Consider the following 68,601-nt stretch of genomic DNA (forward strand, 5'->3'; position numbering starts at 1 on the left):
GCAGCCGCTGTTTCTCCGCCTCCAGGGAGCCCACGTGCGCCGACAGGGCCAGCAGCACCTGCAGGGGGTTGGACAGCAGGGGCCGGCGCCCAGCCCGGGGTCTCCAGTCGGGCCAGAGCACCCCCGTTCCACCCAGGACCCTCCAGATTGTACCGAGACCCCTCCATGTGACCCCCAGGGAGCCTTGTGATTTTACCCAGGCACATAAATGAGGTGCGGGGACGCCTCACATCCTGCCCACGTAGCCCCAAAACCTCCCTAGGACCAAAGTCCTGCAGGTGGACACCATCTGGCTCAGGGGCCCCTGTCACACACAAGGACCCGGTAATGCCCCACCCAGGGACCCTGTTTCCAGCCTAGGCCTTCCCCCCGCCCGCCTGCCTCCACTGTCCCTGGGCCTCCTCCCAGCTCCGAGCCTCCCCCCACCGGAAGCGGGACCACCGGTCCCCTCATACCTGGGCCTCCCCCAGTCCCAGCTCGATGGCCTCCAGCGCGTGGCTCACCACCTGCTGCTTTTCTTCCAGCAGCTCCAGGCCGGCCCCCAGCCCCTGCCCTGCCACGGCCTCAGCCAGGTGCCTGGCCAGGCCATGGTGCTCCGCCCGCAGCGCCTCCAACCCCTGGGCCACCTGTCGGGTCTGGCGCACCAGCTCCTCGGGGCTCAGGCGCTCTGGGCCCAGCCCCGCGTTTCCGGGGGCCGCCACCTGCACGGACATCACTGCTCCTGGGGGGCGGCAGGGATCGGGGAGCCCTCACTGCCAGGGCCGGCCAGCAGCACCCTTCCCGACTCTCTCCCTGGCCGGCCCTCTGCCTCCGCGCCCTCCCCCCACGCCAGCGGCTCCCTGTCCCACGCCCATCCCAGAGTCTAGCTTTGCCTGTCCTCAGCCCAGGACCCTGCCCCGAGGGCAACTCCACACCCCCGTGTGCAGTCACCAAGAGGGCCGACAGTGGTCTCGTGACCTCTCACCTGCCCTGAGCTCACCCGGCCAGCCCCCTCCACGCCTAGGGCCCCAGGTACCCTGGCCCAGAACTCCGGGCTATATGTGACCCGGACGGAGGCGCCCTCCCGGCGGGGCGTGGGGGGCGGGGCGTGTGGAGGCGGCAGCTTCTCCATGAGCTCATTCTTAGGGTGTTTTTGTTGGGAACCAGTCAGACTACTGGGGGTGGGGTGGGGCACAGGAAGCAGAGGAGCCCTCTAGAATTGGGGGGAAGGTCAGGAACGCGGTGGGGGGAGCGTATCAGCTCCTGGGGCCTGAGATGCTGACAGATCCCAAGGGAACAGGGGCCCCACCCCTCCACCGCAGACAGGCTCCGCCAGCGCAAGGCATGCTGGGACACACGTGTGGCAGGCACGGCCCATGGATGTCACACTGGCCATGTGACAGCTCACGGTCTGAGGCCTAGATGGTAACGTGTGGCAGTTCACGTGGTTGTATGTGGGTGACAAAGTCAGTGACACAGCCAGTGGGGCCTCCGGAGCCCTCACACACCAGCACCCACATTCCCCTCCCAGAAACAGAACCCAACACACGCACACCCTTCTTAAATACGCTCCTCTCAGAAATGGAATACACGCACTGTTTTCAAATACAGCACAATACGTAGTTTCTCAGAAACACCGCAACACGCACGCACACCCCCTTCTTAAAAATATAACACGTGGCGCCTGGGGGGCTCAGTCAGGTGAGCGTCCAACTTTGGCTCAGGTCATGCATGATCTCACGGTTCATGAGTTCGAGCCCCGCGTCCGGCTCTGTGCTGACAGCTCAGAGCCTGGAGCCTGCTTCCGAATCTGTCTCCCTCGCTCTCTGCTCCTCCCTCCACGCCCCCCATCCCCGCTCTCTCTCTCTCTCTCTCTCTCAAAAATAAACATTAAAAAATTACTATATATATATAACATAATCTACATTCTTCTCTCAGAAATACAACATATGCCGGACACACTCTTTCTCCTCTAAAAAATAAAAATACAGTCACGCACATCCACATTTTCCTTTCAGAAAAACCTAATGCGAGGTGCCTGGGTGGCTCAGTGGGTTGGGTGCCCAACTCCTGATTTCAGCTCAGGCCATGATCTCACAGTTCATGAGTTCGAGCCCTGCGCTGACAGCGTGGAGCCTGCTTTGGTTTCTATCTGCCCCCACCAGGTCACACTCAAAATAAAGAAACTTGGAAAAAAAAAAAAAAAGCAAATGCAACACACTAGCTCAGGCACACACCCATACACTCCAGAAACAACACATGCACACTCCCCTTGTGCAACTACAACCCAACACACACTGTTTTCCTCTCAGAAGTAAAAGCCAACAGGGGCACTTGGGTGGCTCAGTCGCTTAAGCATCTAACTTCCGCTCAGGTCATGATCTCACGGTCCATGGTTCGAGCCCTGCATAGGGCTCTGTGCTGACAGCTCGGAGCCTGGATCTTGCTTCAGATCCTGTGTCTCCCTCTCTCTCTCTGCCCCTCCCCTGGCTTGTGCTCCCTCTCTCTCTCTCAAAAATAAACATTAAAACGTTTTAAAAAAAAGAAAAAAAGCCAACACACACAAACTCTGCCCCCTCAGTAGTGAAGATACAAGCAAATCCCAACTCACATTCAGCCTCCTCTCTCGCACTTTTACCCATGACCTCTCTCTCTCTCACACTCGTAAAGTCGGCAAGCAGCTAACTCTCAATTAGCCCATCGTCTCCTCCAGGCACGCGTGCGCGCATGCGCACGCACACACACGCACGCACTGCGGGGACTCACTGTGGACCTGCCACCTTCCTCCTCCCCCCACACACACCTTGCTGGGCCAGCCAGCGATTCACACATCGAAATACAGAGCTTCAAGCACGGACGTGCAAATGACCCCTGAACTCAGATTCAGTTGTGCTGGCACAAGTGGGCGCCCACTGTGGGCACAAACGGCTGCGGAAACACGCGGAAGTGGTCCTGCGTACACCCTCTCGGGCACACACTCAAGCTGCTAGCCCGTTGTAAGCAGCCCAGTGGTGTGGGTGCCTACGCACGTGCTCACAATCGTGTACACTCAGACACACAGGGGTCACCGAATCATGGACTTTCTATACTGAAGGCTCCCACTCGCCATCAATCGCTACGCGGACGTGTGTGCAGGTACCCGCGTCTCTCTCGTACCGCCGGTGTCACGCCTCACACACGAGCCCCATAAACAAAGTCGCTATCACCCAAGTTCACGGGGAGCCAGCCTGACCACCACAACCATTATTCCCACCATGCTGCCCACGTGAATTTCACACGAGCTGAATGCTCTGTAGGCGCCACCCACAGTCAGCCACAGCGAGAGTCCCAGCGACACACCACACGGACCGGTGCCTGGACACACATCAGCTCCCACACTCAGTACCCCCGAACGACACACTCCCTTTCCCACGCTCAGCCCTGTCAGCCGACAGGATCACAGGGACACCCTACACATCCGTGCGGGTCCCCCATTAGCCAGCTCCCCGCCCCTCAGCCCCGCCCCTTCACACCTAATCCTAGAAACAGTGCAAGACCCCCCTCATACCCGCACCGCCCCCATCCCCCCGGCATTAGACACACCATCAGAGGTCGCCCATGTTTCCATCTCTCTGTAACAGTTCCACGTCATTTACGGGGTCCCTCCGCGCCCTCTCCGGGCGACCCCGCCCGGCCATCGCCCTTTCTCACCCACACCCGCGGCCTGACACCACGGCGCACACACCTGAGCCTCGCACACCATCACACACACCTGAGCTGCGGACCCCGTCTCTCCACACACACACCCGTATCAGGAGGCCCCCGTGATGGCCAGCCCCCTAAACCGCACACCTCACCCCTGGCCATCCAGCCCGGCCCAGCTCCGCGCACCCGGGCTCCCCCCACCCCCCACCACGCCAGCCCGTCACAAGGGCCCCCTCCCTCCCCTCAGGCCCCGCCCCGTCTTCGCTCCTGTTTACCTGCGCACGGGGGAAGGGGTGCGGCCCCAGCTGGGCCTCCAGACCCCGGGGGGGAGCCCCAGGGCGGGGCAGGGGGAGTCCAGGGGCGCCAAGGCCCGTCCCCGTCGCCAGGCCGGCGGGCCCAAGCGTGCGCCGGGCCCAGCCCTCGCCCTCCGCCCCCGTCCCCAGCCTCGTGGTCCCCGAAGCCCCCGCCCGGCACCTCGGCGCCCACCTGAGCGCGGAACGGCTCCGGGACCCGCTCCGCCGCCGCGCGCCCGGCCGCGTCCAGCACACGGCGCACGCCCCGCCGCTCCCAGCTGCGCCCCGGGTCTCGGGCCGAGGGTGACTCCTCCGAGGGGCGGGGCGGCCGGGAGCCCCGCCCCCGCAGGTGAGGCCGGCCCCGCCCACCGCCCCTCTCCCCTGGAGCCACGCGGTCCCGGCCCTGCGGGAGCCGCAGAACCGCGCAGGCCGAACCCGCAGGCTGTAGGGCCCGTCGGGTCTGAGGACGGTCCCGGCGCGCTGGTGTCTGGAAAGCCGGGTCTCAGCGAAGCTACAGTCTTGGAAACTTTGGATCCCAGACCGATGGCTTTCCTGCAGTGCCTGCTCCGACCTCTCTTCCCAACGACCCTGTCCGTTTGTCTGGTAGCTTCTCAAGGGCCGCTTCGTCCCAGAGGCCTTCGGTGACTGCTCCTTCTAGATTACACCGTTCTCGTCAAAACACGACCGCATTCCCCTGCGTGATCTTGTTCATAGAACTTCTCGGGGCCTAGAATTATTTTACGTATCGTTACGTCACATTATTATGTTTCATCACCTGATTGGCGAGGTAATGTAATGGCTAAAAACTGGGCTCCGGTTTCAAAGTTGACCTCAGCGCCTACTGGCTGCAAAGCCCTTGGACAAGTAACTCAAACTCTGTGTGTCAATGTTCTGAACCTGTACAACGGGGATAGTCAAAGGCTGCAGGATTGAATGAGTCCGTAAATGGAAGGGACTCTATCTTGTCAGCACTGTATCTTCAGCACTAGAGCAGAGCCTGGTGCAAAGTATGTGCTCAATAAATATCTGTTGAGCGGTTGACCGAATGAATCAAGTCTTAGAAACGTAAATTGGCCAAAGCTGGGCCCACAGGACTTCCACATCATCGAATTTGGTTCGATTGATTCGAGGCTTTCCGAAACTCCTGCAGTACCCCAGTCGCTGCACTACAGGATGCCTCCAGAAGAGGGCGCTGCTGGTCCGTGAGCCAGGCTCCTGACCAGAGCGCCGATCCGCACCTTCCCTCTGAGCCGCTCCCTTGTTCTGAACCTCAGCGCAGATGACCCCTCCTCCAGGAAGCCCTCTTGGATCCCCAAGGCCGGATGAGACGTTCCTTCCTGGATCCGGCAGCCTTCTGGGCTCCCACATCTCAGTCGTGCCCTCTCTGGGTCATCACTGTCTTGAGGACAGGTGTATACCCCATATTCAAATGTAGCCCCAAGAGGGGACCTGCCGGGCCAAAGCATCTCAGTCACCGCTGTGTCCCCAGTGCTACCCAGCACAGGCTGAACACAGAGAAGTCACTTGGGTGAATAACTCGGTTAAATAACGGAAAATAAAGCTCAAGTTCACGCTCTAACTTCTCCAGGTACTTCTTTTCTTTTCTCTCTCTCTCTCTTTTAAATTAGTTTCATATTTTTTTAAAAAAAAAAAAGTTTATTTATTTATTTTGAGAGAGGCAGAACGAGAGAGGGAGGGGCAGAGGGAGAAGGAGAGACTCCCAAGCAGGCTCTGTGCTGGCTGGGGAGGCTGACTCAGGGCTTGAACTCAGGAAACCACAAGATCACGACCTGAGAGGAAACCGAGTGGATGCTTAACAGTCGGAGCCGCTCGGGCGCCCCCTCCAGGAATTTCTAAGGAACAGGGTAGAAAGAGTCAGACAAACCCTTCCCCCCTCCCCTCACTGGGGTGGCCTCAGGGGACTGACATCAGGTCCTGGATATGCCTTAGGCTTGCTAAGAGGCCATGTAGGTGGTGGTGGTGGGGGGGGGCGGGGGAGTTGGAGCCAGGTAGGTCTGAGTTCAAACTCTAGTCTTGCCGCTTCCATGTAACCTGGAGCAAACAATGTTTCTGAGCGCCGATTTCCTCATTTATAAACCTGAACAATCATGCTCTCCATAGAGTGGTAAGGATTCAGTGAGATCGAAGACTGAAAGAAGAAAGTGTGAACTAAGGTCCCATTTCTTTAGGCGGGCCCTGGGCCAACCACTTGCGCAGGAACCGGCGAGGGCTGGGGTTTCTGAGTTCTTGCCCAGGACGGGCCCTATGCCAAGTCTTGTAAATCAACTCTGTGAATGGACACCAACCTGATAGAGCAGGTGCCATGATTAGCCCCATTTCACAGGTGAAGAAGATGAAGCACAGAGAGGCCAAATGACTTGCCCAAGATCACACAGCCAATGAGTAACAAAGCCCTTGAATCCATACAGCTGCCATAGGCATTATTATTAGTCTTATCTTTTTTTAAAAAAAAAAATTTTTTTTTAATTTTTTATTTCTAGGAGAGAGAGAGATAGACAGCGTGAACAGGGGAGGGTCAAAGAGAGAGGGAGACACAGACTCTGAAACAGGCTCCAGGCTCTGAGCTGGCAGTCAGCACAGAGCCCGATGCGGGGCTCGAACCCACGATCCGCGAGATCATGACCTAAGCAAAAGTCAGACGCTTAACCGACTAAGCCACCCAGGCGCCCCATTTTTTTTTTTTAATGTTTATTCATTTCTTGAGAGAGAGAGAGTGAGAGGCCGAGAGCAACAGAGAGAGGGAGACACAGAATCCAAAGCAGGCTTCAGGCTCTGAGCTGTCAGCACAGAGCCCGACATGGGGCTCGAACTCACAAACAGATCATGACCTGAGCCAAAATCTGATGCTTAACTGACTGAGCCACCCAGAGGCCCCTAGGATTTTATTTTGAAGGAATCTTTACACCCAACACAGGACTCAAACTTACAACCCAGAGATCAAGAATTGGATGCTCTATTTGACTGAGCCAGCCACATGCCCCTCCCCTTCAGCCAGGGTTTTTAAAAAACGCACCACTTTCTTTTTAATTTAAAACTTAAGCACTGTCAGAGTACTTGGGTGGCCCAGTTGGTTGAGCATCCGACTTCAGTTCAGGTTATAATCTCATGGTTTGTGAGTTCGAGCCCCACATTGGGCTCACTGCTGTTGGTGCAAAGCCCGCTTCGGGTCCTCTGTCCCCCTCACTCTCTGCCTCTCCCCTGCCTGGGCTCTTTCTCTCTCCCTCTCTCCCTCAAAACTAAATAAACATTAAAAAAATTAAGCACTGTCAGAAAAGAGATTCATAGAAACCTATAGACTGAAAAAGTAAGTCTTCATTTTTCTTTGATCCCAGAAGCAAACATGATTACCAGTTTCTAATATCCTTCCAGAATTATCTCGCAGATGAATTGTGTGTAGATGTATGTGAGTGCCCATTTAAGTAAAACACAAAAAGAACTTCACCCTTGGAGGTAGGCTGAATGATGGACATGACTTTGGGTGTGGTCATGTGACTTACTTTGGCCAATGGCTGAGTGACAGTCAGCTGAGGTCTGAGCTTAGACCTTAAGAGGTGGAGAGTGTTTCCTTTTGCAACCGACATAGGCGTGAAAAGGCTTCCCTTGTGTGGCTGTCCCCCTTTGGCCCACACCCCACGATGTTAAAACGGTAAACTGAGGCATGTTACAAAGTTTAGAAGTTTATTTGAGCAAAAATCCACTTGAACCGGTCAGCATCCAACCCAGCAGCTGGGAAGGAGCTCAGAGGCGCTGTTCAAAACCAAAGACCTTTTAGGCAGGAGGCAGCGGGAACAAGGAATTTAAACTATGCAAAAAAGTGGGTTGATTACTGCAGAGGTTACTTTTCCTTTAGGGGACGCAGGGGTCTATCAGGCGGGTGACCTTCCTAGGCCGATCAGGTGATCCCTGACTGACCGGTTTAACGTTCCATTTCTAGGAGAGCTGACACCATCTTAAGTCTCAGTTTAGTGGCATGGGGCTTAGCATAAGTGACTCCATTTGGGGCCTGTTGCCTTGTTTTTAACAATATGGGGCAGACACCCCCCTCCCCACGCCTCCAGCTGAGCCCAGCCCAGATCAGCCAACTCTCGGCCAAACCCACATCTGTTTTAAAGTGACTGCATTTGGGGGCATCTGGGTGGCTCACTCGGGTGAGTCTCCGACTTGGGCTCAGGTCATGATCTCACGGTTCATGAGTTCGGGCCTCGCATCGGGCTCTCTGCTGTCAGCACCAAGCCCGCTTCGGATCCTCTGTCCCCAGCTCGCTCTCTGCCCCTCCCGCACTCGTGATCTTTCTCTCTCAAAAAACATAAAAAAATTAAAGTGAGTGCATTTTTGGTGTGGTGTGTTTCACGGCATTTTTGTGTCAATAGATGCATATTTTCCGCCACAATGTATCTCGGTGCTATGGTGCCGATGTTTGTATTCCCTGCAGCTTCCTATGTTGAAATCCTAACCCTAATACCTAAGGGATGGTATTAGGAGGCATCGTTCTTCCGACGTGAGGATACAAGAGTCTTGTGTTCTGGAAGACGGACCTTCACCCGACCAGCTGGCATCCTGATCTAAGACTTCCAGACTTCAGGACTATGAGCAAAAAATTTCTGTTGTTTATTGGCTGTCCACCATATGGATATGCTATCCACATAGCAGCCTAATGGATGAGATGGTTAGCAATTGTTTCAAAGCAGACCTATAGATCAGCTTTATTCTTTTTTAAAAAATGTTTATTTATTTATTTATTTAAAAATTGTTAATGCTTTATTTATTTCTGAAAGAGAGAGTGAGCGTAAGCAGGGGAGGGTCAGAGAGAGAGAGGGAGACACGGAATCCAAAACAGGCTCCAGGCTCTGAGCTGTCAGCACAGAGCCCGACGTGGGGCTCGAACCCACGAACAGCGAGATCATGACCTGAGCCGAAGTCAGATGCCTAACCGACTGAGCCCCCCAGGCGCCCCTATGTTTATTTATTTTTGAGAGAGTCACAACATGGCGGGGGAGGGGAAGAGAGAGAAGGAGATGCAGAATCAGTTCAACCTACTGAGCCACCCAGGCACCCCAGGGAGACACAGAATCTGAAGCAGGCTCCAGGTTCTGAGCTGTCAGCACAGAGCCTGACGCGGGGTCCGAACTTGGGAACAGTGAGATCATGACCTGAGCTGAAGTTGGATGCTCAACCGACTGAGCCACCCAGGCGCCCCTAGATTACCTTTATTCTTTTTAACAGCTGCATATTCTTTCTTTTCTTTAATTTTAAAAAAGTGTTTGTTTATTTTTTAGAGACAGAGAGAGTGTGTGTGTGTGAACAAGTGGAGGAGGGCAGAGAGCGAGACAGAGGACCCAAAGCAGGCTCTGCGCTAACAGGAGAAATCCTGATGTGGGGCTTGAACTCACGAACTGCGAAATCATGACCTGAACTAAAGTCTGATGCTTAAGTGACTGAGCCACCCAGGCACCCCATCAGCTGCATATTATTTCATTAAGTGATCTCTCATGTTTTATCCATATATATATGTATAATATATATATTATATTATAATCCATGTATATATATAGTAATCTCTACACCCAACATGGGGCTTGAACTTAGAATCCCAAGATCAAGAGTGCATGCTCTACTCACTGAGCCAGTCTGGCACCCCAATAAAAAGACTTTTTTAAAAGTCATTCATAAGGCAAAGAAGAAATCATACCAGAAATTACAAAATATTTAGAAATTACCAATAATCAAACTACCCTATAAGAAAACCTGCTAAAGAGCAATGTAGTGCTGGGCGTGCCTGGGTGGCTCAGTGGGTTAAGGTTTGACTTTGGCTCAGGTCATGATCTCATGGTTCATGAGTTCAAGCCCCTCATCGGGCTCTCTGCTGTCAGCACAGAACCCACTTTGGATCCTCTGTTCCTCTCTCTCTCTGCCTCCCCTCCACCTGTGATCTGTCTGTCTCTCTGAAAATAAATAAACTTAAAAAAAAAAAAAAAGGAACAATCTATTGCTGCATGTGACAATATGAATGAATCTCAACAGACAAAATGTGGAGCAAAAGAAGCTCAAGAAAAGAGAAGATATCCTATATGATTATATTTACATGAAGTTCAATAACAGGTGCCCCTAAACTATGGTTTTAAAAGCCAGGATAGGGGCGCCTGGGTGGCTTAGTCGGTTAAGCATCCGACTTTCGCTTAGGTCATGATCTCGCAGTTCGTGGGTTCGAGCACCCCATCGGGCTCTGTGCTGACTGCCAGCTCAGAGCCTGGAGCCTGTTTCAGAGTCTGTGACTCCCTCTCTCTCTGACCCTCCCCTGCTCATGCTGTCTCTCTCTCTCTCTCCTAGAAATAAATAAAAAAACATTAAAAAAAGAAAAAAGCCAGGATAGTGGTTCTGTTGGAGAAGAGAGGGGACTCTGATGGCGAGGGGGAATGGGAGAGCTTTTTGGAGGGCTTGATCTTGGTGGTGGTTACTCAGATGTACATATACATAAGAGTTCATTGATCTTAGGACTAGGGCACTTGGCTGTTTATTAGTTACACTTGAGTAAAGAAGTAAATTTAAAAGACTCAAATATTAATCAATGTGACCATCCATACACTCTATATATAACATTTTCAAAGTTAAGAATACATTTGAGGGGCGCCTGGGTGGCTTAGTCGGTTAAGCGTCCGACTTTAGCTTAGGTCATGATCTCGTGGTTCGTGGGTTCGAGCCCCACGTCGGGCTCTGTGCTGACTGCCAGCTCAGAGCCTGGAGCCTGTTTCAGTCTGTGACTCCTCCTCTCTCTGACCCTCCCCTGCTCACGCTTTCTCTCTCTCCTAGAAAAAAAAAAAAAAAGAATACATTTGAGACAGTGGAATATAAAAACAACCAAAAAAACAAAACAAAACAGGAAGAAATGAAGATGCAGCTAAAGGAACACCTAGAGGAAAATGCATAGCTATGCTGATGAAGACGGATTTGGAGGGACTGGAGTAGGGCTGGAGGGGAGTCGTGAAAGACTGTCTTGTTTGCCTGTCTTCCCGCCACCACCTCCACCATTGGGGGTCTGACATCCAGTTGATTACAGGGGTTCTTGGGGAACACGAAGGAGTGGACAGAGACAGAGGGAACTAGCTGAGGAGAGGGGCAGAGGGAAAAGAGAGAATCTCAAGCAGGCTCCACACTCATCACAGAGTCCAATGTGGGACTTGATCCCACAATCCTGGGATCATGACCTGAGCCGAAATCGAGTCAGAGGCTCAACGGACTGAGCCACCCAGGCACTCCCTTGATGCCCTTTTTGGAGCCTCGGAGTCCATCTTCTGTGACATGGAGCTTTGGCATGAAGAGGTGGGACTGGGGAGGGATAAGGAATACAAACTTAGGGACTAACTACCTGGGCCAGTTTGGTTCTGTTATTTCCCAGCTGTGTTACTTCGGGCAAGTCACTCGACCTCTCTGGGCTTCCCTCTTCTGATCTGTAAAATTTGCAGTACATGCCTCTTAGGACTGTCGGGGGAATTAAACAGGTGAATACACATCCAATGCTTGGGCCCTGAAGCCAGACGGCCGGGCTGATGAAGGGGGGATGGGAAGTAGGTCCAAATTACCAGGGCCTGGAGGTCCCCCAGGAAAAGGACTCTGGGATGACAATACGATTTTGCCAAGAGGCCCATAAATCATCTTCATCAAAGCCTGAACCTACTCTGGGCAGCCTTGTTGCCACTTTCCCCTTCTCAGGCTGGGCGACCTTGGGTGAGTCATTTTACCTTTCTGAGATTTACTGGTGGGAGTGTTGAGTTAATGTATGTAAAGCACTTAGCATTGTACTTGACATACAGGAGTCCTCCATGAGACTTAACAGTTAGGGTGGGGACTAGGGAGGAGCCACTCAACATCCATGCTAGCCTCCTTCTAGAATGTTCAGTTGTCCTAAGGGAGCATGGTTCTGGGGGAGAGAGATCTTTCTGGAGCCCCAGACCAGAGCAGGCTCTTTCCACCCTTTCCATGAGTTTTGTAAGCATCTACGATTTGGCAGTCAGGCCTTTTCTGCATCAGTGGGGTAGAGTGGTTTCCAAGGGACTGATAAGGCCACTCTATTTTCCTTAGTGAACAAATAATCATTTAGCCTGAGGTCACTAGGGAGCCACAGCAAGTTCTAGACAGGAGCAGTCAGCAGGTAGAGAGTAGGAGGGAGGGGGCAGACTGGGGCAGGAGATCAGGGAGGAGCTGAGGGCAGAAGAGAAGAACAGGAAGGAGGTCTTGAGCTAGGGCGGGAGGAGGGATGGACAGGCCTTGGAGACTGACGGGCTTTGGGAGGTTGGAGGCTGGGGCGAATATACCTTGGCAGTCTTGGGTCCCTAAGGCCAATTCTTTCCACGAGACTCAAAGAAGATAAAGGAGGGGCGCCTGGGTGGCTTAGTCGGTTAAGCGTCTGACTTTCGCTTAGGTCACGATCTCACGGTTCGTGGGTTCGAGCCCCGCATCGGGCTCTGTGCTGACTGCCAGCTCAGAGCCTGGAGCCTGTTTCAGTCTGTGACTCCCTCTCTCTGACCCTCCCCTGCTCACGCTGTCTCTCTCTCTCTCCTAGATAAAACAAAAAACAAAAACAAAAAAAAAAAGAAGATAAAGGAGTAGATGGGGCACCTGGGTGGCTCAGTCAGTTAGGCGTCCGACTTCGGCTCAGGTCATGGTCTCATGGTTCATGGGTTCGAGCCCCACGCTGGGCTCTGTGCTGACAGCCAGCTCAGAGCCTGGAGCCTGTTTCGGATTCTGTGTCTCCCTCTCTCTCTGCTCCCTCTCTCTCTCCCCCCTCCCCTGCTCACGCTGGCTCACTCTCTCTCTCTCTCTCAGAAATAAATAAAACATTAAAAAATTAAAAAAAAAAAGATAAAGGAGTAGAGCTCATGACGCAAGGTCCATGTGTTTGAGCCACTCAGCCCACGTCACGTGACTGAAATATCGCTGCAAAGGATTCTGGGAAACCGAGTTTCTGACATGTTCGGCTTCTCTAAAGGAGGTTGTCATAGGGTGGGAAACACCCCAAACTCAGGAAGTGCTTCTTACGCTGTATGGCCAAAAGGAAGGTCAAATGCCCCCATAAGTGGTTATGAGGGCTCCAGGGAGCTGGGCTGGGCTGAACCCTGTGTGTGTGGGGGGGGGTGTGTGTCCGGATCGTGTCTCTCCCTTGTTCACAGCCCTCGGGGGCTCCCATCCACTCACAGCGCAACGGAAACACCCATGGCCCGTCCCTAGGGTCCTACGGGTCTGCTCCTACCCCTCATCTTCTTCCCCCCACTCTCCCCTCCATCCCATCTGCTCCAGCCCGCCAGCCTCCCCCCTGTCTCTCAGATACTCCAAGCCACTCCCACCTCACGGCCTTTGCACCTGCTGTTCTCCTTCCAGATCCTCACATGGCTGCTTCCCTTCTCTCCCTCAGGTCGCGGCTCAGGTGTCACTTCCCCTGACAGGCCTGACCTGACCTCCTCTGCTGGGCCATCACTCTCACCCCTGGTCCTCTTTGATTTTCTGTCGCTGGCCTGTTGCCCCTGACCTCACAGCATATATTCACTTTTCGCGCTCACTAAAATGTCACCTCCGTGTGGGCAGTGGTTTGAATTGTCTTCTGCTGTCTCCCCAGTAAGTGCTTGATAGAGATTGTTGAGGGGCGCCTGTGCGGTGCAGTGGGTGAAGCGTCCAACTCTTGGTTTCGGCTCAGGTCGTGTTTTCCTGGTGTGTGAGTTCGAGCCCCATGGCCGGGTCTGCCCTGCTGGGGCAGAGCCTGCTTCGGGTTCTCTCTCTTCCTCTCTCTCTCTCTCTCTCCTTCCCTCCCCTGCTCTTGGGTGCGCACTCTCTCCCTCTCTTTCTCAAAACAAAGAAATAAACTTTAAAAAAATAGGGACACCTGTGGTGGCTCAGTCGGTGGAGCATCTGACTTCGGCTCAGGTCATGATCTCCCAGTGTGTGAGTTCGAGCCCCGCCTGGGGCTTTGTGCTGACAGCTTGGAGCCAGGAGCCTCCTTTGGATTCTGTGTCTCCCTGTCTCTCTGCCCCTCTCCTGCTCATGCTCTGTCTGTGTCTCTCTCTCTCAAAATAAACATTAAAAAATTAAAAAATATATATTGTTGACCTGATAAATACCTCGCTATTGTAGTCCAGTTCTTTTTAGATCTCTGGGCCTCAGTTTCCCTGGCCATGCAGGAGAACTTTGCCACTCTGACCTTAGTGGGAAGGGACAGTGGGTGGAGAGGCCCCGGCGGGGGCCCCCAAGGAAAAGTTTTCTAAGCACCTCCTCCCTCCCCCTCCCCTGCCCCGAGGAGTCTGGGGAGAGACAGAGAGGGCCCCCTTTCCCTAGGTCAGTCCCTACCTGCCTGGGAAGAAATGGGGGACACCTGGGAAGAGGGAGGAACCCCAGAGGAAAAAAGGACGATCTTTTCTTGGTTGTAATCCTGGGCGATTCCTGGACTCGCCCCGCTTGCCCAGCAATCTCGGCGGCGCCCTCCAGGCAGAGGAAGCAGCTGCCTCCAGCCGACCCCGCATCCCCAGAACGCGCTCCTCAGCCCTTGAGCTCCGGGTCACAGTCAAGAGCCCCTGCTCCGCCCGGATCTGGAGGTGCGAGAGCGAGCCGAGCCGGGCGCTCTGCTCTGACCCGGGCGGCCACCCAGCCCCCTTCCCCTGCGGGCGGGGCGGCCTCCCAGGACGGGCGGCTGCCCTTGTAAGGAGGTGACGCCCTGACACCCGACACGCCTGGTTATAATTAACTCAGACACGTGGCGACCCCACCCCCACCCCCCACCAACACCTGTCCCCGTGTCCCCCACCCCAGCGCCCGGGGTCTAGGTCTTTGCAGAGGCCACAGCAAAGATCCCTCTAAAAATAAGCTCCCTTCCAGGCTGAGTCCCTCCTTGTCCCCTCCACGCGCCAGCCCAGCGGAAACCCCCAGGGTCAGCCCCGCGGGCTGGAGTCGGGAGGGCACACCCCCCCTCCGAACCTGGCCTTGAGTTCCAATCTTCTCTCGACTCAGAGGAGCCTCCATTTCCCTCCTACTCACTCTCAAGGAGGAAAGTGCACCCAAGCACAGGCTTCTGGGGGTTACGCTGCCCTGCGCTCAGACCTGGGCTTTGGCCAAGTGCTCCCCATACTTGGGTGACGGATGACCCGCAAGTTTCTGGAAAGCCAGATCGGGGCCCTCCTGGGGGTCTATTGCAAGGCTTCCCAGGGCGCAAGGCTCAGGCCGCTGTTTACCCGGGTCAAGGCCACTGGGGGCCGAGGAGAGGTCTAGGCATAGGAGGGGCTTGTAGCCCGGGAGGGCACGGGGAAGGTGGCTCCTACGTGCCTCGGATGCTCCCTGCCCCAGTCCCGTGTCCTGGGCGGGGGGCCAGCTGTCCCTGCCAGCTCGACTCAGCACTTGGTCAGGGAATCAGCTTGATGTGAGGCGGGGCGGGGGGGGGGGGTCTGGGCTCAGCTCCTGGGGCGGCCCATACAAGGCCACGGGGCTGGGCACAAGGCGTGCCTGGGTTCAGGGTGGGCACGGTGCCCGGGCAGCGAGGTGAGAGGCTCAGCTACCCTCCAGCTCCCTTCCGGGGGGGGGGGCGGCCCCTCCCAGCCAATAGCAGAGCCTGACCCCCCTATATAAGCCCAGGGCTACAGGCCCTTCCTTTGGGTCAGTGTCGCCTCCAAGGATACAGACAGCCCCTTTCAGCACAGCCCGGCCAGGTACCGCTGGGGGTGGGGGTCAGGGTGGGGGCCAGAATGGGGGCCCCCTGGTGCCAGCAGCTGATCTGCTCTTGCGAGTGAGCCCCCTACTGTCCTACACATAGGAGGGTCGGTGTGTGGGAAGATCGCCCCGTGTCTGGAAGTCCCCTCCACCTGTGACCCCCCAGGACCTCCTGCAGGGTCCAGGGTCCGCAGGGCCATGGGGAGGGATGCTTCATCACCAGACGGGGGACCACGAGCCGTGGCAGGTGTCTGTCTGCCAACCGGGCAGGGTCTGCAAGCCCAGGCCCCACAGGGTCTTTGCGTTTGGGATTCAGCGGGTCCCGCTGTGTCGCGCAACTGTGTGACCTTGCGTCTGACTTTCTGTGGCTCCCGCATGGGTGCCTGCACCCCGGGCATGTCCCTGAACGTGAAGGGGTGTGTGTGTGTGTGTGTGCGCGCGCGCGTGCACACGTGGGATTCTGTTCAGGGTGCGATCTGGGGGTTCCAGGGAGGGGTGTGTGGCGTGGGGGCTCCCCCACCTTGCCTCAGCGCCCTCTGCTAACGCGTCCCTTGCAGGGTGGGGGTGGGGCACCATGAAGGGGGGTTCCTGGGCTGGAAGCCCTTGAGCCCCGAGGCCAGGATGCGTGTCCTCCCGGCCTCCCTGGCCCACCTGTCTCCGGCCTGCTGACTGGGCACAAGCAGAGCCCCTGGAATGTGTGGGGTGTTGGGGGGGGGCGGCAGCTGGCGGAGGGGGAGGGGAGCCTGCCAGACTCTATAAATAACCCCCAACCCTGGAAGGCAGCTCCAACGGTCCTTCGTGAATTCCATTGGCCCCTGGCCTGATGCCTCAGTTTGGCCCCCCCTGGTCCTGATGTCCTTCCCACCATCCTACCTGATCCCCACTTATGGAGCCGCCGGGAGTGAGCTCCCCATCCTGCCATGGCCACCGAGGAGTCCCTGCTCCTTCCTGGGGCTTATGGATAAAAGTAATAATAACAATAATCGCAGCCCATCCTCCAGCTAGCAGGGCTCAGCTCCACGGGAGGGCGTGTGATCAGCCAGCCTCATGACAGAGTCTAAAGAATCCTCTTGGCAACCCCCTGTGCAACGCTTAGTTCACAGGAGACAGAGGCTCAGAGAGGCTGAGCAACTGGCTTGGGGGTCACACAGCAGGGAAGTGGCACAGGTGGGATTTGAACCCAGCTCTGACAACTCAGGCACCTGAGCTCTTCTCAGCTGAGCCCTGCGGAAGGGTTGCCGGCAAACCCGGGTGGGGACCGCCACCCAGCCTTCCCTTGCACCCTGCCCCTCATGCCTTGACTGAGCACCAGGATGCCCCTTCTCTGCTCACACGCTCATTCTCCACAACCCCCTCCACCTTCTCCCCAGCTCCTCACGCAGACCTTTAAAATAATGACAACAGGGGCGCCTGGATGGCTCAGTCAGTGAAGCGTCTGACTTCAGCTCAGGTCATGATCTTGTGGTCCACGGGTTCGAGCCCCGCGGCGGGCTCTGCACTGACAGCTCAGAGCCTGCATCCTGCTTCGGATTGTGTGTCTCCCTCTCTCTCTCTGCCCCTCCTCTGCTTGCACACTGTCTCTCTCTCAAAAATAAATAAACATTAAAAAATAAAAAAAAACCCAATAATTCTAATAGTAGCGAAGCAAAATAATGCTTATTGTGTGCCAGGGCTATTCCAAGTGCTTTATATACTTCGACTCCTTTGGTGCTCCCAACAGCCCCATGGGATGAGTGCTCTTATGGCCCCCAGTCTACACATGAGTAATCTGAAAGCACAGAGATGTCAAGCAAGGAGCCCAAGGTCACACAGCTCATTGTCAGTGGTAGACCCGGAATGTAAACCCAGGCTGTCTGATTCCAGAAACTGCCCTTTTATCTATGACAGTATTACTACCCCATCCCAAAGTCTCCCTGCTTCATTTTCCAGCTGGAGAAACTGTCCCTAGCAAGATCTAGTCCAGGGTCACCTGTCAGGGTGTGGCCGAGCTGGGATCTTAACCACAGAGTCCTGATGCATCCCGTCAAGATGCAGGGGCTGAGAGAGGGCGTCCTTCTTGTTCCCAGTCGCACAGCACATGAATCAGGACTGGCCGTCAGGCCCGTCTGACCCGCAGACCTTGCTCTGTCCCCTTGCTGGCCTCTGCCGGATGCGAGCTAACCTTCTCCCACCTCCCCTGCCCACCAGGCCCCCCCAACGCCGCCACCATGCCTTTCGGGAACACCCACAACAAGTTCAAGCTGAACTACAAGCCTGAGGAGGAGTACCCTGACCTCACCAAGCACAACAACCACATGGCCAAGGCGCTGACCCTCGAGCTCTACAAGAAGCTTCGGGACAAGGAGACTCCCTCCGGCTTCACTCTGGACGATGTCATCCAGACAGGTGTGGACAACCCAGGTAAGCCTCCTTGGTGGAGTGCAGACAGGGAGTAGGACGGGGCAGGGGTGGGGCCTCGATCCTACCTCCCTGGGCCTCAGTTTCCCGTCTGTAAGATGGGAGCCATACTCAAGGGGCTGTTAGGAGGAACAAATGAATCTCCCTGTGTGAAGGGCTTGGGACACGACCTGGCACATGGCCAACCACTCGCAAACGACCACGAGTAGAGTGTGAGGAGGTCATTCGACCTCCCTGGGCCTCAGTTTCCTCATCTGAAAAATGGGCACCCGTGTTGTGGAAACATAGGAGTTGGCACATGCACGGTGCTTAGAGCAGCGCCTGGGACGGGGCCAGTACTCGGGATCCGAGGGGGATGTCATGGATGCCATGGTTCTTTCTCTGCGGACACCCTGCAAGGATCAGCGGCACCCAGCCTCCGACTCACTGTGAGATTGTGGGGGAGGGGAAGCCCCTTTCTCCAGGCCCCTGTTTCCCCATCTACAAACAGGAGAGGTTATCAAGCCTCTTATTAGCTGTGGGAGCCGAGAGTCTAATAAGCTTCTGAAAAGTTTTAGATGACGGGAGAGTCCGTGATCGGGGGACTCGGAAGGGGTAATATGTTTAGTACCTTGTAACTGGCCCCCCGAGACTTTCCTTTGCCCGTTGCCCTGCCCCCAGCACCCTCCCCTCGCCGCAGAGGCCGCCTAGACCTCTCCAGCCTTCCCTCCCCCCCACCCCCATACCCCTGGGGCTCTGCAGTGCTGACACACGCAGGCACGCGCACACACACCATCTACACTGGACCAGGAGCCCGGGCCTTCCTGGCCGGGGACAGGCAGCTCTGACCTTCCCCCGAATCCCCAGGTCACCCCTTCATCATGACCGTGGGCTGTGTGGCCGGTGACGAGGAGTCCTACCAGGTTTTCAAGGATCTCTTCGACCCCATCATCCAGGACCGGCATGGCGGCTACAAACCCACCGACAAGCACAAGACCGATCTCAACCATGAGAACCTCAAGGTCAGCAACACGCCACCACCAGAGGGGACGCAGGGGGGAGGGAGGGAGAGGGACAGAGAGGCACAGAAGACAGAGCAGGAGGCCAAGGTCACAGGGGAGGGGAGCGGGGAGGGGGGGGGATGAAGACAAACAGGAAGCCGGAGGGGGGGAGGGGGGCAAAAATGAGGAAGGGGCTGGTTGGAGGAAAGAAACAGGGACACATGAGGGGCTGGGAGAAAGACGGACGGAGGGACAGACAGAGAAGGGAGAACCCAGTGGGCAAGGAGAAGCTGAAATGAGTATCAGAGAGTCAGACCTGGGAGCAGCCGGGGGGGGGGGGGGGGNGAGGGGGGGGGGGGGCGGGGGGGGGGGGGGGGGGGGCGGGGTGTGGAGGACACAGGCTTGCCGGGGAAGGGGCGGCTTGGGGGTGCCCAGCCCTGACCCCCCCTTCCTGCCCTCCAGGGTGGAGACGACCTGGATCCCAACTACGTGCTCAGCAGCCGCGTCCGCACGGGCCGCAGTATCAAGGGCTACACGCTGCCTCCCCACTGCTCCCGGGGCGAGCGCCGGGCGGTGGAGAAACTCTCCGTGGATGGTGAGAGCCCCCATCCTGACACAAGGGTGCATCACAGAATGAATTGGGGGGGGAGCTCCCTTAGAAAGGAGGAGACCTGATTGACAAGGAAGGAGTCTGAAGAATTCCAGGAGCAGCAAGTGCAAAGGCCCTGAGGTGGGCGTGTTGGAACAATAGCTAGGAGACCAGTGTGGTTAGAGCTGAGTGGACGAGGGGAGGAGATGGGGTCAGAGGAGTATGGGGGGCCAGGTTGCACAGAGCCTTGTGTGCCCTCGGGAGGGCTTTGGCTTTGACTCTGAGGGAGACGGAAGCCATGGAGTCCTCTGGCTGTTGGGTGGGGAACAGACTGTGGGGAAAGGTAGGAGCAGAGAGACCGTGAGGGGAAACCTCAGTGGTTCAGGCGAGGGTAAGACCCAGGCAACAGGATGGGGAGAGCGAGCAGGCATATCGTTCTGGTAGATGTTTAACAACTAGCTCTCAAAAAAAAGAAAAAAAGAAAAAGCCTTAATCTATAGCAACTGCCAGTTTCTATGGTATAAATTCTCCTACCGTGGCCAATTTTGAGCTATGAGCATGGTGTCGTAGAGAGACGGGAAAAGATGGGCAGTAACATATGCTTACACAGTGTTCCCACCTTACAGATACAGATGAAAACAAGGTCAAGAACGTAGATAATAAAAATGTAGTAGGCGGCACCTGGGTGGCTCAGTCGGCTGAGTTTTGGCTCAGGTCATGGTCTCTGGGTCGTGGGATCGAACCCCATGCCAGGCTCAGCACTGAGCATGGAGCCTGCTTAAGGTTCTCTTTCCTTCTCTCTCTCTCTCTCTCTTCCTCTGCCCATCTCCCCTGCTCATGGCCCCTTTCTCTAAAATTAAAAACAAAAGTAAAATAATTAGGAAGTGATACTTTTGAATATTTATTACCTATGTTTTAAATATATTTAAAGGGCGCCCGGGAGTCTCAGTCGGTTGAGCATCTGACTTCTGCTCAGGTCATGATCTCACGGTCCATGAGTTCGAGCCCCGTGTCGGGCTCTGTGCTGACAGCTCAGAGCCTCGAGCCTGCTTCAGATTCTGTGCCTCCCTCTTTCTCCGCCCCTTCCCCACTTGTGCCCTGTCTCTCTCTGTCAAAAGTAAACAAACATTAAAACATTTAAATATAATATACTGAATTGTAAGGCTTATATAATTATTATTTTATAAGTTCATTTATTTATTTTGAGAGAGACAGAGATCGCGTGAGCAGGGGAGGGACAGAGAGAGAGGGAGAGACAGAATCCCAAGCAGGCCCTTCCGCAGGGAGCCTGATGCAGGGCTGCAACCCGCGAACCGTGAGGGCATGGCCTGAGCTGGAACTGAGAATTGGCGGCTTAAATGACTGAGCCACCCAGGTGCCCCTTTGTAAGTTATTTTTAGCAATATAATCTAGTAAATATATACTACGGGATATAGAACATTATATAAAAATGTATAAAATGAATGTAAATCTGTACATATTCTAGAAATATACATTATGCACACATGCATAATATACGATCATTCTATATATGAATATACACAAATACTATGTGCAGTACATTATAATGATTGAAATAGTTCCCCAAGTTCCTAAGATTTTGATCATCTGTCTTGCTGGCCAGTTGAAGGGGCCCCAGCTCACCGTTGCTCACAGGTGATAGTCTGTGTTTCTGGGCTGAGCAAGCGTCACGGTTGTTCCCAGATCCTGGGTGGGCAGGGAAGGGGCACATGCCTTGGGGAGAGGTCCCGAATTTCGGTTTCGTCCTAGTGTTCAGGCCTTGTTAGGACAGGACCAAGCCCCAGGCTCGTTAGTGTGGGGACCCCGGGCCTCCACGTGCAAGTCGAGGTGGTGCAGGCTGCTGACCACTCCCTCTAGTGGCCCCTCAGCCCTCAACAGCCTGACAGGCGAGTTCAAGGGGAAGTACTACCCTCTGAAGAGCATGACCGAGCAGGAGCAGCAGCAGCTCATCGATGACCACTTCCTGTTCGACAAGCCTGTGTCCCCACTGCTGCTGGCCTCAGGCATGGCCCGAGACTGGCCCGACGCCCGCGGCATCTGGTGAGGTCCCCTCCCCCAGCCTCCGCCACTCCCCCCCACTACCCTCCCTGCTCCCCCACCAAAGCCAACACCACAAAAACGATTACGTTTCCAGGCGCCCCAGAAAATGACCTCGCCATCCACACCCGCCTACTCTGTGGTCTGTGCATCACATTTTAGGAAGCGTTGACCAGAGAAGTGGCAGTCAGGGACTTAGACTTGAACCAGACTCCCTGGGTTCGAATCCCAGCACTGCCCTTTACGAGGTGTGACCTCGGGCATGGTATTTAACACTTCTGTGCCCTGGTTTCTCTATCTGTAGAATGGAGATCACAGTAATTCATAGCTGTTGGGTTCTTGTGAGGGTTCAATGGGTGAATTTATGTGAAGTACTGAAAACGGTGTCTGGTTGGGGCACCTGGGTGGCTCAGTCAGTTGAGCTCCCACCTCTTGACTTTGGCCCAAGTCATGATCGTAGGGTGGGTGGTACGACCAAGCCCTATGTTGGGCTCCACACTGAGCGTGGAGCCTGCTTAACATTCTCTCTCTCCCTCTGCCCCTCTCCCCTGCTCTCTCTTTCTCTTCCTAAAAAATAAAAACAAAACAACAGTGTCTGGTATACAGTAAGTGACCAACATCTTTGCTACTGGTTTATCTTTTATTGTTACTGGTTAGGTTTCTATGCATCTTTGAATCCCTGATTCTGATGGTCAAAGATTTTCAAAGGTTTCAAAAACCTAGGTTACAGATGATCCAAAAACCTAGGTTACAGGTGATCCGGAGAGTGTGTGAGTCCTAAGACGTACCCATTTTAAATATTTTTAGGCTCTAGGATTCCACTAATTCCAGACTCTGTGATTCCCATGGCTGCAGAAGTTTCCAGATCTTAGCATTTTATCTGAGATGTCACAAGGTGATGGGAAGATGGGTCCTGAGACCAGATGTAGGACTTCCAAGATTTATCAGTTGATTCCCAGCTTTTGTTTTTCAAAGATTCTGAGACTCTAAGAGTCTGTAATTTAATGCTGTTCAGACTTAAGACCCTAAACATTTTTGATCCTAGGACTGGCGATTGCTCAGATTCTGTGACGTTAGGGTCTACAGGTGTAAGCTTCCGCGATTTTGAGGGGTCGGTGCCACCACCTCAAAGCCCTCAGGCCCGCTGCCCCCTTGCGGCGGGTACTTTGGCTACAGGGCGGGAATGGGGTGGCCACGCGGGGCTGATTCCTTGGCCTCTTCCTGCGCCCCACCCTAGGCACAATGACAACAAGAGCTTCCTGGTGTGGGTGAACGAGGAGGACCACCTCCGAGTCATCTCCATGGAGAAGGGGGGCAACATGAAGGAAGTTTTCCGCCGCTTCTGCGTGGGGCTGCAGAAGGTGGGTAGCTTGCCCCTCGCGGCGGGCTTCGGACTCTCGCTGAACGCCCCACCCACTTTCCAAGACCCCGCCCCGCCGGGGAACCCGGCTCAGCCCGGGCCCAAGCCCCGCCCTCGATAAGGCTCCACCCACGCAAGCCCCGCCCCAAGAAGAGACTCCGCCCTACACCAAGCCCCGCCCCCAGGAGACTGGCTCCACCCTGGCCGAAAGCCCCGCCCCTAAGAACCGGGCTTCACCCTATGCACAAACCCCGCCCCTAAGAACTCGGCTCCGACTCGCTCTCAAGCCCGGCCCCCTGGGCATCTACTTCCACCATTGTCGTCGGACCCCTCCCTTCATAAGCTTATTCCTCACGGTTTTCCACTCCCGCCCTCTCGGAATCCCACTCCATACCCACGTGCTCACGGTGTGTCCCTCCCAACGCCGTCCGAGTATGGGGGGGGGAGCGCCCACGGGCGCTGACCCCAGATCCTCTCCCCTTACCTCAGATTGAGGAGATCTTCAAGAAAGCCGGCCACCCCTTCATGTGGAACGAACACTTGGGCTACGTGCTCACCTGCCCATCCAACCTGGGCACCGGGCTGCGTGGAGGCGTGCATGTCAAGCTGGCGCACCTGAGCAAGCACCCCAAGTTCGAGGAGATCCTCACCCGTCTGCGCCTGCAGAAGCGGGGCACAGGTGCGGCTCTGCATCCATCCGCGCGCCGCGGCGTCGGGGGTGGGCCCGCGGCGGCGGCGGCGGCAGGGGAGGCGGAGCATCCACGCGAGATGTGGGGTGGACGAGGGCTACCCCACTGTAAGCCTCAGTTTCCTCCTCTGCAAATGGGCATCAGCACGCCTTATCCCATAGAATTCGATATGATATCATGGGTACATAATATGCACTGTGTATATCCCACACCCTCTGGGAACCTCGGTTTACCATCTATAAAAGGAGAGGACGGCCAGGATTCAACCCCGGGCATTCTAGCTCCAGAGCTTACTGTTAGCCATGAGGCTATATTTTCATGTTTGGACGGTCGTGGGGGGGAAGTACTTAAATTAACCAGAGGCGTGAACCCGTGAACAGTTAGGAGGCTCTGAATGCACGTAACCTGTTACACAGGAGGCATTCAGTACGTGCGGCCGTCTCAGCTGGCACAGGGGCAGCAGCCTGGGCCCCGCTCGCGCATCTCTGCTCCCTCCTTATGCCCCTGCCTCCTGCTCCGGCAGGTGGTGTGGACACAGCTGCCGTGGGCTCGGTGTTCGACGTGTCCAACGCCGATCGGCTGGGCTCATCCGAAGTAGAACAGGTGCAGCTGGTGGTGGATGGTGTGAAGCTCATGGTGGAGATGGAGAAGAAACTGGAAAAGGGCCAGTCCATCGACGACATGATCCCCGCCCAGAAATAGGCGTCCAGCCCACCCGCCGCCGACTGCTGGAGCCCCAGCCAAAGGGAGAACTCGGACCACCGGAGGCCCGCCCCAAACCCCCACCCCGGCCCAAAGCCCCACCTCTAAGGGTTCGGTCAACTAGGGGCTCGCGCCACTCTGCTCGGAATTTCATTTCCAATGAGAGTTCCAGCCAATGGGTTTCATCCTCTGAGTCCTGGCCAATGAAAAACCTCCCTCGCACCCTCGTCTCCCTTTCCCAGAGCTCCGCCCACCACCAGGAGCTCGGGTTAATGGAGAGAGAGCTCTCCGACACACCTGGAGCTCGTGCTTTTTCTACGCTCCAAGCAGCAAATAAAAGCAATGGTGGCCTTAGCTTTGGTGCGAGGGTCATTGACCAAGAGGAGGGCGGGCTCTTGCAATTGGCCGCTGTGTGCCTTGCCCTCCCTAGTCCTGTTTTACCCCGTTTCTAAAATGAGGAAAAGTTAGTGTACAGTCCAATCCAAAGCTATGAGGAGTCTGAGACCCAGAGAAGTGTGGCCCCTTCCCAGCCTCAGCTCCCAATCAACTCATGCGCAGATCTCAAACACAGGGTCCTCACAAGGGAGAAACGGAAGCCAAACAAAATGTCTGAGACGTGAATTTGGCCCACGGGCCTCCAGTTTGAGACCTATCATGCATCTCATCACATACACCTCATTATACTTTTCACCGAGGCTTCCTTCTGCGTGACCTCCCCTCATCCTTCCATAGCTGCTACCAGTCCTTTAAACTTCCCTTTCTTTGCTCAAGCACCTGCCATAGCTCCCCACGTGTCCTAGAATGCACTCCCATTAGCTGTGGTTCTTCAACCTGAAATGCGCACCATTCACCGAAGGCTCATCATTCCAGGCTTTTCCCCATGATTCCTCTATACACCCTGCAATTCCCACCTTACTGCCTTTGCCCATGTGCTCTTCCCTCCCCCAGACTGGCGCCTGGCTCACAGCTTCGCGGTGGTCTTCAGGGATCCGCCCCGTGGAGAGCTTGGTCCCAGGAAGGAGGGTCGGGCGCAGCGGGAGGGGCAGGGAATAGAAGTCAAGAAGCATCTGAATATGTATTGGGCGTTGGCCACGTCAATCACCTCTGCTCGACCCAATAGGCTGGGGCCTCCGGGTGCAAGGGCAGAAGGTGGCCTCCAAACTAGACAAAGCTTTCAGAAGGAATCGTGAGGCAGAGTAAGTGGTAGACAGAGCCCTCAGGGTCCTGGAGGAGGGACTTTTTCAAACCTGAAGCCACACAGGTTAAAGGGCCCCTAGAGACCTCTCTGATTTACAGAAGGAAAACTGAGGCCAGAGGATGTCCCCAAGAGCTCGCAGAGAAATTACTGAATCAGGAAGGTTAGAAGAGAAAGACAGGATCTGTCACATGTCAGGATGTCCTTTACAATGCGGTCCCCAAATGAAGATCCAATCACTAACCCCAGCTCCTTCCTCTAACCGCCCCCCGGCCCAGGCCACACAGACCGCATTCCAGCAGGTCGGTCTGAGCCAAATTTGTGGCGTCAGCGACCACGCCCGTCCTGCCCATCATGCCTCATAGGTCTCAAATCCGGCCCTTGTCTCCCCACCTTCGGTCCGACTCCCACCTCCTCCCTAATCTCCTGACCTCTCTTCTTCCCTCCCTTCACCGCATAAACCTAGCCCCTGCCTCTCCCTTGCTCACAACCTTGCCATGGCTCCCCAGTGCTCTTGGAAGAAAGCCCGAACCCCTCTCCACGACCTTCAGGGTCCTGCCAACATCTCCAGGCTCGTGTCTCCCGGTGACTCTACTCACTGCCAACTATGTGCCGCTTGCTGTGCTCTCTCCTGCCCCTCAGCCTTTGTACAGGCTGTTCCCTCCCCCTACACCTGCCCCCTGCCCGCCATGTCTAGCTAGCTGCTCCTCCCCTTCTCCCAGTTGCTGCCGAGCGGCTCCTCCTCCAGGGAGCACCCCCCCCCCCCCGGCTACGCCAGGCACCCCCTTGGCCTTCCCCAGCCTCTGCCCTGACCCCGTCCCCCAACCCTGAGGATGCAGCTGCCTCTTCCACTAGACTGAGCCCGATGAGGGCAGGGCTGGGGCTGTCTTGGTCACCACAATGTCACCAGCACAGGGCTGGGCACACGGGAAGCCCTCAGGGATTGAGATTTCCGGACAGGGTTGCTTGGTTCCCCAGCCCGCCCACCCCCATGACTCTGTAGAGACACCTTGCAGCAGATCCCTATTCTGGGCTCGCTTGTAAGGGAGAATGCGGTTCTGCCCCAGACCCTGAATTGTTCAACACCGACCACTCAGTCTCGACCACCCCTCCTTTCTCATTGGACTTTCCCATCAGCCCCATGGAGAACAGAAGACAAGGGCTGACCCTGCCACGCCCCAAGTGGGCAATAGAGGCATAGTAAACTAAGCCTCTTCCCTACATACAACTCTCCATGGCTCCCCAGTGCCCTTGGATGAAAGCCCACCTCGGTCGCTTTGGACCACGAGGCCCTGTGCCAACAACTCCCTCCTTCCCCCCCCCCCCCCCCCCCCCCCCCCCCCCCCCCCCCCCCCCCCCCCCCCCCCCCGCTTAATTCTATCGAGCTTCCATTTCCTGCCTCTGGCTAAGGACACCGGGACTTTCCTCTGGGGAACCCCTCTAAGTCCAGCTCTAGGTAGGGACCAGGCCACTCCAGAGCAACTGGTTCGGGACGGCCACATGGCTTCCCTGGGCCAATAAGAGCCTGTCTTGGGATTTTCGACAAAGTAGGCAACGAGGAACCTTCCACTGCAGAACACAGGCAAAGGGATGAGAGGTTGGAACCGCTGGGTGAAACCACTGACCTCACGCTGAGAAAAGCGGAGACGAGATGGCCCGCTGCCCGGATTCAGCCCTACCTGAGTCAGGCACCCCCAGACGATTAGGGAACATAAGCAAACATATAAGCGTTTTGCTTATGTGAAGATGGATTATTAGTCCTAACACAGCGTTTCTCTTGCTAATTCGCCACGCCCCCCAACATGGCAGCCACACCGAAATTACCCGAAGTTCCCTGAAGGTTTATCATGCACTCCTAGAAACAGGCTTTTTTGCCCGGAGCATACCCACTACCCGGCCAACTCCTACTCGTCCTTCAAAGCCCAACTCCGGCACCCTTTCCTCCCTGGAGTGGCTTCCCGGACTCCCCTCACGTTCTCTTCCGGACTCCCCAAAGCAATGGTCTCTCTAGTGTTTGTGTCAGAACCCACGTCCCCCACGGACAGGGGCTCCTTGTGTCTCCGTGTCCAGCACCGGGCCTGGCACGGAGAAGGCACAGGTCAATGACTGTTTATTGAATAAATGTACTATTGGAGTTAAGAAGTGGCTTAGAGTCCGGTATAACGTGGGTGGGCACGTGAGTGGATGAATGAGGGACCCATATAGGAACCGGGGGCCTCCTGGATGAGGCGGAGTTCTGTCCTACCCTCTTCCACAATCATCCTTGACCCTCACCCCCCCCCCCACGACTCCCATTCTGCAGATGAGGAAACCGAGGCTCAGAGAGGAGGCACCACTTGGCCCAAAGTCCCGCACCCCCTCATCTCAGCCGCAGGTGAGGGCAGGGAAGGAAAAGCCCGGGGTCAGCGTGGGGGAGGGGGGGGACTCTCCTAAGTTTATTGGGCGACAGGCTGCGGGTGAGGGGGCTGACAGGAGGAGGGTGGGGGTGTAATAACTTAAAAACCGGCAGCTCCTCGAGAGATCTCTGCAGAGGGGAGGGTGTGGGGGGTATTTACAAGGATTTGTACAAAGTGCCCCGCGCCAGCCTGGGGCAGGAAGGGGGGAGGTTTGAGCATGAGGGGAGGGCAGGGGAGGGGAAGGAATCTGCCTCTCTGACCCCCACTCCCAGCCCCCCTCCCCCCTTCTACAGTCTTTAGGCTCAGCAACACTTCCGGCCCCCCGCCCAAGGCCCAATTCTTGAGCCGTTGGGGGAAAGGGGGCGGGGATGGAAGCGTTTCCTCGGTTTCCCTTTCTGCCCCTGCCCTGCCCCCAGAGTCTCCTCAGGTGCCCCACGGCGGGGTGAGGGGGGGTGGGCAGGACCGGCTGGAGGCTCCAGGAAGGTGCCAGCTCCCCCTGCTAAGCCCCCTCACTTCTCTCTCCTGCCCAGTGGCCCCGGACAACAGCGCACGGGACACTCTCTGTCCCCACGTCGGATTCACGGGAGCTGAGGTGATGACAGAGGGCGACGCCCCTCCCTGCCCCCTTTCCCTGCTGTAGAGGTGAAGGGGACGAGGGAGAGGAAGGAGAGGGGACTCGGGCCCGTGGCGGCTCAGAGCTCGAGGTCGTTGGAGATGCGGGTGACGAGGGTGCGGAAGGCCAGGGCGGTGCCCGCCACGCGGCGGAAGAGAACTCCCCGCAGGCCCGGCCGGGGCAGCTGGCAGACCTCCACTTCGAAGTGGGACAGGGGCTCGGGCCCGCCCGCACCCCCGTGCAGGCAGGCCAGCAGGAACGGCTGTGGCTGGCGGCAGCGGCAGCGGGCGGCCGCGGTGGCCTGGCGCAGCGCTGCCATCAGGGCCTCGGGCGGCCGTGAGCTGGTCAGCTTCACACTCCAGGGGAATCGGAGTAGCCGGGGGGCGGTTTCCGTTTGATCCCAAGGTAGATGGCAACTGGGGCGGGAAGACACGGCGGGTCAAAGACCGGGACGGGAGAGGAGGGTAACCCACGCCTCCCACCTGGGGACGCACTCCTAGGCGTCCCTCAGAACCCGCCTCCCCTCTCTGACCCCAGCGCCAGGGCCGGAGTTTAGCTGCAGGGACGCCCGCCCACCTGGAGGCTACGTTTTCCGGCCTCTGCGGCAGCCAGACTGCAAAAGTCCCGGATGTGAGTGGAAGCGAGGCGGGCAGCCGCCTTCCAAGGAAACTGCAGGCCCCGGGCTCTCTGCCCCACCTCCTAGACCTGTCCTCGGCTGCGGCTGGGGCGAACCTCGACTGTACAAAGCCAGGTCCCCAAGGGATGGGGAGAACCTTGGACACCTGCACGACCTCATAGGGGCAGAGGGGCCCTGCCAGCCTGGCCCTGCCTCCTGGGTTACGGGACAGAGAAACTGATTCCTGTCTTTGATTTTGGGGGGTCTCTTTGCATTAGCAGCTTGGCGCGTTTCCTCATACATCCTCCGCCTGGGAAGCACCCCTTTTTCCTTGGAGGACCCACCCTCCTCACTCTACACCGGGGGTTCTCGCCTAAAAGCAATACCGTCCCCCCAGGGGTATTTGGAAACTTCTGGAGGCTTTCGGATTGCCCCAATGTCTCGGGGTGGGGGTGCCTCTTGCATTTATTAAGTTCGGGGGCGGGGGGTTCAGGGAGGATACACGCAATGTGTGCGTGGGCCGCCGCACAAGAACCGCTCCGCCTAAAGTACCAAGCGTGCTCCTCTCGAGATGCTTCGCACATCTAGGCTTTCTGGTTTAGGTGGGGCCGCCTCGGCCGCTCCATGCACCCAGCTGAGCACGTGACTCAGAGCTGGCCAATGAGAGCATCCCTACCATCCTGTCTGCTGCGATTAGCTCAAAGCTGAGGCTATGACCAGGTTCCCACCAATCAGAGTCCTCCACCCTCTGGCCCCGGGGGTTGGGTTCAGGCGGGGCACGTGACTCAGTTCCAGCCAATGAGAGTCAGTCCTGGGACCTTTGGAACTGATGGAGAGGTTTTTCAGGTGCACTGGGATCTTTACAGGAAATGGGGGTTGTGTCAGACTGAGGCGGGGCTCAGCGAGGTGGTATGGGGCTGCCTGCTTTTGTGTAGAAGTTCGACTGGAACCCCCCACCACACCCATTTGGTTTTGTATTCAATATGGCTTCTTTGGCACCACGTTGGCACAAAGAGGCATGACAAGAGATTCCCTGGTCCTCAAAGTCTGAACTGTTTACCACGTGGGGCTGTACAGGTAACGTTTGCCAGAGCTGCGGGCAACAACTGTGCCTCGTTGGATGAGCTGGGGAAAGGTATGTCAACAGGAGGAATCGGTCAGAGGCTGAAGTTAAAGATGGCCAAGGGACAGTGTTCATGGATGGGGGTGGAAATCAAGAGGAAGTCATGGGGGGCAGGGCCTAAGAGGAGCCCGCAGAGGAAGAAGGGTCAGAGGGACATGTCAGGCATCTGGCTTAGAGGATGAGGCTCTAAAGGTGTGGGCGTGGTGGGCAGAGGAGGCACAGCCATGAGCCAGTGGGATCTGAGGCAGGCGGCAGGGGGGGGGGGGGACTGGTGTGGCGGTCAGGGTAGGGACAGGCACTCACCTTGTGACCTCAGGTCCCCCGATTCTCTCAGGTTCGTCTGTGACCCTAGAAGGGGGTAGGAGAGCAGAGTGTCCAATCTGCACATATGGAGCCCCCTCCCACATCCCACTGCCTCCAGGCCTGCGGGCTGTCCCTGCCTCAGCCCCGGTCCTTCCCTGCTGGCGGGAGCTGGGCTGGGGAGGGCTGGGAGTCAGGGTCTGAGCTCCCTCTCCGGGCCCAGGAGGGGAGCCCATTCCGAAATGGTTAGTGCAGCTCGCAGGAAAGATACTGAAGAATTTGGAAGACGAAAGAGGAAGGGGGTGGGAAGAGACACACAGGCACACAGAGAAGGTCACGACACACAGACACACACCCCTCCCTCAGGCTCTGCTCAAACGGCGCCTCCTTAGTGAGGCCTGCTCCATTTAAAGCTGCACCCCTCTTCCCTGCTCTATTTTTCTTCTCAGTACTTATTTACTGCCTGGGTCCCCGTGTAGGACGTCAGCTCTGCCCAGGCTGGGCTCTTACACGTCCTGATCACTCTATTCCAGGGTCTAAGATCGTTCCCGGCACACAACAGACACTCAGTAGATAAACACACATCATTTTCCAAGGCAACCTTCTAAGCTCAGCCCATCTATCTCCCTTTAGTCCACAGGATAACCCTAGGAGGAAGGCACTGCTATTGCTATCCCCGTCTTCCAGGAGAAGAAAGTGAGGTCCAGAGAGGTTGAGTGACTTACTCAAGGTCACTCAACAGAGCTAGGGTCTGCACCTCCAGAGTCTGGCTCCAGAGACTACTGTTTATGAAATGAGTAAGGGAACAGCCAGACCCCACAACCCGGCCCCTCCCACTCGCACAGCGCCCCCCTCCCCTCACCAGTACACACAGGTCAGACATGCAGACAGGGAGGCAGAGCCAGGGAGAGCGGAGGGTGGTGGGACTTACTGATCTTGGAACCCTGGGGCAGAGAGGCGCCCGAAACGCAGCGGTTAGAGTTCTGCCGTTTAGAGGGATCGAGGGTAACCCTGTAGTGTGAGGTGAAGGGTGGCGGAGGAGGAGGAAGAGGAGGAGGAGGAGGAGGAGGAGATGATGATGATGTGGAGGTACAGAAGGCAGAGCAGAGCAGAAGATAGGTTAGGTCCCATTCCCCCCCTCACCCCACCCCTGCCCCCCACATCCCATGGGTCTCACCTTCGGGTCAGTTTGGAGGTCAGCTTGGTGAAGAGGTTGGTGGTGGGGCGGGGCCGCCCAGTGGGCAGGGGTGTGGCCTCATGGGCCAACGTGGGAGAGGCGGGGGGCCCATTCTGCACACCCCCGCCTCCCCCGCCCCCTGCCCTCCGGTCCCGGACCTGGCCACCGTGGAAGGTGCTGCGGATGGTGGAACCGCGTGCCAGGCGGCTCCGCTCCCCCGATGGGGGAGCCAGGCTGTGACTAGAGGGAGAGGCGGGGGGCACCCGTGGGGTACCCGAACTGTGGGCAGAGAGGGACAAGTCAGAGTGTGGCCTTGAGGCGGGCCAAAACCCCAGTCCCTCTGATTCTCCACTGCCCTGTCCTGAGATCAGAAACCTCGAAAGACCTAGAGCTCAGAGAAAGGGCTGCCATGTACAGCTGGGCAGGCTGTGTACTATACAATCCTATTTTACTGTATAATAACTGTATAATCCTATACAGTTATTTTACTGACTCTTCTGTCTTCCTGAGTCCTCCCTCCTTCAAACTGTGCTTTCTTCAAGCCCTACCCGCTCCCAACATATCCTGACTCTCCTCTCTCCAACCTCAGCAACTGAATAGATTCAGATTACATGTTTTGATGAATCCCTTGCCATTTGCCTCCAAACCTCAGGAACCAAATCAACTTTGCAAATATTGTACCTTGCTATCTGAGCTGTCATTATTCAAACTCAAGATAGGAACAGATGTGAACATCGTAGGTACTTATGACAATTTTTTGACAGGCGAAAAGGGACCCTCTTCCTAACTCTCTCGAGATGTTGTTTTGTGGGCAGTGGTGGCTCTGGTGTCCCAGGACCCTCCTCCTCCAGGCCCCCCCCCCATTCCTGACAGGAGGGCTGACTGTGGTCGAGGCCACTACCTCTCCCCTGGAATCCGTCCTTGGTTTAGTTTTAGTAACCAAACTTCTAAGAGGAGGAGGGTTGCACATGGTCACCTAGCCAGAGACTACATTTCCCAGCCTCCTTTGCAGTTTGCGATGGTCATGTGACGATTCTCTGGCCAATGGGCTACAAACAGAAGTACTTTGTCCTATTTCTGGGTCATGCCTCTAGCTGGTGCTCCGCTCTCTTTCCATCCTTCCTTCTGGGTTAGGAAATGATGGTAACTGGTGCACTGGCCTCAGTCCCAGAGCTGGAGCCTCATGCTGAGTTTGGCAGAATCAATCTGGGTCCTTGGAGGAGACTGCCTGCCTACCTCTGGCCTGTTCTATCAGGGAAGCCTAAACCTCGGTCTCAATGAAGCAGCAGTACCTTGGGGTCTCTGCTTTTCACCAGTCGAGTCTACAATCTCACTGCCACACCATCTCTTGACCAGAACCGGAAGGCTGTGCGTGACAGTGCACACGCTGAACAGTGTCTGGAATCTTTGTTCCTTGACCTACTAGCTGTGTGGCCTTGGACAAGTTTCCTTAATCTCTCTGCGCCTCAATTCCTCAGCTGTGAAATGGAGATGCCGGGATCTACCTCGCAGAGTTGTGAGGGGCATTCAACCAGCAAATATACGCTAAGGCCGGGCATATTCACCATCATTATTTGTACTGAACAACCACAACACTCATCCAATGCCTTCTATGTCAGGGAGCCGGTCCCAGGTACAGGACGCAACTGATCACTAGATGCCTCCCACGGGGCCCAGAGGTGGGAGAGCATCACCCCATCTTACGGAGGAGGAAAGCGAGGCTCAGAGACTTGCCAAAGATCATCCTACTAGCAGAGCACCAAGGCAAGATTCGAACTCAGGACTTACTAGCCACGGAATCACTGCTCTCAAGCACTCCACGTCCTGTCCCCACTGCACAGCACCACCTGTTTATCAGGCACTCCCCGGAGTGCACCTAGGTGTCGCCCCCTATCGTCCTGGCGGGTGGGAGTGTCATGATCCTGACGCCAGCCCCACGCCTGAACTTGAACCGTGACTGAACTTGAACCGTGACGGGAAACGCACTCATCCCTTTCATGCTCCAGCCAATCGGTGGGCGCTGGCTGGTCTCCCCTCACTTGCCAGCTGAAAGACACCGAACCGGCTCAGGAAAACTAGTCCGAGAAACCAGCCAAGGAGAGGGTGTTGAAGCTGTGACATTACGGGGCTTCTCTTAAAGTTCTAAAAATTGATCACTCAAAAAAAAGATTCAACTTTGTTTCCCAAGGCTCGTAGGCGGAGAACAGGGCAGACTGCTTTCCTGGTGCTGATGACTAACTAATTAATTAAGAAGGGAAGTTTTTCAGGGGGGTCTGGGGGGAGGAGGAGGACATGGGTAGATTCTGGGAAGAACAAACACGCGCGCTCCCCAATCTGCACAGCACCCCTGCCCCACAACGGTTATCCTCTTAGATCAAAGGAGGGTCCTGCTCCCCTACAGCTCCGCCCCCCCCCCCCACTCCCCTGTAGCCCTGCCTTCTCCATACCTGTTCTCTTTGCCATTTGGCAACAGGGCCGGGCGTTCAGCCCCAGGGCGTTCTGTGCAAACGTAGGTGTTTCTGCGGGTCATCATGCTGGGAGGGAGGCTGTTCTGTGGGAGATACGGCCGGGAGGGAGTGAGGGGGCGAAGGGGCACCGGTAATGCCCCACTTACCCTCTCTGGCCTCCCTCACTACGAATGGGTAGGCGATGGTTTCCTCCAGGAGAAAGGAAAGGTTAAGGAGCCATCCCAGCAACCCAGGCTGAAAGTCACGTTGCTGAGACAGGGGTGCCGAAGGAGGGTGGCTCAGGGGCGGTGACGGGGTGGGGGGGGGACGCCTTGCTCACTCCTCTCCCAGCTCCGCCCCACCTGGGCACGGGCCAGCCACGTCAAGCCTTTGGGAGCATACTTATTCTGGATACACTCGGTCTCTCCTCCTCGCCTTGGCATGGGCGGGCGGCCCACCTGCTTGGATATTCCGCCCACCTGTCCCCTTGACTCACACCTATGTGACTCTCAGGTGTCGGTTCCTAACATACCCCAACCCTTGGCCCCAGGCTGAGTCAGGAGCCTTCCCAAGCCCCCCCCCCCCACCCCCTGCAGCCCTGATCACTTTGTATCATCATCTGTCCCCTTAGACGCCCCCCCCCCCACACCCCGCACAGGACTGTGGGCTCTCTTGGATGGGGGGACGGCCGTCGGGATTATGTCACCTCCCCAGATGAGCTGAGAAGTGAGCCCTCTTTTTCTATCCTCTGGAAGCCTGTCTAAAGTTGGCTGGCGGTATCCCTTCTTTCAGTGGTTGGCAGAATTCCACCACTTGGGTCTGGAATTTTCTTTGTGGGAAAGTTTTAAGTCACGGATTCAATTTCTCGAACCAGAATATAAGGCGGTTCGGATTTTCTGTTTCTTCTCAAGCAAGTTTAGTTACTTGTGTTTTTGAAGGAATCTGTCCATTTCATCTAAGCTCTCACATTTATGGGCATAAGGTGGTTCCTAATACCTTTCTACTGTCTTTTTATGTTAGAATATAGTTTCTTTCTTTCTCTTTCTTTCTTTCTTTCTTTCTTTCTTTCTTTCTTTCTTTCTTTCTTTCTTTCTTTCTTTCTCTTTCTCTCTTTCTCTCTCTCTTCCTTCCTTCCTTCCCCTTTCTTTTCTTTTCTTTTTTTTTAGGAGAGTGAGAATCCCAAGTATTCTTAGAGCATGGAGACTGATGTCGCATTGGGTCCCACAATCATAACATCATGTCCTGAGCCAAAATCAAGGGTTGGACGCTCAAACGACTGAGCCACCCAGGCACCCCTTTCATTTCTGCTATTAGTAATTTGTGGGGTCCAATGATTGCAGCAATCTTTTCAAGAACCGGATTGCAGCTTTTTTTTTTTTTTGATTTTCTCTAGGGTACATCTATTTTCTCCTTTACTACTATTATTTCCTTTCTTCTGCTTCTTGGGGGGGGTCATTTCCCTTCCTATTCTTTTTCTACCTTTTTAAGGTGTGGGTTTACCTTAACAGTAACAAAAGCTGGGGCGTCTGGGTGGCTCAGTTAGGTTAAGCGTACAATGTCGGCTCAGGTCATGATCTATCTCATGGTTCTTGAGTTCAAGTCCCACAACGGGCTCTGTGCTGACAGTTCGGAGCCTGGAGCCTGCTTTTGGATCCTGTGTCTCCCTCTCTCTCTGCCCCTCTCCTGCTTGTACTCTGACTCTCTCTCAAAAATAAATAAAAATGAAAATAAGTTAAAAACAATAATAACAAGAGCCTTCATTTATTGAGTGCTTCCTGAGCTGGACACTGGGGGAGGTAGTTTATGTCCTAGATCTTATAGGAGCCTCACAACAATCTAAGGTCCCTGATGAGCCCATTTCACAGGGTGGAATACTGAGGCTCAGAGAGGTGAAGTCACTTGCTCCAGACCACACAGCTCACCAATGTAATTCAAGCTCTGGTCTGTAGGGCCTCAGAGTGCTGACCCTTTTCCTAGGACCTGTTTCCACCCTCGTCTCTGATGTGGAGGCTATTTTTGTTCCTCAACTTCCCATTTTAAGGAGCTGCACTGTCTCTCTTTAAAAAAAAAAAAACATTAAAAAAAATTTTAAGGGGCACCTAGGTGGCTCAGTCGGGTAAGCCTCCAACTTCAACTCAGGTCTCATAGTTCATAGAATCAAGACCCACATCGGGCTCTGTGCGGACATCTCGGAGCCTGGAGCCTGCTTCAGATTCTGTATCTCCCTCTCTCTCTGCCCCTCCCCTGCGTGCACTCTATCTTTCTCAAAAAAATTTTTTTTGTTTTGTTTTGTTTTGAATTTTAAAGGGGCGCCTGGGTGGCTCCATCGGTTAAGCATCTGACTTTGGCTCAGGTCATGATCCATGGTCCGTGAGTTCAAACCCCACACTGGGCTCTCTGCTGAAAGCTCAGAGCCTGGACTCTGCTTTGGATTCTGTGACTTCCTCTCTCTCTCTGCCCTTCTCCTGCTTATGCTCTGTCTCTCAAAAATAAATAAATGTTAATAAAAACAATGAAAAATTTTAAGGGGCATCTGGGTGGTTCTGTTGGTTAAGTGTCTGCCCTTAACCAGCTCAGGCCATGATCTTACAATCTGTGAGTTCGAGCCCCGCGTCGGGCTCTGTGCTGACAGCTCAGAGCCTGCTTCGGATTCTGTGTCTCCCTCTCTCTCAAAAAAAAAAATAAACAAACATTTAAAAAAAAATTTAAGGAGCTGCAGAAGCAGGGAAGCCCAACACTACATTCCCCAGACACCTCTGCAGCTCTGGTTCTGCATCTGAATGGGATCTGCCGAGCTTTGCACTCATGGAGATCTGGAAGGCAGAAATGGGGGGACAGTTGCCTTCCTGTCCCCTTTGACTTCTGCTTCCACGGGCAAGGTCACGAGATGAGGGTCTTTGCCTCGGGAGGGTCCCAGTGCCTGTTTCCTAGACTTCCGGGCATCGAGGGGCCCTTCTGGGGGAGAAGAAAGCTTCTGAGTCTTGAATTCCCATCATGACCAATTGCTCTTGAACTCCACAGTGCCAGGGTCTACCTTAGAGGCCGCAGCCCCTTGGTGGGTCAGGGCTGCTGTGCTGACGTGTCACTCCTGTGGGTCTCATCATCCACCGCCTGCTGCACTTGCCCTTCCTACAGCTTTGTAAGTACCTGCTTCCCCGTATTAAAATCCTCCTAGGCGCCTGGGCGGCTCAGTCAGTTGAGCATCTGACTCTTGATAACAGCTTGGGTCGTGATCTCGAGGTCCCAGGATCGAGCCCTGCATCAGGCTCTGTGCTGTCAGCTTGGGATTCCCTCTCTCCCCCCTCTCTGCCGCTCCCCCACTCACGCTGTCTCTCTCAAAATCAAGAAATAAACTTAAAATAAATGAATAAATAAAATCCTACGTAAGGCCAGTACCTTGCTTCTCTCTGACGCTGAATGCTAATTTATACGCTAGCGCCAAGCACAAGTTCAGGGAGGGAGCGCACTCAAATGTCCATGAACGAATGAACGCACGGACCTGACCAGGAGTCCCGCCTGCTGGTCTGGGGAGCAGGATGGGAATCAGCAGGGCCTGAAAACGTGTACCAGGAGGCCCCCCGTCCCCCCCAGCCCCGGCCACTCACGGGGGTGCTCGTGCTGTCCTTCCGCCGCTCTGGGATCTCGGCCTTGTTGGGGTTGTGGGCGCTGCTGACCATGGGGCTGGAGGGGGGCAGCCCCCGGCTCCCGCTTCCCGCGGCGCTGCAGCTCGCCTTCCGGCCTGGCAGGCGCTCCTCCTTCAGCTCCGTCTCCCCGGTGCTGGTCGGGCTGCGCTTGGGGTGCAGAGGTGCGGGGGAGGGGCCACCTGGGGGAGGGAGGGGCCGGTTTAGGGCTCCCGGCACGCGGAAAGGCCGGAGCCCACTCTAGGCGGCGCGCGGGACCCGAGAAGGCCTCGCGCAGGCGACAGGCTCCGCGGAGGCCACGCTGACAGTGTCTGTGCAGACGACAAACGCCTACACTGACCCCAGACTGCACGTAAATGATACATGCGCGCAGCCTGTTCACGGCATCGTTGTTTTTCTTTTAAGGCCCAAGGATTGGGAACAGGCTAAGTGCTCCCCAATAGGGGAATGCCTACGGAAAGTCAAGATTTAAAAAAAAAAAAATATGTTTATTTATTATTGAGACAGAGAGAAATAGAGCATGAGTGGGGGAGGGGCAGAGAGAGGGAGACGCAGAATCCGAAGCAGGCTCCAGGCTCCGAGCTGTCAGCACAGAGCCCGACGCGGGGCTAGAACCCAGGAGCCATGAGGTCCTGACCTGAGCGGAAGACTTAGGTTCAACCCACTGGGCCACCCAGGTGCCCCTAGAAATTTCTACAGGAAGGATTACTCTGCAGCTCGAAGGCGGAGCTGCTTATGTACCAACAAAGAACGATCTTCAAGACAGTGCAGAGCAGAAAAGGCGAGGCCTGAGGTCTCCGGTGGCCTATCATTTGTATAAAATAGGGGAAATGTGTAGATCTCTCCATTTCTATTTATCTCTGTCTACATATTTATAGATGAACATCTTCAAAGGCTATCATTTGCCCTAAAAGGTGAGACTAACGCTTTTTTTTCATGTCCCTTTATGCTGCATGAATGTTAGCACTGTATTTATATATCTTTATGGCTCTTTTCCTCTCTCTCCTTTTCACATCCATCTTTATATACAGCCGACCCTGGGACAAGATGAGCTTGAACTCCGCGTGGCAGTTTTTTGATGAATGCTATCTGGTAGTGCAAATGATCTTTTCCTTGTGATTTTTTTTTTTTAACAATTATAGATGTTTGCCATGTTCCAGGCACTACTGATTCTTTTAAAATGTTTTATTTATTTCTGAGAGAGAGAGAGAGAGAGAAAGCGTGAGCAGGGGAGGGTCAGAGAGAGAGGGAGACACAGAATCTGAAGTAAGTAGGCTCCAGGCTCTGAGCTGGCTGTCAGCACAGAGCCCGACGCGGGGCTCGAACCCACGACGCGGGACTCAGATCATGACCTGAGCCGAAGTCAGACACTTAACCGACTGAGCCACCCAGGCGCTCCTCCTTGTGATTTTCTTAAGGATATTTTCTTGTCGCTAGCTTCCTCTCCCGTAAGGCTACAGAATATAACATGTACAACATACAAAGTATGTGTTGACTGTTGATGGACTATGTTGTCAGTGAGGTTTCCAATCGACCACAGGCTATTAGCAGTTACATTTTGGGAGAGTCACAAGTTATCATACGTGGATTTTCAACGCCTCAGGGGCCGGTGCCCTGACCCCTGCACTGTTGAAGGATTAACTCTATTTGTATATGAATAAAATCTCTCTGAAAGAATTAGTAAGAAAACAGGTAACAGCAGCTGCCCCCAAGGATAACCGTGAGATCGGTGTTGGATACAACCTTTTTTTATTATCCACTCTGCTACTTGTGCTATCAAATTTTGAAGGATGGGACTGTATTCATTTTAAAAACAAAATAGGGGTGCCTAGGTGGCTTAGTTGGTTAAGCGTCCGACTTTTGCTTAGGTCATGATCTCGAAGTTCGTGGGTTAGAGCCACGCGTCGGGCTCTGTGCTGACTGCCAGCTCAGAGCCTGGAGCCTGTTTTAGTCTGTGACTCCCTCTCTCTCTGACCCTCCCCTGTTCATGCTGTCTCTTTCTCTCTCTCCTAGAAATAAATAAAACATTAAAAAAAAAAATGAACCAACTTGGTCCCTTGGAACGTCTTAGGAAATTACGGTTTTAGAACCAGTGGGCTTGAACGTGTTCATGACCTTCAGACGATTGAAACTTCTTTGTGTTCATTCCTCAGGAACCTTAAAGCTCGAAAGTGCCAGAAGCATAATAAGGTCTGTAAGTGACAGACACAGGGCACTGTCGGCAATCCTCTGGGGACTCCGAGAACCCAGAAGGTTTCTACGTGGGTGGGTTTTTTTAAATTTTAATTTAAAAATTTTAATGTTTATTATTATTTTTTTAAATGTTTTTAATGTTTTATTTGTTTCTGAGAGAGAGAGAGAGAGAGACAGCATGAGCAGGGGACGGGCAGAAAGAGAGGGAGACACAGAACCTGAAGCAGGCTCCAGGCTCTGAGCTAGCTGTCCGCACAGAGCCTGACACGGGGCTCGAATCCACGCACCAGATCATGACCTGAGCTGAGTCGACCGCTTCACCCCCTGAGCCACCCAGGTGCCCCATCTATGTGGGCATTTTTGTAAGGTTACCATGTTGTAACCACAGAACGCTGGACTCCCAAGCTTCTTAAGGACTTTCTGGACCAATCCGGCTATTTTATAGGTAGAAAAAGGCAATCCAGGGAAAGGGAATGACTTGACCTTCCAGAACCTCCCCCACTTCCCGCTTACGACTAATGCGGAGTTTCCCTGACACCCCTCTCTCCCCGCTAGTGCCGGTCCCTAGAGTAAAGCACATCACCTCTGGAGAGAAATATACTGGCAGAGCCTCAAAACGTTAAACGTTGTTACCACGTGACCTGGCAGGTCCACTCCTTAGTACACGCCCCAGAGGAAGGAACACATACATTCATATAGAAACTTGTACGTGAAATGTTCACGGCAGCATAAATTCACAATCGCCAAAAGCCAGAAGGGACCAACGTCCACCAGCGGATGAATGGATGAACACAGTGTGGTAGATCTATGAAACGGATTATTACTGGGCCATTATGGGGCGCCTGGGTGGCTTAGTCAGTTTAAGCGTCCGACTTTCGCTTAGGTCATGATCTCGCGGTTCGTGGGTTCGAGCCCCGCGTCAGGCTCTGTGCTGACTGCCAGCTCAGAGCCTGGAGCTTGTTTCAGTCTGTGACTCCCTCTCTCTCTGACCCTCCCCTGCTCACGCTGTCTCTCTCTCTCTCCTAGAAATAAATAAAAAAAAAAACATTAAAAAAAATATATATATATATATATATACTGGGCCATTAAAAGGAATGAAATGCTATTCCTGCTAACACGGGATGAAAATGTCATCCTAAGTGAAAGGAGCCAGACACAAAAGGCCACGTGTTGTAAACCTCTCCTTATAAGAAATGTCCAGAATAGGGGAATCTGCTGTAGAGACAGGGAACAGATGGCTGGTTGTCAGGGGCTAGGGGCGGTGGAAGGGGGGGTGAGGGGTGACAGTTAGCTAGGGCTTGTGGTGTTTCTTTCTGGGGCGATGAAAGTGTGCTCAGGGGCGCCTGGGGGGCTCAGTTGGTTAAGCATCCGACTCTTGGTTTCGGCTCAGGTCATGATCTCACGGTTCGTGAGTTCAAGCTCCGCTTTGGACTCTGTGCTGATAGCATGGAGCCTGCTTGGGATTCTCATTCTCCATCTCTCTCTCTGTCCCTCTCCTGCATGCTCGCTCTGTCTCTCTCTCTCAAAAAATGAATTAAAAAAATTTTTTTAATGTGTTACAATGGATTGTGAGGCTGGCTATACAACTCTGTGAACACACCAACGCCCCTGATTTGTCCACTTTGGGTGAACTGCATGGTAGGTGAATCATATCTCAATAAAGCCACTTAAAAAATAGCTGGGTGGGGGGCATCTGGATGGCTCAGGTCATGATCTCGTGGTTCATGAGTGCAAGCTCCACATCGGGGTCTGTGCTGACAGCTCAGAGCCTGGAACTTGCTTTGGATTCTACGTCTCCCTCTCTCTCTCTGCCCTTCCCCCGCTCATGCTCTGTCTCTCTCAAAAATAAACATTAAAAAAAGCATAGTTGGGAGGATTAACACTTGAGGAGGTTGTAGGTAAGAGACCTCTTGGAAGCTTCCACGTGTAATCTGTGGTGGCGGTTGTGGGGTCTTTTTTCTGTGGGTGATGACTATCTTTCAGGTACAGAGTGAGGGGTACAAGTAGGTGTCCGCCCAGCCCCTTTCCACTAGGAAGGGCCTCTCATCCTTTCAGTGTGGAGGCGAGCCAGAGGGCAGGCTCTCCGCAGCCACTTTATGCAATGTCCTCCTGTATCCGCATCACAGTGGCTAAATCCCAAGTGGACGCTGACCTGGGAGCTCTGTGCCTGACAAGTGGACCAAAGGGATTCCAGGCTACCACTGGGGCCGGTCTCCAAAACAGAGACGGATTGGGTTGAGAAACTGGGAAAAAGATAAGGTGAGATAAGTAAGAGAGAAAGGAAAAACCAGAGGAACAGAGAGGAGGCATGAAACAGCGAGTGTCTGCTCTGGGCGAGTTTCCAGTGCCTAATCCCTTCCTGGCTCGGCTGGGCACTGCCACCTCCAAGTTGCCTGTCACGTCCCAGCATCTTTCTGCGAAATTCCTCTCTTCCCTGCAGCTGGCTCCAGCGGGTTTCTGGGCTTGCCAGTCAGGCGACCCTGATGGAAGGTGGGGCTGGGGCCTTGGGGCTGCGCGCGCGGCAGGGGCAGGCTGTACTCACAGAAGTCGCTGTGCCTGCGCTGGCGGTGGTAGGTGGACGAGGCGCTCCGCTGCCCTTTGCTGTGGCTGGTGCCTTTGCTGGAGCTTGCTCCATTGGTGGTGTCGCTGGGCGCCCGCACCCGTGCAAGGGCCAGCCCCGGGGTGCCCCGGTCCCCGCCCTCCTGCAGGAGGGTGACAGAGAAGGGGCCTCAGCGCCTCTGCCCCCTCTGCCCCCAAAGTCCCTCCACCCCGGGCATCGCGCATCCCAAATGCCCCTGGCGCCTTCTGACCTCAGTCTTCCTGCCCAGCAGGAGGTAGGTGGCGGTCACTTCGTTGTACTTCTGGCTGGTCAAGGCCTCTTTGATTTCTTCCCGCGTGTAGCCCATACCCACCATCACCTCTGGGAGAGGGGGATGGAGAGGAGGTTCAATCTGCCCAGACCCTTCCCTTAGGCTCGCTTCTGTGTCACACAGCCACGCCTGCTCTCTGGCCTGTTCCGAACCCATCCCCCCTTCTGCCGGCAGCACCCCGATTTCCTTGGAAGAACATTTCGTTCCCGCTCGGATCACCTGGCCGACCCCTACCTGTGCCAAGCCCCCAGCGCAGGTGTAAAACCCAAGTCTGACCAGAGCAGTCCATCCCCACGGCCACAATGATTGGCTCAGGGCAGGCGTACAACCCGGGTCTGGCCACTCAGAACGCTCTATACCCAAAACCACACTGATTGGTTCAGGATGGCCCAGTTCTGGCCAATCAGAGCACTCCATCCCCAAGGCCTGGTTGAGAGGCAGCCAATGGGCATCAGCCCATTGAAACATTTAGGAAAGCGGCTCCTCTTTCTGATAGGATGGCCAGGCCACTAGTATATACTGTCGCCAGCTTGCTCCTGTGGCCGTGGGCTGCCCGGGAGAGAAGCCACCACTAAGATTTCCAACGACGGTCTTTGAGCGCCTGGGTCCAGCCGTGCCTGAAGGCCGACATACCCTGGTGTTTTCAGTTATGTGCATGAATAAGTTACCACTATTAAGTGATACCATATGAAGTTGCTGATCTTGACAAATTTTGACCTATAAAAATAATTTCAAATGGGTCTGCCTATTATTATTACCAGTTTAAGCCAGATTGGCTTGGGTTTTCTATTACATACAACCACAAAACTCCTGATTAATGCAACCAGCTCTCTGATGGTGGCCTCGGTCTCCTTAGCTGTATAATGGACAGTGAATAGACGGCTCCTAAGGGGCTCTTCGAGGGCTCATGCCTTAGGGGTCCAGAGTTCAAGGGTCCCAGGCTGGAAGATTTGGGACCAAAGGGTTGGTGGGTAAGGCACATGCCAACACAGGGGCTTTCCCCAAACGTGCAGATTACCAATGACTTGTGCCCAAACATTTCTGGAAGTGAGCTGTGTGATTTCTTTTTGTGCCTTAAGTGTCAAAACCAAGTGCTGTATGGAGATTTACTCACTTCATATTCACAACAACACCCTATGATAGGATCTATGATTGTCCCATTTTACAGATGAGGAAATGGAAGCACAGAGAGGGGAAGTCGCCTGCCCAGCCTCACACAGCCAGAAAGTAGCAGCCCAGACTTTGCTCTCCCTAGTTGCCTTGAAAACTTCTCTGATGCGCTGGTCAAAAGGGTACCACGGGGGCTGGGAAGCTCCGTGGCCTGTGGCTCTGAGGAGCGGGGGTGCCTGCTCTCCCTGATCCTCACCGATTCGCTTGGTGTCCCCAAAGTCTTCCTCGGGCTCCGTGTATGGCTTCAACTCCTCACCCTCATAGCCGATGTTGATCCATTTGTCTTTCATGATTTGCTGCAGGAATCGGGGGGCAGGAGAGGGAAGGGGGAAGACAGACGTCAGACAAAAGCAGGGAAATACAGCTCCTTGTCTCCCAGGGAGGCCCCCAAGTCGAGCTATGTGCCCTGCCCCCACCCCAGCCTCTAAGACCTGACACCCCAGCATCGAGGGCTTCCTGAGAGCCAGCGCCTCCTCACCACACCCCCAGCACCCCCTCCGTCAGAGCCTCCCAATGTCACCTCCCTCCTCCGCATCATCTGGGCCCCCAGCACCCTGTAATCAGCCGAGGAGCTCATTAGCTAATTACTGGCATGGCGGGGAGTGGGCGAAGCTGTCCGGGGGTGGCGTCGAGACGGCCCGGGAGTCTTTTCTTGGGCTGCCTGGCTCCCTCCCCCCGCTTAGGCAGATGGGCACAGGAGAGGAAAAGTGAGGGCACAAGGCTGTAAGGAGAGGGTGCGGGGCCGGGGCTTACCTCGAGAGTACAGCGTTTAGCTGGGTTCAGCACCAAAAATCTCCGGAGGATGCTCTCACAGTCTGTTGACATGTAGAAAGGGACCCGGTACTTCCCTCTGAGGACTCGCTCCCGCAGCTCCTATAGGGGAACAAGGTTATTGGGGGAGGGGTCCACCCGGCCTCCCTGACCCATCTCTCTCTCTCTCACACACACACACACACTCCTCTCTCCCAATCTCCCAACAGAGGCGACAGGTGGCAAAGCCCTACCCCTCTCTCCTGACCACGACTGCCCGTCTGTAAAATGGGAACCCCATCCTAGATGCGGCAATTTAAAAAAAAAATTTTTTTTTTAAAGCATTTTTTATTCAGAGGAATAAAAATGAGAAAGCGAATTCTACAAGCCAGTCAGAGAGGAGTCAGCATCGGGCTTCAGTCTTCTGGTCTGTGTGCCCAGGCTCCCGGCACCCACACTGCTTTATAAGTAAGATGCACAGCCCGTGTCTGGCTCAGGGTACATGTGACTTAACAGGTTTACAAAGGGGGAGGAGGGGCGGGGATCCTGCCCTCTGGCCTCTCACCCCTCAGATCCCCTCTCCCCTAGGCGTGCCTGTCTTGCCAAAGAACTGTGGGACCCTGGGGACTGATTTACACGCAGGCATTTTTCTTTTTTTAAGGACCCCAGCCAAGACGGAGAAAATAAACTTCGAGCTCCAGGGCATGGCAGACCAGGGAGAACCCCTTTCAGCCTGAAGAAAGCACTGGGGGAGACAGGAAATGGAGGGGTGGGGGGAAAAGGTGTTGGGGGAGGGGGAATCTCTGGGTGGAGCTCTGGGCTGGGAGCTCCCTTCCAGGGCATCCACCTAAAAGGGCCGGAAGAGGCCCATGCCTGGGAGCCTCCTGGGTCTACAGATCATCACAGCCTGAAGGGTCGTGAATATTTAATACTAGTGAGTATCGCTTTCAGAGCCGAGCACGCAGGCCACGTCCTGAGGGCTTCACGCAAGTTGCATCTGTACCCCTGACAATGCTGTGAAGCAGGGCTATGATGCCCATTTTCCAGACGAGGAAACTTAGGCTTAGAGAGGTTAAGTCACTTGCGCTAGGAGTGTGCAGCCAGGAAACGGGAGGGCCAGGATTCAAAGCCAGGCAGTCTGGCTCTGGAGCCTGGCCTACGTAACCACCATGCCACACAAATGCTGTCACGTGGTAGTGAGAAGTAGCCAATGGGCCATCACTGCCGCCACCAGTGCGGCTCCCGAGAGTAACGCCCTGGCCAGATGCCAGGTCCTGGTGGAGGGCTTTAGACGCCCAGGGTGGCCATCAATGGATACTCTTAATGTCCCCATCTTACAGGCAGGGAAACTGAGGTTCTGAAAGGGGGTATGCCCAAGGTCGCTTGGCAAGGAAAATAACAGCATGGGGACCTAACTCTAGCTACATGTCTCCTTTGCCCAGAAAGGCTGAGGGCACCTGGTGGGGAAACCAGGACCACTGGAGGTGACAAGGGCCTGGGGCAGGTGGGACACCGGCCGGGCCTCTTGGCTTCATGCCTGGGGCTCAGAGAGATTATTCTGTGATGGTGAGCGCTTGGCACGCCTGATCTTAGCGAGCCCTCGAATCGCTGCTACACGGCTGGTCACCTTAACGGACACCGAACAGAGGGGGAGACTGAGGCTCAGAGGGGTCGGCGGCTCGGCTGAGGCCTCTGTGAAGAAGGGGTTCCCTCCTCCTCATCACTCGGGTCCCTGCTCTGGTGGCCTGTCCCCCAGAGAAACAGCTACGAGGACATTCTCAGGACGACTGGGGACACCTGACGGCGGTGGTGGGCTACGGGCCAGGACTGAGCCCCGGCTGGGCTTCCCGAGTGTGACTGCAGACAAGAGAATCCCCGAGCGTCGGCAGACCCTGCTGTGTGACCCCCGCCGGGACACAGGGGCAGCAGGTCTGTGGCCGTCACCCAAACGTTCCATGAGGATTGGCAAAGACGGTACTGTGTTGCCTGTATCGATTGCTAATGGCAAACGTGGCCGGATGCTGGCGACCCAAGCACGTCCTGCAAAGTCCCATATGTTCTCTGTCCCAGTCCTACAACTTCTCCATAGACTGGCCGGGTTTCAGAATAAAAAGGTTGAAGAAGGGGCCAGGCGCCTGGGTGGCTTGGGGAGTTAAGCATCTGACTCTTGGTTTGGGCTCAGGGTCATGATCTCATGGTTCGTGGGATCGAGCCACGCATTGGGCTCTGCTTGAGATTCTCTCTCCCACTCTCTCTGACCCTCCCCCTCAAAATAAATATTAAAAAAAAAAAAAGAGTCAGAGGGGCGCCTGGATGACTCAGTCGGTTGAGCGACTGACTCCAGCTCAGGTCATGATCTCACGGTTTGTGGGTTCGAGCCCTGCTTCGGGCTTTCTACTGCCAGTGCAGGGCCTGGTTTAGAGCCTCTGTACCCCCTCTCTTCCCCTCCCTGTTTGGACTCTCTCTCTCTCTCAAAAATAAAACATTTAAAAAAAAAAAGGTCAGAGAAGAAAACCCCACACCACCCTGCTGCTCACCCCGTACTTCCCAGCCCGCCACGCGCCCCTCCCCCACAGCACAGGTCAGCATCTGACAACATTACTTGATTTGCTGATTTATTTTGGTTTTGGCCCGGCTCTGCTCCCTCCCACGGGGGCAGGCACTTCTCTGTTTGAAGCGCCTGACGCAGAGGTCTCACGTCAATGATCACAGAGGCGTGTGGGCCTCACACATCAGCTTCAGGACACCGTCAGCACCCCGGACAGAGCTTGTGGGCCAAGTCCCCCAGCCTGGGGCGCCGCTCATCCGCTCCCCGCCCCCAGGGATCTGCTGTTCTGGACACTCCACAGAAATGGACTCGGGCGCTGGGTGGCCTTTGTGACAGGCCCTCCCCACGTTAGCCCGCCCTCCAGCTCAGCCACGGTCCAGCGCGGACAAAGGCAGAGATTTCCGTCTCTTTTCTCTTATCTGTAAGAACCCCCAGAGGTGGGCGGCAGATATTCACTGAGCAAGTGACAGAGTGAGCTGGGATTCGAACTCAAACCTGGCGGCTGCTGAGCGTGTGAACCCCAGCGAGCCAGGTCCCCTAGGGCTGCCCTCGCGACCCGCCGCGGGGACCGCAGGCGACACTGGCCCTCCCCGGGGAGGTGAAGGCCCGCACGCCAGCCCCGCCCGGCACCTTGAGGTTGTGGCCGTCGAAGGGCAGGGAGCCGCTGACGAGCGTGTACAGGATGACGCCGAGGCTCCAGATGTCCACCTCGGGCCCGTCGTACTTCTTGCCCTGGAACAGCTCCGGGGCGGCGTACGGGGGGCTCCCGCAGAACGTGTCCAGCTTCGAGCCCAGCGTGAACTCGTTGCTGAAGCCGAAGTCAGCGATCTTGATGTTGGCCTCGGCGTCTAGCAGGAGGTTCTCCGCCTGGGAGGGGGGAGACGGGGTACGTGTGGGGCGGACGGGCCACGGGAGCGCAGGCCCTCCTCCCTGTGTGACTCGGGGCAGTGACCTGGTCTGCGCCTCGGTTTCCTCATCCGCAGAAGGGGGATCATCACAGCCTCTACCTCAGCAGGCTGTTTGAGGAGTAAGGGGATCCTGAAAGGCCTAGAACAATCTTTTACATGCAAGAAGTGCTGTATTCCATCAGCCATTACTGTCCTATGGGGTCTGCAGAGCTGGGGGCCCTCAGGCAACTTCCTGCCCCTTTCTGAGCCTTAATTTACCCAGCAGGAAAAAAAAAAAACCCAGAAGAAAACCATGAGGACTGAGTGCCCTAGACCCACAAAAAATGAAAACAGAAAATCAAGGTTCTATCTACTTTCAGTGGTGCGTGTTCTTATAACAAGGAGTCAGCTCACGAAGGAGGGAGGCCGTGTCACGCCCACCGCAAGATGGCGGCGGACTCCAAAAGAGGCCTGGCCTCTCTACGACCTGGGTCTGCCTCTTGCAGCTTTTGGACACACGTGTCCACCCTCCGAAGTGTCCACGTGCGGCCCATCCCAACCACGGCCCTGCCCCAGTCAGGCCACTGGCACCTCTGGCTTCCTCATGGTCCCCTGCCCTCCTAAGCAGGAGGTCACCACGCCCCCTCTGTCCCAACAGGGACCCGCAAAGACACATGCTTCAGTGAGAGCTTCCCCAAACCTCAACGTAATGGCATCTCCACCTTGCTCAGGGGTGACACTTGCGGTCCCAGCATCTGAGGCCCCATAATCCAGCCACAACCCCACACGGGGGGCTGGTCCCTCAGGTGGGCTCCCCAGGGGGAGCGGGGGCGGGGGGGGGGGTGCACCAACCAGATCCCCCAAATCCCTTTCAGTCACTTCCAGGACCCTCCACCAGGGGGCGCGCCTCCCTCTGGGGATGGTCATCTCAAGCACCGGTACAGGGCAAACCCCCACATCTCTAAGGGGCTTCCTCAGAGGGCCGGTACCCACAGAGAGAAGGTCTAGAAACTTCTACAGCAACCTGACAGTCTATTTGTTATGGTGTTTGAATGTAATCATAGTTTTTTTTTTTTTTTTTTTTTTTAAAAATGGGTCTTGTATTTTGGACTTTTTTTTCACTTTTATTGTATGTACCTCTCAAGAGTGTCGGCCACAACGGACTGGGAATTGAACATATTAACAGCAACCTGGTCCTTCACAAACACCTCAAGAAGACCTTCCTGGAAGCACGGCGCCTAGCACACAGTAGGCTGCTCAATAACCGATACTTGGGGCGCCTGGGTGGCTCAGTCGGTTAAGCGTCCGACTTCGGCTCAGGTCATGATCTCACGGTTCGTGTGTTCGAGCCCCGCGTCGGGCTCTGTGCTGACAGCTCAGAGCCTAAAGCCTGTTTCAGATTCTGTGTCTCCCTTTCTCGGACCCTCCCCTGCTCACGCTGTGTCTCTCTCTCTCAGAAATAAATAAAAAATTTAAAAAAAATTTTTTTTAATTTAAAAAAAAAAAAAAAAGAAGAAGCGATACTCAAGACAAGTCGACTGACTGAGCAGGGCAAACGTCTCTCTCTCTCTGGTCCAGGACAAGAAGCCCCGACTCAGTGCGGCTCTCTCGGGGTGGGGACCAGGGCTCGAGGGGGCTGCCCCTGCTCACCCTGGCCAGGCAGCCGGGGTCCAGGCTGGCGGAGCCCCTTCCCCGCCCGGGGCCAGCCTCAGGGGCTCCCTCTCAAGGATCCTCAACTTCTGAGAGGCCCGGGATTCTAAGACCCGGAGGCCCCGCTGACTCTGGGGCTCTGAAACCTCAGGTCTCGAAGACTCCTGAACATTCTCTAGTCCGAACGATGTCAAGTCTCTGGAGGCTCGGGGTGGGGAGGGGTCAAACCCTTTTATTGCGTCCTGCGTCTTTGTCCGGCACATGTGTAACCGTGCACGGTGGCCCAGGACATTTTCTTTCCCTTGGGGTCTCTTCTTGTCCCCACCACCCTACCTGCTCCCCCATCTGCTGGCCCTTCCTCTGCCACAACAGCTTGGGGAAAAGTCCAGGGGGCCTGGATGCCGAGGGCAGAGCACAGGGAGAAGAGCGGGTGATGTGGAGGCCCCAAGGGACCCCAGGGCGACTGAAGGCAGGGCTGGGGACACGTTGGGGGGGGTCTGTGGGCTGAGGTGGGGAGCTTGCAGGGGGTGCTCACCTTCAGGTCCCTGTGTACAATGTTCTTCTGATGACAGTAGTGCACAGCCGACACGATCTGGAGAGGAGGCCAGGGAAGGTCAGTTCCTTGTGACCCTGCGTCTCTTGGCGTCTCTCAGACCCCTGCTCGCACCCGGGATGCAGGACCCCAGGTCCCCCCCCACCCTCTCCCGGCACAGACTGGAGCCTCACGCGCTGACGCAATCACAGCAGGAAACGCCTTGGACCGGCAGCTACACATCTCCATTCAGACCCCAGGCAGCCTCAGGCGCCCGCACAACCCTCCCGGAGGGGCATCGGGGCCAGGACACCGTGACCAGTCCCCTCCCCCCTTTCTGGAAACACACACAAGAACGCTGTGCACCTGCAGAGATACACTTGGCCCCCGGACACCCAGGCCAGCCCCGGACCAGCGCCCGCACTCCGGTCCCTTCGCCCATCAAACCCTCACCCCCGACCCCCGGCATCTCCTCTTACCCACACTCCAGGGCTCCGCACCCCTGCACATCATCGTAATGACAAACGTGGGCACCCACACCCGGGCCACACGTACTGCTACCCACGTGCGCACACGCCTGTATACCTGGGCGCCCACATGCCTATTCCCCACCCGCCTCATCCAGCCTCAGGCCCCAGGCACCGGCGCGCCCTCGCAGTCGCACCCCTCCATACGGGGCCCACCCTCACACCCACGTGCCCGACCCCTGCACGCCTGGGTCAGGGCACCCTCGCACCTGGGCATTCGCATGCTCGTGGACACCCAGATCACCCACCCTCCCTCCCAGCTGGATCGAAGCCCCCAGGCCGCCCGACAGCCCACCCCCTCCTCCCCGGGGACGGAGGCGGTGCCCCCAGCCCTGCCGCCAGCAGTGGCCCCCACCTGTCGGAATTTGGCTCGAGCTTCCTTCTCCTTCATGCGGCCATGTGACACGAGGTAGTCAAACACTTCTCCTGCAGGGCAGAGGCCAAAGTGGGGTCAGCCAGAGGCGTGGGGTGGAGGGGTGCAGCAGGCAGGGCGGGGAGGGACGGCTCACCGGCACTTGCGTATTCCATCACCAGGTACAGCGTCTTCTCCGTCTCGATGACCTCGAAGAGCTTCACTGCAATGACCCCGGGGGAAACGGGTTATTCGGGAAGAGACCCCCCTCTGCAGCTCCACCCACATTCTCTAACTATGCATGTGCTGACCAGAACACCCCTCGCTTGCGAACACTCAATGGCTCCCTACTGACGGCAAGATTTTCCAAACTCCTCAGCCCTACTTCGCCACCTCTCCTCCTTTCTCCCAAGAAAGTGGGCTCTGGGAGCCCAGGGTTTGTGTCTGTCTGCTTCACTGCCTCTGCCTGGGGTCCCAGCCTCTGGCATAAAGCAGCTGCTCAGTACACGCTTCCTGAGCGAACACAAACGAGGGAATACACGCTGTGGCTGCATCCAGGCCAGGCCAAGCCCTGCTTCTCCAGGTAAAGATCCCCCTCTCCCCCCCGCCTAAGGATGACAATGACCATGGCTGGTGGTGATAGCAGTCATCAGATCAGCTCCCACAGCACAGCTTTGAAGGAAGTGTTTCGAATGCTCAATCTTATCCGACCCTCACCATGACCTTGAAGTGGGTCCCTTAGCAGCCCCACTCCAGAAGAGGAAACTGAGGCTCTGAGAGGTTAAGTGACTTGCCCAAGGTCACAAAGCCAGTGAGCAGCAATACTGCCAAGAGCAAACGGATCTAACTGTTAAAACTGCCGGCTCTTCTGTCCCCCGACTGTGTCCTCTGCTACGTGCCCCAGCTGGTAGCCTCTGAGCCCACACCCTTCCCCTCCTCACCGATGTTGGGGTGGTTGAGGCCCTTCATGATGCGGACTTCCCGGAACAGCTGGGCGTGGCCAAAACAGAAGAGAGAGAAGGATGATGGGGGGTGGTTTCAAAGACTCTCTTCCTGACCCGGCCCCCACCCTGCTCCCTTTCCCTGGGCCTCACTTTCTGCAGGCTGCTGGGGTTCAGCTGGGTTTTGTCGATGATCTTGATGGCGACCTGGAGGCGGAAGGAAGGGGGAAAGGTCAAACTGCCAAGGGCTCTTGAGCTGGGGAAGGCCACCCCAACTCAGATCGCTCAGGGGTGTGCCCCTCCTTTGCTCCTCTCACAGAAAACCCCTCAATCAGGGCCATCCCTGGTGGATGGGAAATCTGGGCCTCAGGACCTTTGCATATGCTGTTCCCACTGTATCTAGTACTCCCTTACTTCTACAGGGAAATATCCCCTGTTCCACAGCAGGGCCTGTGTGGGGCTGCCCCAAGGGCCTGTGTGAGGGTGTGTGAGAGTGACTGAGAGCTTTCGGGGCCCTTTGTGAGGGCCCCTTAGACCACTCATACAGTACGTCTTTGTTTGGAACCCATGAATTGTGAAACAGTAAATAATATATAACTATAGCTAACATCTACCGAGGAGTCACCAGGTCTTGGTAAGTTTGCTTTACCAGTGAGAATTCTTTCAATCCTCACAATACGAGTGCTAGAATTATCCCCAATTTACAGATTGAAAAACTGAGGCACAGAGCTGTTCAGTCAATTGGCCAAGGTTACATGGCTAGTAAGTCTGTGGACTGGGATTTGAACTTACACACCCTGATGGAGTTTACCTTTTAAACACTTATAACTAAGAAACTATATACAGTTTTGGGGCGCCTGGGTGGTTCAGTCAGTTGAGTGGCCAACTTCATCTCTGGTCATGATCTGGTGGTTTGTGAGTTCAAGCCCCATGGCAGGCTCTGTGCTGACAGCTGGCCTGCTTCAGATTCTGCCCCGTCTCTCTCTGCCCCTCCCCTGCTCAGGCTCTCTCTCTCTCAAATACAAATAAATGTTAAAAAAATTAATTAGAAAAACTATAGCTTTTTAAAAAAGTAATCTCTACACCCAACATGGGGCTTGAACTCACAACCCCAAGATCAAGAGCCGCACACTCCTCCAACTGAGCCAGCCAGGCGCCCCTAGTTTTTTGTTTTTGGCTTTTCTTAGTTAAAAAAAAAAATTTTAATGTTTAATTATTTTTGAGAGACACATCATGAGCGGGAGAGGGAGAGAGAGAGAGGAAGACACAGGATCTAAAGCAGGCTCCAGGCTCCAAGCTGTCAGTAACAAGCTGGACGTGGGGTTCAAACCCGTGAACCACGAGATCATGACCTGAGCCAAAGTCGGATGCTTAACCCACTGAGCCACCCAGGCGCCCCCTTAATTTTTTTTTTTTTTAGAGTAGGCTCCAGAGCCCAACATGGGGCTTGAACTTAAGATCCTGAAATCAAGAGTCGCATACTCTACAGACTGAGCCAGCCAGGCGCCGCAGCACCCCCAGGTCTAAAAGAGCTTTGAGGCAGTCACCACGGAGGAAGAATCCGAAAGTTATTAAACTCTCCTTATATTTATCTTGCAGCGTGGTCATGTGTTTATTTTGAATTGCACTTTGGGGCAGAGCGCCGTAAGTTTTTCAGTCACAAGGGGCCAAACTCAGTTCTAGGTCTATAGTTTCCCTGCAGGGTTTTGGGGTCGCCCCCAGACACCTCCAGATCCGCTGGAGTACAGAACCCTTCTCCTGGGAGACCCCGTTTCCTTGGAAGGTGGTCCTCTAAGAAGCCCCTGGAATCTCGTTCAAGAACCACACAGGGGGAACGACACGACACGTTCTTGGTGCGGGAGAGGGTCCGTTAGCTTTGCTCACATCCTCGCGAACGGGTTTTTAATTTTGTCAAGCACTTTTTATGCCAGGATTGAGACGATCATATGGTTTCTTTCCTTGAGTCTGTGAATGTGGCGAAGTACACGAATAAATTGTCAATTTGAGAAGAACTGTACATTCCTGGGATGAACCCAGCTTTGTCACCACACAGCCTTCTTGAATGGACGCACCCGTGTCTATCTGCTACTATCTTGCTTAAGATTGTTGTATCCGTGTTCGCGGGTGAGGCCAGCCCAGCACTGGGTCTGGAGCTGGTTCTGCCGTTTTGGTCACTGTCCAGCTAGCACTTAAAATCAGTTGGGCAGTGGAATTTTTTCCCTCGGTCCCTGGAAGTATTGGCATAAAATTAGAACGTTTGGTAGAAAATGCCCATAAAACCACTGGGGCCTGGTGTCTTTTGTGTCTGGTATAGACAGCGTGTGGGCAGGAAGGAGGTCATCCAAGGCAGGAGGAATCGCTCCAGCCACGTTCTCTGAAATTACAGGAGGTACAGAGGAGGCATGCCCTCCTCCCAAGAGAGAGCGAGAGGCTTCATATCTAGGTTACAAGGTCTGCGTGGGCCCTTCTGCAATAATGTTGCCATATTTCCAACATGCCCACTCTGGGAAGGGAGGTGGGGAGACTGAGGCTGTGCTTAACTGAGAATTCAAGGAGTGCCTGGGTGGCTCAGTTGGTTAAGCACCTGACTTTGGCTCAGGTCATGATCTCACGGTTCGTGGGTTCGAGCCCCGCGTTGGGATCTGTGCTGACAGCTCAGAGCCTGGAGCCTGCTTCCGATTCTGTGTCTCCTTCTCTCTGCCCCTCCCTTGCTCATGCTGTCTCTCTCTCTCTCTCTCTCTCTTTCAAAAATAAACATTAAAAAATAGAGAGAATTCAAGTTCTCACATGCTCTCATGAAGATCGCTGCAAGATTCGACGGAACCAAAGTCCACCATGGAAACAGGGAGCCGCTCGACGTTCACAAAAGCCACGTGAACCCTCAGAGCTACGCCACACGGCTCTCTGCCTGCCACCTGAGAGTTCCCGATGATTCCAGGGACGATGACCAATATGTAATGACCACTGGCCATTAATGCGTCATCATCCCTGTTATAAGGTGGGGAAACTGAGGCCCGGAGCTGGACAGTTTACTCTGGAGCTGATGTTCCTCATCACCTCACACTCCCACATCTTCTTTTTTTTTTTTCAAGTAAACTCTAGACCCAACGTGGGGCTTGAACTCAGGACTGGAGATCAAGAGTCACATGTTCTATTGACCCAGCCGGCCAGGCGCCCCGCCCACAGCCTTTTTATTCAACAGCGTCTACTGTGGGCTAAGTCCTGGGCTGACGAGGACTTCATGTATGTTGAATTCCCACGGTAGCCCAATGCTCCCTGGATGGTTCTGGAAGAATCTGAGATGCCCTGACCTGCCCTGGAGAGAGTCCAGGGATGTACGTGAGGTCACAAAGCGGAGCGGGGGCCAAGTCTGGCCTCGCGCCACCTCCCACAGGGCGGGGGCCGCAGGACTGGGCCCCGAGCCCTGCCCGTCCCCCAACTCACCTCCCGGCCGGTGAGGATGTGCCGGGCCAGCTTGACTTTGGCAAAGTTGCCCTTCCCGATGGTCCTCAGCAGGCGGTAGTTGCCCACGTGGGGCTGCTCCTCGGGGCAGGAGGCGATGGAGTTCCGGCAGCGGGCCCCCAGCGAGCGGCTGGACCAGGATGGTCCCTTGTCGGAGGAGCGGCCGCTGCCCAAGGTGCCATGCTGGACAGCGGAGACGGGGCGTGAGCGGTGGCACCTGTGGGGCCCCGCCCCCCCCAAAACACCTGCAAGGACAAAAATGCTGGGGGGCCCCCCAACCCCCAGCAGCTGGGGGGTCCCGGACAGCAGGCCTCCTCCTCGCCCCTCCCCGCAGCCAACCCCCAACTTCCTTTCCTGGCTGCTTAGACCGCACAGTATTTTATTCGAAATGCCGGGGCCCTCGACCCCGATCCGCGTCCTCGATCTGGGGGCCACGCCGGGCCCCAGGTGTCCCAGGTCACCCAGCACCTCCCTGTCGGGCTCCCCTCCCAATTCTGCTCTGAGCCCCAAGAGCAGCATTTTATTCTTGGCTTACTGCCCCTAACGTTTTCTTCAGATCCCTATTTGCCCCAAATCCGACTTCAAACACTGTCACCAACGGGCCTTCATTGTGCCCTGACGTGCCAGCCGCCCGCGCGCGCTGTCACCTTCCTCGGGTGGAAAACATTGTTGCTTCCCCCGGCGCCCCTCCCCCACCCCCACCGCCCTGGGAACCAGTGCGGCCCCATCGGCGCCCTGAGCCCGAGCCGCAGTCTCCCACACCAGCCCTCGCATCGGGCCTCTCCCCCGCAGGTCACTGCCCGCCCCGGGCTGCCCTGTCCCGATTGTGAGCCCCAGGGACTGTGCCTCCCTTTCAGCGCTGGGGCCCAGGGTGCAGGCGACGGAGGCAGCCAGAGGCCCTGAGCCAAGTGGCTCTGCTCGGACCCCGTGCTGCCCCCGGGCCCGGGGCTGGGAACAGACAGGGGTGAGGGCTCGCTGCAGGGAATCCGTGCGGCTACTTCACTACGTGACGACGACCGCGATTTAATGAGTGCTGGGCATTAACGTGCCATCAGCCCCGTTCTAAGGCAGGGAAACTGAGGCCCAGAACTGGGCCACGTTTACCCCACAGCTGACGGCCTTCGCCACTGCCACAGCGCACGGACTCACGCTCCCACATCGTCTTCATCAAGCAGCTTTGACTACAGGCCTCAGCCCGGGCTGGCAGGTGCCTCATGTTCAATTCCCGCACTAGCCCGGTGATGGCGGGACCTACATCCTCATGTTCCAGACGAGAAACTGAGGCTTGGGGAGAGAAGGTGCCTGGTCAAGGTCACTCGGTTCGTCCACGAGAGGAAGGAAAGACAGTGGTCCCCACAAGGGGCTGAAAGAGCCACTGCTGACACCATAGCCACACGCCCGCTGCCCGCAGGGTCCTCACCCAGGGCCTCCCCTGTGTGGCCAGTCAGGATCCACATTCTCCAGACAGGGGGACCCCAAGGCTAAAGCAGGCTAAGTCCCTTGGCCAAGGTCACAGGGCACAGAAGCGGGGTGCCGGGGATTCGATCCCGGGCCTGCTGGCTCCTGAGGGTCCAGCTCTTTCCCACCTCCTGCCCTGGGCTGCTCCTGGGGGAGGGAGGCTGGGAAGGGGGGTAGAGATCCTGGCTGATGAGGCCCCTGATCCCCACAGAGATAAGGGCTTGGACAGGAAGCCCCATCAGGTGAGAGCCAACTGGCGGGGGTGGGCACCCCACTGAAGGCAGCATGCTTGAGGGACCCCTGCAAGGGGCGCGGCCAGGGCAGTGGGTGACAAAGCCCCCAGGGGCCGGGGGCGGGAGCTAAACTTGGCCGGCACCACCAGCTGGCCCGGCTCCCTCCCTCCCGCCCGGCTGGCGCCCCAACGCCCCGCCTGTTGCTAGGGAACCTGGCATTGGGGGGGGCAGGCCTGGCACTTGGGGTGGGGGAGCATGACCCCACATGGCTATGGTCGTGGTAACTGGGGGAGGGAGGGGAGCCCGTGAGCTCCGATTCCCAGAGGGAGAGGTCGGTGAGCCCCAGCCGGGACTGACCAGCAGGACTTACAGACTAGTTGGGACGAGAGAAGGGCACCGGCCCTCTTCAAATGCCCACCGCGCGCAAACCTGGACCACAAGGGAGGAGGAGGCCCGCGAGGGGCCCCACTGTACAGAGGAAGAAACCGAGGCTCACAGGGGTGAGGTCACCTGCCTCAGGTCCCACAGCGAGGGAGGCACGGAAACCAGATTTGAACCCAAGCTTATCTGAACAATCAAAGTAACAATAAGAACAGCAGCTCCAACGCGTTTTACTCACACGAATCTCACGGCTCCTGAAAACATCTCTAACAGGAAGGTGCTGTCATGGACCCTACTTAGACACAAACTGAGGCCCGGAGCGGGGAGGGCATCTGCGAGCGCATGTAACAACGGACGACGGCCCCAGCGTGAGAATCCACGGGCCCGCCTGACTCAGATCCAGAGTCACAACAGCAGGTGACCGTGTGTGGAGCGCGCCCCATGTGCCAGGCTTCACCCCTGTCATCTCAGATAATCCCCCGAGGGACGCAAGCATCCCCATTTTTCAGAGCAGGACACTGAGGTTCAGAAAGGAAGAACCAGTAGTTGGAAGACACGATGTGACCCGGCTGGCACAGAGAACCAGCCTTTGAACCCAGGCCCATGGGCCCCCCCCACCCCGGCACTTCCTGAGTGACGCCGGGGGGCGGGGTGGTTTAGGGTGGGTATCTCATCTCTCATCAGAGCCCCCAAATCAGAGTCCGGCCTATGGTACATGGGCCGTGGCCGCGTGGCTGGGGAGATCTCTGTGAGGGAGGGGCTTGCAAGATGAAGGGGCAGAGACAAGCATGGTGGAGATGGGGAGTGAGGGTGGCTGGGCAGCCTGGGGTGGGGGTGGGGGGACGTGCAGGGACCTGGCAGAGGTCTGAGGGAAGAGGGACAAAGACCCGTGCTGGGAACGAGTCTGGCATTGGTTGGGGAGAGGCTCTTCGGAAGGGCTGAGCGTAATCAGAAACTGGGGAGATGGGGGGGGGGGTCTCCCAGGCTGTGGTACAGAGACAGGGGCTGGGAACAGTGGGAAGGGTGGCCAAGGGTTCCATGGGCCAGTGGAACTGAGGGGCCGAGGAAAGTCCTAGAAGTTAAAGAAGGGGATTTCTAGGCTCAGTCTCTGGAAGCAGAGAGACGTCAGGGGGCACATAAGTCCTGGAGGGCAAGGAGCAGCCCTCAAGAATAAAGCCTGAGCCTTGGCAGGGGTCAAAAGCACCCAGAAACTTGGGGAGGTTTCCAAGAGACAGGACCCCCCCCCCCCCAAGAGAAGAGGGCTCACAGCCAACACAAGACCAGAGGCTTTGAGTCCAGGAGTCTTCTGGAAGAAGGATCTGGGGCCAAGCCTTGGGAGCTGGAGGAGGCCTCCGAAGTTGAGGAGGGGGCTTCCCTGGGGGGCTGGACCTCCCTCCCCGCCCCCCCGCAAGGAAGAGGCAGGTCTCAGGGCAGACGAGATGGGGGACCTGGAGACTAGTGGAAGAAGAGGTGTCCTGTGAGGAAGCGCCGGGCCCAGGAGGGGGTCAAGGCCTTGGGGGCTTGGGGAGGGGGCTTGCCCGGAGCTGAGGACTTGATAGAGGCAGGCTGGGGCCTGGAGTCAGACTAGTCCAGGGCCTAGAAGGAGTAGACTAGGCTAGGGGCCTGGAAGTTGGAGGCCAAGGCTGCCTGGGAGAAGACACCAGTTAGGGTGCAGGGGAGGGGGGTGCTGGGGACGCCCCGGGGTACCAGGAATCCAGGGACAGGGCTGCTTGGAAGACAGGGACCAGGCCTGGGAGTGGAGAGACCTTGAACAAGCTAGAAAGGGCCCTGGGCCCAGGAAAGGTGGAAACCGGCTTCCTGTGAGGGGGTGCCCACAGGATCCGGGAGGATCCAGAGGGGCGGAGGGCTGTGATGAGAGAAGGGGGGCTCCCAGGGAGCCCGGCACCCACATCCAGATGGGGAAGGCCGGAGCCAGAGGCGGGACTGGGCCAGGCCCTCCTGGGAGAGGGCCAGGGCCGGGCCTTGGGGGTCAGGAGCCCTGCAAATCCTGGAGGGGGCGAGTTGTCGGCTACGGGCGGCCAGGAGGGGAAGGGGCTTAAGAACACGCGGAGAAGGGAGGGGCTCCTGGAAAGCAGGGGAGGGGGCTTCCTGGAGGGGAGAGACCCGAGCGGAAGCGGTCTGCAGAGGGACAAGAGAGGGGTCCCGGGAGAGGGGCGCCCCCAGGGGTCGGGCTGGGCTGGAGTGGGGGAGGGTCGAGAGGCCTGGAAGTCCGGGCCGGGGTCGGGAGGTGGCAAGCGGGGCCGGGCCCGGGGAACGAAGGTAGGGGCTCGCGCGGCGCGGGGCACACCAGGACGAGGGGTTCGGCGGCGGAACCCGACCGGCGCTCCCCAAGGGGCCGGGCCCCACTCACCGTGTCCGAGTTCCGATCGTTGCCCGGGGCCAGCGCCGTCCGCGAAGACATTTTCTCCGGGTCCCGGGGGACTGGGCGGCCGGGTGGGGGGGGCGGGGGTCCCGGGGTCCCCTCTCTTCCCCTCCCCCCCCGCTGGCCTGGGGACGCGAGCTCAAAAGCTGGGCGCCGTGGACACCCGGGTTCGCGCCGCGGGAGAGGGGGCAGGGCGGGGAAGGGAAGGGGACGCCGAGGGTCCTAGTGGCCCCGTGCAGTGGGGGCCCGGGGCGCCATGGGGGCGGCGGGCAGACGGGCGGGCGGGGGCCGGGGAGGGGGCGCGGAGCCGGCCCGGGCGGCGGCGGAGGGAGGCGGTGGAGGGGCCGGGGAGGAAGGGACGTCAGGGGGAGGGGCGGGCAGGGCGGGGCCGCCGAGACCCCGCCCCCTGCCGCCGGCCCTTAAAGGCGCAGGCCCGGGCTAGCCGGGGGCTCTGGGGGCGGAGGCAGGTCTGGGCGCGTCGGTAGCGAGCGTGTTCTCACAGGAGAGTAGGGACTCACCGGAAGAGAAGGGGAGACAAACGGCTCGGCAAAGCGCCAGAGACGCAGAGAAAGACATCGAGAGACGCAGAGATGGAGAGACACGAAAAGAGAGAGACAAAGAGACACAAGGATAGAGAGACAGAAGTAGGGAGAAGCGCAGACACACAAAGAGGTGTGACGGGAGCCAAAAGCCCCGAGCGACAAAAAAAAAAAAAAAAAAAGGAGAAGCATAGGGAAAGAGACACACAGAGACAGAGATACAGAGAGAGCAGAGACACAGAGAGCGACAAAGACTGAGAGACCCACACAGGGGGACGGAGGGAGAGGCATAAAGAGACAAAGAGATAACACACAGAGACGCAGAGACCTGCGAAGAGAATGGAGAGAAAAAGACAAGACAGAGACGCCAGAGGCAGACAGGACCCCAGAGATGAGAACCAGGCGGACAGCGGCGCCGTCCACCTTCTCCGTCCCAGCCCACCCTCTGCTCAGTCGAGGGGCCCAGGAAGTTCTTGGGAACACAGAGCTGAGGGCGCTGGGGGCACAGGGTGCGAGGCAGAGCCGCTGCGGGGGGCTGACCACCATCTCTAGCAATGCTGCCTCCCACCTCCCAGAAAACCCCAGAGCCCAGGGCTGTGGCTGCGCGCCCCCCGCTCCTCTCCTGCGCACCCCCGCGGGGGTCTGAGGACTCTGGGTATAGCTCTGTGACTCAGGGCAGGCATCTGCCCCTTCTTGGCCCCGGTTTCCCAGTCTACACTGGGTGAGGGCGAGGATCTACATGTTGCCTTTCTGGGAGGGCTGAAGCAGGCGCGGAAGACGCCCGTATAGGTAGGCACCGCAGGGCGCAGCCGCTGGCGGGCTGGGCAAGCTGAAACCAGAGAGGGCAAGGGCTTCTCTGAGCTCCTGCCACACTGCGGGGACCACCCTAGGCCAGGACGGGACGGAAGAAAGAGGGGCATTGCATAGTCCTGGCCCCCAGATCCCACAACCCTTGGATTGGGGCCCTGCCCTGCCCCTGTCTGTCTGACCATCTTCTAGAGCCTCAGTTTCCCTTTCTAAAACACAGGGTGTGATCATCGCAGCAGTGTGTTGGAGTCAGCCCGACGGAGCTGATGGTTCAAGTCTCAGGAATTCTGAAAGTGGTTGTCAGACAGCCATTATTAGACATTAAATTATGCAAACACGTAATTAAATAAATTACATTTGAAACAGAGGTAACAAACGCTCGTCACGACCTAATTTATTTTACTACTTTTACTATTATCTGTGATCCTGAGATTATTTACATCCAATTGTACCTTCATAGTGAAACAACTGTGTAATGAGCTTCCCCCAAAATGCTTTTGGCGACATCACTGTAGCGAACTTGAATCGGCCAGTGGTGGAAATATTTACACCAGGGAAATTGGCTAACGCCACCAATCAAGGCTCCCCACCCCCACCCCCCAGAGAGCAGGCTGTCACGCACTCATCAGCATGTCTCTGGTTGATACTATCAGCTACATAAACTCGCAGATGCTTCCTCTGTGCCTGGCTCGGAGCGCTTTATTCTCTCTGCCACCCTGTGAGTTTGAGGCTTTATTCTCAGCCCCACGTCCGCATGCTGAAGGTTACATGGCTGTTGACTGGCGGGACTGAGATTTGAACCCCAAGTGCCTCCAACCTCTGGAACTTGGGCTCTTAAGCACCATGCCTTCCTGTCCCGGAAAAGTGAGAGTGGCAACCTCAGTGTGCAGCAAGAGACTATGTATGTAATGACTACATGTGTAAATGTTTCACACGGGAACAGATTAGAACTTCCTAAGTGGATGACATTACCATTGCTACTCTGCAGATGGGGCCCAAGGAGCCTCAGGAGTGGCGGGATGCAGAGAGGGAGGACTTCAGGATGGTGTTCCAGAAGTTTTGAGACTACCCCCCTCCCCCGGGCGCTGCAGGGTGAGGGGTGGCGTGGGGTGGGGGAGCTGAGTCACTCCTTCCCGGGCTTAGCGCGCAGAGCTGCAGTTCTCCCTTGCACCACACGGGGGCAGCAGATCACCTCCCTCCACACACACCCGCTCACCACACCTCAGGCCCGACCCCTGCTCCACCCCCCTAACCCCAGTACTGTCGCCACCTCATTCCCCACTGAGAGGATTGAGGCTACAGGAAGGGGGAGGCTACAAAATGATGAACCTTAAAAACAGTATGCTCAGCAAGGGGCGCCTGGGTGGCTCAGTCGGTTAAGCGACCGACTTGGGCTCAGGGCATGATTTCACGGTTTGTGGGTTCTCATGGGTTCGAGCCCCGCGTCGGGCTCTGTGCTCTGTGCTGACAGCTCAGAGCCTGGAGCCTGATTCAGATTCTGTATCTCCCTCTTTCTGACCCTCCCCTGCTCATGCTGTCTCTCTGTCTCTTTCTCAGAAATAAATAAAACATTAAAAAAAAAAAAACACGCAGTATGCTCAGTGAAAGTAGGTCGACCCAAAAGACCACTTCCTGTGGTCTGATTCCTTTTATTATTATTTTTTTAATTTTAATCTTTATTTTTGAGAGAGAGTGAGGAGGGGAAGGGGAAGGAGCAGAGAGAGAGGGAGACCCAGAATCCAAAACAGGCTCTAGGCTCCGAGCTGTCAGCACAGAACCTGACACGGGGCTCAAACTCACAAACTGAGATCATGGCCTGAGCTGAAGGCGGATACTTACTTCTTACCAACTGAGCCACCCAGGTGCCCCTGTGTGATGCAACCCATGGGGCTGGGAGCAGAGGGGAAATGAGGAAGGGAGTTGCTAATGGGCTATGGGTTTCTTTTTGAGGTAATGAAAATGTCCTGGAATTAGATAGGGTGACAGGTGCCACATCTTTGTGAATGTGCTCAAACACACTGAATTGGGCACTTTGAAAGGGTGAATGTTATGGCACATGAATTCGATCTCTTTTTAAAACCACTTTTAAAAGTTTATTTTGAGAGGGGCACCTGGGTGGCTCCGTGGGTTATGTGTCTGGCTTCACCTCAGGCCATAATCTCATTGCTCCATGAGTTCGAGCCCCACATCGGGCTCTGTGCTGACAGCTCAGAGCCTGGAGCCTGCTTCGGATTCTGTGTCTCCCTCTCTCTCTGCCCCCTCCCTGCTCACACTCTGTCTCTGTCTCTCTCAAAAATATTTTTTAAAAATTTAAGTTAATTTTGAGTGAGAGAGAGAGAGTGGGTGTGTGTGTGTGTGCACGCACATGAAGGGGTGGTCAGAGAAAGAAGGAGAGAGAGTCCCAAGCAGGTTCCCAACTGACAGCAAGGAGCCCAAAGTGGGCTCAGTCTCACAAACCCTGAGATCATGACCTGAGCTGAAATCAAGAGTCTGAAGCTCAACCGACTGAGCCCCCCAAGCGCTCCTGAATTGTATCTCAATAAAAATTAAATTAAACAAAAAGGGGGAGATCTGATAGCTGTCAGGGCCCACAACAAGGCCATTTGGTTCCGGCCATTTCCGGTCGCTGTCTTCCGATTACCACGGGTCCACATGGACCTGGCGAGGACAAAGCCTCCCCCACCCCCTGGGCCACTCAACCCCAGTCCTTCCCCAGGGCCCATTGTCTGGTAAATCCAGTCCTTGAACGGAGGCCTTCAGATCTTGGAGTCTTAACCCCCTGACCTGCTTCGTCAGCCATAAGTGTCTGTAAAGCCCTTGCTGGGGCTGGGGAAGAAGCCCTGATCCCTGATCCCAGCCCTGACCCCAACCCCTCACCACCCCCAACGTTGCCTCGTCAAAGTGACCCCTTGGTCCAGGTCTAACACCCGGGACGCTACGTCTGAGCACCCGAAAGGCCATCTAAACCTGCCTTACAAGTCACCCTAATCCTATATCTAACTCCACCTAACCCCCAACCCATTCCCAGCCCCCCCCACTGCACCTGTCATATGCACCCCCAGCTTCCAATCCTTATCTCTGATCTATCCCCACGCGTGCACTCGGCTAATAAATCTTTACTAGTATGTGCCAGGCACGCATCTAGGGATGTAAAGATGAACGAGGTAGGCAAAACCTGGTTTGGATTTACATTCGAGTGGGAGAGTCAGAAAACCTACATGGGAGACAGAAATCTGATCGTTCAAACTGAGGAAGGGGATATTGACAATTGAAGGAATTGACAAATTAGAGCTAGTCCCCTGGGGGAGGGAGGAGGTGAGGGCAGAAGGGGCTTCTGCTGTCCAGGGAAAGTCTCCTTTGAGGAAGAGAGGCTGGAGCTGAGGCCTGCATGATGTAGAAGGAGGGAGCCATGCGGGGGGGGTGGGGGTGGGGGTGTGGAGATGGGGGAGAGAAGTACAGTTCCAAAGTCATGCCCTCAGGCCTCTGATGGCAGTGTCTGGGCCAGCAGAACCTTCATTCCAGAGCAAGGAACCCGAGGGGGAGCTCTGGGCCCGAGTCCCAAGCTGGGTGTCTCCCCAGGGTGCCCAGGACGGTGTTGTCACCTTGGAAGGCGTGAAGAGCAGGCGGGGGGGGGGCGGATTCCGGGGGGGGGGGGAGGCCGGACTGTGGCCTTGTCTTTCCCAGCCCAGCCCCAGCTTGGCCTAAAAGGGCAGACAGATAAAGAGTCCTTCCCGCCCCTGGCCCCAGGGAGGGAGGGGTTTCCTGACAGGAAATTGACCTCCTCTAACCGCCCCCCCCCCCCCAGTTCCAAGCTTTCAGCAGTTCTGGCTGAAGCGTCCTCAGACAGGAGAGCAGCGGCGACAGAGGGACAAAGGCGCTGCTGCCGCTGCCGAGGAGGAGGAGGTGAGTGTGCTGGAGAAGGGGCAGGATTCGGATTCGCATGCCCTGACCTGGGCTCCCCCCGGACCTCGGTGGGACCAGAGATGGGGAGAACATGTACCCTGCAGCCAGGGGGGGCTGGGGGCAAAAGATGTGGGGCCCGACCTCAGGAGGTACCAGCAACAGGGCAGGGGGTGCAGGGAGGAATCTGGGGACCCCGGGGACCCCGAGAAGCTTCACAGGAGCCGGGAGAGCTTGGACCATCAAGGGAGAACCGAGAGGAGCCACTTGGATTGGGTTGGGTCTGATGCCCTTGGAGTTCAGGTGGGCAGGTGGGGCCGAGAGCGGCGGGTACTTTCCTCCATCCCCGAGGGATGGGGGGCCTGGAGATGGGGGGAGAGCAAGGCTGGGATGGAGATGGAGCAGGAGATGGGGTTCGAGGCGAAGATGTGCATGAGTGTGAACCGGGCTGGGCTGGTGATGGCTAGTTTGGGGGTGAGGTCTGGAGTTGGGGGGTGTGGTTGGGGTCCAGCATGGACGCACAATTGATAAGGGTTGTTCTCTGATACAGACTTGGGGGCTGGAGGCGCTGACTTCTGCAAACGGGTCAGGCTGCCTGTGGAGGGTTTAGGGCTTTGGGGAAAGGCTGGCAGTGAGGAGGAGGGGGGGAGGAGGGGGAGGAGCCAGAGCCCAGAGAGGGAAGCGCTGGTGGCCGAGACATCCTGTGGGAGCCTGGAGGCTGGGGGCTTGAGGGATGCCTCGGAAGTGAGTCAGGGGCCAGGGCCGGGCACTGGGAGGCAGATGAGAGGGGGCTGGAGGGGGCAGGATGTCGGAGCCAGTTTGCAGGGGGGGGGGGCGGTGTTGCAGCCAGGAAAGGGAAGGACCACGGGGCCGGTTTGGAGAGCATGTTGGCAGTGGGGTCTGAGGGTGTTGCAGACGGTTTGGGAGTATTGGACCCAGTTTGGGGATGGATGTGGGAGCCAGCGAGGGAGTGGCAGAGCCAGTTTGGGCCATGTTGACTTCTGTGACGGATGCCCTGTTTTGACGGGGACGTGGAGTTTTGGGGGGACAATGGACCCAGTGTCGGGACATGGTGAAGCCAGTGTGGAAGATGAAAGATAGACAAATCAGTGTGTGACTTGTGTGTGTGTGTGTGTGTGTGTGTGTGTGTATGGCGGGGGGGGGCTCATGTCGATGGCCCACATCATGGGGGCTCCAGGCAAGGGTTGCCATGGTGACTGCCTCCCTGGGGGACCGGGGATCATGGAGACCAGAGAGAGGCTTGAGGCATGACAGCTGAGGTCCAGAGGCTGAAGTCAGGGAGGAAAGAAGGGAAGGGGCTCCCCCCATGAAAGGAAGACGCTCTTGCCCACTGCCCAGCCAACTCAGGACCCTTTCAGCAACTGCCTCCTTTCGGATTCTCTATGCACCCCCACGGGGGTTCCCAATCCAACCCTGTCCCTCACCTGCTCTGAACGTGTCCCAGTTCAAAACAACCTATGGGCCTAGTAGGTTGAAGGTGGAAACATCTGACGTTTTACAGTTTTGCCAAAGCCAGCCAGCCACACTTAAATCAGTCAGAGCCACACAGATAGGCATGGGTACGTCTCACGTGTGCGCACCCGTGTGCCTAAACACACCCATGAACAGCAACTTGCTGGATGCACAGAATCTGAGAACATTCACAGACTTTTGAAACATGTAAAATGATACATTGTTTCTAGATGCAAATGATACATTTTTTCTGGATGCAAGTCTACAGAGACTTAGAGCAAAAGTCAGCTTGGACGGGAAGACACACTTTCTGGACACTACTGTCCTGGGAAGGGGTAGGGGGGGAGGGCATCTGTAATGCTTGATTCTAAAAAAGACCAAAAAAAAACAAAACAAAACCCCACCAAAACAAACAAACAAAAAACCCCAAACACCAACAAATCCTGAGCCAAATCGAATGTTTGCATTGGACGCAGCAGCTAGGATTGGAGGCAGAGGGGGTGTTTGTTTTCTAAATTTTTCTGAATTCCTAAATGTTTGAACTATTTCATCATTTTAAAAAGCACCCTTCCACGGCTCCCCAGTGTCCTCGGGAAAAAGCCCAAGTCCCTCCTCGCGGCCCTTCGAGGCCCTGCGTGGCTTGCTCTGTACTGACCTCTCCAGCTTGACTCCTCGCCCACAAGGAATGAGGTCCTTGCCTCCTTCCTTTATTTCCTGTTTAGCACCCATTCATTTCCTGAGCGCCTGCCCTGGGAGTTGGGGACACGGTGGTGACGGAGACAGCCCGACCCTGTCCTCTCGGGACTTCACAGACTCAGACTCATCCCCAGACACCGACAACTCAAAGTGGGGAGGGCTGGGATGAGGAAATTCTGAGGGGGGCACTTGACTCAGCCGAGGCATGAGGGAAGGCTTCCTGGAGGAAAGGGCTTTGGAGCTGGATCCTAAAGCATGACTGGTGCAGGGAGAAGGGGTTTCGTGTAGAAAGATCAACAAATGCTGTCACCTAGGGGCGCCCCGAGGAGGAGAAAGTGGCATGGCACTGGTGAGGGGCACATCTGGCAGGCAAGGGCAGCTGGGTTTTGTGCCAAAGGTACCGGGGAGCCATGCAAGGTTAAGAGAAAGAGTGGTGCAAGTTTGTGCTTTACCGAGGTCCTCAAAGGTAGGCTGGAGGGGCCAAGAAAAGAGCCTGGAGACCAGGGAGAAAGAGGGGAAGTGGGAGGAGGCCTGGACTGGGGCAGGGGCCATGGAGAGGGAGGAGATGAGGGACTTAGGAGTGAGAGAATCTTTCATTAAAAATTTTGTTTAATGTTTTATTTATTTCTGAGAGAGAGAGAGAGGCAGCGTGAGCAGAGGAGAGTCAGAGAGAGAGGGAGGCACAGAATCCAAAGCAGGCTCCAGGCTCCAAGCTGTCAGCACAGAGCCCGACACGGGGCTCGAACCCACGAACCGTGAGATCATGACCTGAGCTGAAGTCGGACGCTTAACCGACTGAGCCACCCAGGCGCCCCATCAAATTCACTTTGAGGGGCGCTTGCCTGGCTCAGTCTGTAGAGCATGTGACTCTTGATCTCAGGGTTGTAAGTTTGAGCCCCACGTTGGG

At 56.0% G+C, this 68,601-nt stretch overlaps 4 protein-coding genes across 10 annotated transcripts in view; 2 read left to right on the forward strand and 2 right to left on the reverse strand.

Moving 5' to 3' along the window:
- KLC3 (kinesin light chain 3) overlaps positions 1-4,246 on the reverse strand; it is a 7,808-nt gene extending 3,562 nt beyond the window's left edge. The window contains exons 1-3 of one of the 6 annotated variants that reach the window (XM_039249750.1): positions 4,150-4,246; positions 456-721; positions 1-58 (exon numbers count right to left, since the gene is read on the reverse strand). The exon at positions 1-58 is cut by the window's left edge and continues 173 nt beyond it. In XM_039249750.1, coding sequence (XP_039105681.1) covers positions 1-58; positions 456-713 — 316 coding nt within the window. In that variant the 5' untranslated portion in view covers positions 714-721; positions 4,150-4,246. Of the gene's footprint in view, positions 59-455; positions 858-964; positions 1,067-4,149 lie in introns of those variants that run through there. The other 5 variants (XM_039249757.1, XM_039249760.1, XM_039249773.1 and 2 more) reach the window with 5 other exon arrangements.
- A 13,620-nt stretch (positions 4,247-17,866) lies between these two features.
- On the forward strand, positions 17,867-24,788 carry CKM (creatine kinase, M-type). Its single transcript, XM_039248208.1, has 7 exons — positions 17,867-18,059; positions 18,903-19,057; positions 19,499-19,631; positions 21,515-21,686; positions 22,921-23,044; positions 23,533-23,722; positions 24,256-24,788. Exons 1-7 carry the CDS (start codon positions 17,867-17,869, stop codon positions 24,432-24,434), a joined length of 1,146 nt encoding a protein of 381 aa, XP_039104139.1. The 3' UTR covers positions 24,435-24,788.
- Positions 24,789-27,721: 2,933 nt separating this feature from the next.
- Positions 27,722-60,585, reverse strand: MARK4 (microtubule affinity regulating kinase 4). 2 transcript variants are annotated; one of them, XM_039248662.1, is made up of 18 exons: positions 60,268-60,585; positions 55,807-56,007; positions 52,516-52,569; positions 52,363-52,411; positions 51,579-51,644; positions 51,425-51,495; positions 50,546-50,602; positions 48,104-48,340; positions 44,929-45,048; positions 44,372-44,471; positions 42,946-43,055; positions 42,678-42,837; positions 37,907-38,124; positions 34,302-34,405; positions 31,855-32,133; positions 31,609-31,688; positions 30,681-30,725; positions 28,898-29,054 (listed from the first exon to the last, which is right to left on the reverse strand). In XM_039248662.1, the coding sequence occupies exons 1-18, from the start codon at positions 60,316-60,318 to the stop codon at positions 28,990-28,992; spliced, it is 2,067 nt and encodes a 688-aa protein (XP_039104593.1). In that variant the 5' UTR covers positions 60,319-60,585; the 3' UTR covers positions 28,898-28,989. The 2 variants fall into 2 exon arrangements, with proteins under 2 accessions (XP_039104585.1, XP_039104593.1); XM_039248654.1 differs by lacking the exon at positions 31,609-31,688 and having other exon boundaries at positions 27,722-29,054.
- Positions 60,586-65,498: 4,913 nt separating this feature from the next.
- EXOC3L2 (exocyst complex component 3 like 2) overlaps positions 65,499-68,601 on the forward strand; it is a 21,265-nt gene continuing 18,162 nt past the window's right edge. Inside the window, exon 1 of the mRNA XM_039248463.1 lies at positions 65,499-65,528. The gene's annotated coding sequence lies outside the window, so the exon portion shown is untranslated. The remainder of the gene's footprint in view (positions 65,529-68,601) is intronic.

This window comes from Hyaena hyaena, unplaced genomic scaffold, assembly GCF_003009895.1.
Source record: "Hyaena hyaena isolate Hyena2069 unplaced genomic scaffold, ASM300989v1 scaffold_9, whole genome shotgun sequence".
Lineage (NCBI taxonomy): Eukaryota > Metazoa > Chordata > Mammalia > Carnivora > Hyaenidae > Hyaena > Hyaena hyaena.

Coding starts and splice junctions, on each gene's coding strand:
- CKM (XM_039248208.1), top strand. CDS start 17,867: ATGCCTTTCGGGAACACCCACAACAAGTTCAAGCTGAACTACAAGCCT. Junction 18,060..18,902: donor GACAGGTGTGGACAACCCAG/GTAAGCCTCCTT, acceptor CCGAATCCCCAG/GTCACCCCTTCATCATGACC. Junction 21,687..22,920: donor CCCGACGCCCGCGGCATCTG/GTGAGGTCCCCT, acceptor GCCCCACCCTAG/GCACAATGACAACAAGAGCT.
- MARK4 (XM_039248654.1), bottom strand. CDS start 60,318: ATGTCTTCGCGGACGGCGCTGGCCCCGGGCAACGATCGGAACTCGGAC. Junction 56,008..60,267: donor ACGATCGGAACTCGGACACG/GTGAGTGGGGCC, acceptor TCCGCTGTCCAG/CATGGCACCTTGGGCAGCGG. Junction 44,472..44,928: donor CTAAACGCTGTACTCTCGAG/GTAAGCCCCGGC, acceptor CGATTCCTGCAG/CAAATCATGAAAGACAAATG.